Source organism: Manis javanica, chromosome Y, assembly GCF_040802235.1.
Source record: "Manis javanica isolate MJ-LG chromosome Y, MJ_LKY, whole genome shotgun sequence".
Lineage (NCBI taxonomy): Eukaryota > Metazoa > Chordata > Mammalia > Pholidota > Manidae > Manis > Manis javanica.
The window spans coordinates 2,237,769-2,309,857 of record NC_133175.1 but is presented as its reverse complement, the minus strand read 5'-3'; the positions used below and the strand labels follow the sequence as shown (position 1 = coordinate 2,309,857).

The window sequence follows — 72,089 nt, the reverse complement described above, 5'->3', positions numbered from 1 at the left end:
TCCAAAATCAGAATATATTCCATAATTAAAAATAAGTAGATTATTATAATTGCCTTCATTCCTATTTACTTTGATTAGTTAACAATGTATGCATTGCTGATATGATACATATAGGGATGTACACAAGCCATCCTAAATCAAATGATTGAATACAATTCTTGGGTATTAGCTGATTATACATTGGGGATTTATTTTAATTTGTAAATGGATACTCATAAGCCTGTATTCAGCAGAGAATCTCTACATTGTGTTTAAAACACATCCATGATATTATGCATTATGTACATGCCTTTTCAAATCACTCATGTCTAAATTATCTACTTATATATGTGGCTTCATCTTCTAATTTAAAAAATCAGTTTATCAAATGTGAATTACCTCAATGTGATTTCACTTAATTAATTAAGTTTTACATCCATATGTAATACTTTGCTTCCTACTCAGTGAAAAGCTGCATTTCCCAACAATTTCTGGCATAGCATATCTACTTGTGCTCCAGATCCTACTCTGAGTCATGCATCATCAGATTTTTTTCCTTTTAGCTAATTCATGTCATATAGTAACATGCAACAAATTTGGCATTTTGAAATGTAAAAATTTATGAAAAAGTCAGGCAAAATAAGAGCACACACTGCATAAGTTCACTTACATACACAACTCAAGAAAGGGCACAAAGGCTTTTTGTTATAGAATTATAAGAATCATTTTGTTATAGAATTATAAGAAATAATCTCCCTGACATGTTACATGTTTTCTGATTTTAATTGCAGATATATACCTAAATTATGTGGATGTCTGAAGCAATAAATTAAATATACATTGTTACATATTTCCTTGTGTCCAAGAGCACTTTCATGGGTCAGGCATACATGTATGTGAATGTGGGCTCATATTTCTAAATCATTTTCTTTCAAATAAATAAACTCACATACATATATGTATATACAGTTTCAGTAGTAATTGAATCACTTACATTAAAGGGAATTTGGGAGAAAGATGAAAATACATACATGAAAAAAATATTTGCAATAACATTAAGATATCCAAGGCAAGTACAAATTTAGACACCTAAATAATATAAAATGTATGAATTTAATTTTAGTAATGATTTGCTTTCTCTGTATTAGTGCTCAAAGGCCACAAGGTAAGAACCACATTCATATAAATCTAATGGGTGATACTGTGAGACAGTTAATGGAATAGAATATCCAAACTGACTTTACTTTTCTACTACATAAAGTGGAATTTCAACACATAATGCCATTACACAAAGGAAGTTAATGAATAAATTGAGCAGCTTAAATTCAGTCTCCTCAAAAATATTATTGTTTATGTGTCTAGATTACAGTGCTATTGTTGCAGTTACAAATTAACATAAAAGGGTTTTCAAAAAAGAAATGTATGCACCCACATTTAGGTAGATGAGAAGCCTTAAATGAGTCTCCATGGGCTAAAATTAAGATGTCTGCTGAGCTAGGTTCCTTCTGGAGTCTCCAAGAGAGAACCCATTTACTTTCCAATTCTACTAAATGGAGGCTACAAGCGTCCATTTGGCTCATGTCTGTCCTCAAGGTCATCATTGCAGCAATTAAAAAATCTCTTAATCCAGATGTCTGTCTTCCTCTTCTATATTCAGAGGACTATGGTGATTATGTTAGTCCACCTATATAGTCACAGACAACCTTATGTTAAGATCAGCTAACTAGTAACATTCCATCTCCTGCTTAATGTTACTTTGATGTAAAATCTATCATAGTCGATGTTTCTGGGATTAAGACATCATTATAATTTACAGCCAGCCTCGCATTCTGCCTACTATAGTCTTTTCCAGAAATACATTATTTTGTGTCACTGGAGGATTGTTATATTAAAAAAATACACAATCTTTTCAGAAGTATCTCATATGATGCAATTCAAGAAAAATTGTATAAAGTAATTTAACAATGACTTCAGAACAGTTTCCACAATGAGTGAATACCTTGTCTTCCAAAAAGTGAAGAGAAGACATTTTGATTCAGACTATGTCAACTTACATATTCAGACTTTCTACTTCATTTGAACACAAGGCCATAGCCTTACTACTCAAAAATTGGTCCAAAGACCAGGATATACAGCCTCCAAATAATATAAGACTTTGTTAGATATGCAGAATCTCTGGAATCGCTGAAACCTACTGAATTAAAGTCTTAATTTGAACCAGAATCCTCATTTTTATGCACATCTAATTTGGATAAACTGGTCCATAATAAGTTTTCTAACATTTTCAATTTGATATTTAGTGAGGGATAATTATTTTTGTTGAGTGTAGGGAGGGATAATCATTTTTGTTGGGTTCTGTCCTGTGAATTATCAGTGCTTAGTATGATCCTTTCTGAGTTTGCCACACAGGGTAAAATCACCTCTGGTTGGGAATAATTGGCACCGCTTGACAATTGGAAGCATGCTGAAAAAATTTAAGCCAAGGCAACATCCTGTTCTATTATAACTTTGGGAATATTACTAAACTTCTTCAAGCCCATTTCTGCAATGGTGATGGAATCTGTATTAGTACTACTTCATAGAATATACTTTTATAAAAATTATATCAACAATGCAAGTAAGATGGTAAGCTCAGATTATTATGCACAGATAAGAACAAAATGGGAGCTTTATAATAAGAAAATATTTTATAATGAAGGACTAAATGAAAGATTTTAACTTGTGATATATGTATGAAATTCTTAATTATTTTGGCAAAAGTGCTCGATGCCCAAGAATGTAGATCCAAAGGTTTAGTGTCAAAGTAACAAAGTTTTCCCTTTATGAAGAAGGGAATATTAATTTTTGTGGACATTAGGCCTTTGTACCACAAGTCAATGATTTTCAGATGGAAGGGAACTAGTTATAACAGCCCTTACTCTGAAACTTTGTAGGAAACTCAAACTCCAGGAAGGACTAAGGTAATGGAGGTTAGACCTCAGTAAGGCAGGTGAGGTCAAAGAGAAGGAGTAACAGAAACTGGATTCACATAATTTATATCTTGGTCTCCTGGAATCAGAGAATCATTAGGAAAAAATGTCCCTTCTGTCTAGACTGATGTACTGAAGGAAATACCATGTATCCCTTTATTGTATTTTCTACTTCATCATAATTTGTGGCTTTCCTTTAGTTCTACATGGTTTGCTCTAGATCTTTAAGCATGTTCATAGTAGTTTGTTTAAATCCTTCTTGCTTATATAATGCTTAAGTCCAATGTTTGTACTTCCTCAGAGGCTATTTCTACGGATTCATTTTTAATGTAATGTGCTGTGCATTTGTTTCTCTGCCTGAGTCATTCTTTGTTGAATGATGGACGCTGAGAATATTATTATAGAGTCATTTTTTCCTTATTCCCTAGATTTGTTGCTGCCTGTTGCAGCCTATGTTGGATATCTTTAATGATGCTTAAAAAAACATTTCCCAATGTCCATAGGCTACTGAAAACTCACCTATATTAACTTAAACTGTGTGTCAGATACTTGAATACCTAGAAGAAAAAATAAAAACTACCAATCTGGGCACTGAACAATACTTTAGAATAGATGGGCCCAAAAGACATCTACCAAACACTCCACCCAAAAGCAGAAGGATATGTAATACCTCAAGTGCACACGGAACATTTTCTGGAGAGATCACATACTAGGACACAGAAAGAGCCTACTAAAATGTAAGCTCAAAATGGATCAAAGACCTGAATGTAAGTCATGAAACCATAAAACTCTTAGAAGAAAACATAGGCAAAATTCACATTAATGTAAACATGAACAATTTTTTTTTAAACATATCTCCTTGGACAAGGGAAACAAAAGCAAACAATATACAAGTGTGATGATATAAAACTAAAAATCTTCTGTACAGCAAAGAACACAATCAATAGGATAAAAAGGCATCCTATAGTTCATAAATGACCTATCTGATAAGTGGTTGACATCCAAAATACATAAAGAGCTCACATGCCTCAAAAACCAAAAAGCAAATAGTCCAATTAAAAATGGAGAGAGGATATGAACAGACAGTTCTCCAAAGAAGATATTCAAATGGCCAATAGGCACATGAAAAGATGTTGCACATTGCTAATCATCAGAGATATGCAAGTTAAAACCACAATGAAACCAGACAGCTACATGTAACAGAATGAAACTGGATCATTGTCTAACCCCATAGACAAAAGTAACTTCAAAATGGATTTAAGACCTGAAGGTAAATTATGAAACCATAAAAATCTAAGAAAAAAATAGGCAAAAATCTCTTTGACATAAACATGAGCCACTTCTTCATGAACATATCTCCCCGGACAAGGAAAACAAAAGTAAAAATGAACAAATTGGACTATATTAAGCTGAAAAGTTTCTGCATAGCAAAGGACACCACCAATGGAACAAAAAGGCACCCTAGAGTATTGGAGAATATATTCATAAATGATAGATCCAATAAAGGGTTGACATCCAGAATATATAAGGAGCTCACACACCTCAACAACAAAAAGCAAATAATCCAATTATAAAATGGGCAGAGGAGCTGAACAGACAGTTCTCCAAAGAAGAAGTTCAGATGGCCAGCAGACACATGAAAAGATGCTCCACAATGCTAGTCATCAGAGAAATGCAAATTAAAACCATAATGAGCTATCACCTCACACCAGTAAGGATTGCCACCATCCAAAAGACAAACAACAACAAAATGTTGGCAAGGTTTTAGAGAAAGGGGAACGTTCCTACACTACTAGTGGGATTCTAAATTAGTTCAACCATTGTGGAAAGCAGTATGGAGGTTCCTCAAAAAGCTCAAAATAAAAATACCATTTGACCCAGGAATCCCACTACTAGGAATTTACTCTAAGAATGGAGTAGCCCAGTTTGGAAAAGACAGATGCACCCCTATGTTTATTGCAGCAGTATTTACAATAGCCAAGACATGGAAGGAACCTAAGTGTCCATTGGTAAATGGATAAAGAAGATGTGGTATATATACACAATGGAATATTATTCAGCCATAAGAAGAAAACAAATCCTACAATTTGAAATAACATGGATGGATCTAGAAGGTATTATGCTCAGTGAAATAAGCCAGGTGGAGAAAGACAAGTACCAAATGATTTCACTCATATGTGGATTATAAGAACAAAGAAAAACTGAAGGAACTAAAGAGCAGCAGAATCACAGGACCCAAGAATTGACTAACAGTTACTGAAGGGAAAGGGACTAGGGATGATGGGTGGGAATGGAGGGATAAATGGGGGAGAAGAAAGGAGGCATTATAATTAGCATATATAATGTGGGGTGGGGCATGGGGAGGGCTGTGCAACACAGAGAAGACAAGTAGTGATTCTACAGCTTCTTACTATGCTGATGGACAGTGACTGTTATGGGGTATGTTGGGGGGGTGCTTGGTGATGGGGGATGTCTAGTAAATATAATGTTCCCCATGTAATTCTAGATTAATGGTACCACAACAAAAAATAAATAACCTAATTTATTGGAGACTAAAGTCAGTCCTTCTCCTTCCAGTACTACATAAATGGGCTTTAGCCGCCCACAAGGTCATGACCCAGCAGGGAACTGAGAATGAAACAATGTTCAGTTAAAATATCAGCTGGTTGTTTCCCTGATTAAGCATTATCCTGGTTGATGCATACTTGTGATGTTTCCAGAGTTATGATCCTGTTGATTCTAATATTTTTAACATTTATTTCCTGGTTATTGTTGTTTTGGGGCTGGACTTTGGAGTTCCATGTTCCATGACTTTCACTGTCATAATTTCTCATAACTATTTCTGCAGCAGTTGGATGTTTCTGATTCTGTGTTGCATTTAGGGATACAGTTATGTATGTCTCCTCCACTATCAAGGAGCCTTCTTTCTAGTACCTCCACTATGAACTAAATATATGCTCCTTATTCCGATATTATATGAACCATGGTTATAAGCTTTAGGCTTCTGAATTGGGAATTCAAACTTGGGTATGGCCTTCGGAACTACAAATAGTCTATAACCCTGGATATTGTGTGAAAACACGTTTCTTACTTGAGAGGTACAATATCCATTAAAATTTTTGCATAGCTATTCCACTCTTCCAAATGTCACACAACCCCATATTCAGAATTATTGGCTTGTTTCATAGAATTGCTTGTGCCCTGCACATGTCCCTCACATTAAGTGGCTTTTTTGCATCAATAGGTTATCCTGCTGCTAAACCCAGTGTATCTCCCAATTGGAGGAAGAAGAGTAGATGACAGGGGAGAGAGGAATTCTCCCAGGCACCTGTCTAGGTGAGTAATAGGTGGGTAAATTGTAGTAGCCCTTACAAGTGATTCAGGGTATGGGAGTACTGTCATCAATTAACTCTGTAAATGTCAATTTTTTTCTGGCAAAGATGGTCAAGAGCATTTGGCATGAACTTCCTCCAGTACTTTCCTTACTTACTAGTTTTATATTCAAAATATCATACTTTATTTTGGATACAGAAAATAAAATAATAGCATGTTCTTTTTTCTTTTTTGAATTTTAAGTCTGAGTTGATTTATTTCCCTGTTCCTACTTATTTTGAATTTTTTATTGTTCCTTTTTCTTAAGGCTCTGATCAATATTAATTTGGAGAATCCTTAACACTACAATTTACATGTTCATGTCTCTTTTATCACAAACCTCCTCAAAATTTCCAATCCCTCAAAATATGATTTTACACATGTGTGTACTTGACTTTCTTGTCTCCATCACATTAAATTTATTTTCAATATTTGAAGTCTATTCCTAAAGCCAGATATTACCTCCTAAGAAACATGTTTTTGGAAAAGAACATGCTAATGGTGTGAAACAAATAGTATTAACACAGATGATTTCTGATTTTGCACAGTAGGAGAATTTCATAAATTAGAAATGCCAAGCAACAACCAGGAAATACATTAAAGGAAAGTATCATTTACAGTTGTAAAAGTATCTCTGATAAGATACTGTGAAAACATTGTGAACTCTGAGAAAAATATGTTAGCACTAAAATTGTTTCATTGCTCAGTTTCAACAAGTTTATAATTCCTTACAATGACTAAATTAAAAACTATTTGAAACACAGAGTGATCTTAAATTTATCAAATTAAATTCCATGTGATAAAGACTATCAAAGCATCTGTCATTTTCTTAAATTCTAAGAGCCGAAACTGGGCAGAAGTCTTGAAGAAGCCCTGATAGTAGCCAAAAATCAATTTAATAAATTACAGAATTCCTGGGAAAGAAAATTAACTTTACTGCATTGAATATTTAAACAACTGTAAAACATGGGTGTGATTCACAATAAGTCACTCAATCAACATGAAGGGAGTGATAATTAAAGTAAAACTCAATGAATACAATCAATGTTTTAAAGTCTTCATCACAAAAATCTACCAGACTTTTGTAATTCTAAGTTAAGAGAATTTACATAGCAAAACTTCATGACAGTAATCAATGAGGAAAATAATTTGGCTGTAAATTTTATCTTACTATTCATAAATGAGAGAAACCATATGAATGAAATTATGGTAGGAAACCTACAGACCCCTGTTTCTTTACTTTGCATGTCAGAGGTCACACTGGAATAAAAACTTACGAATGTAACCAGTGTTTTCATGTCCTCAGCACTAGTTATAACCTCAAAAGGCACAAGAGAATCCATATGAGATAGAATCACCATTAATAAAATTAGTGTGGTAAGGCCTTTATCATGAGATCTCCTTTACTGGGAACAATAGTACTAATACAGGATTAAAACCTTATGAATACCATAACTGTGGGAAAATACTTGGGAAAATCTCATATCTGATGTAGCATATGGGAAACTATACTGGAAAAAAACAAAATCTGAGCATGAATAAGCATATAAAATCCTTCAGCCATAGCGTTTCGTTCATTGTGCACAACTGAATTTATACTGGAGAGAAACCCTATGATGCAATGACTGTAATAAATTCTTTCATCAGTAACATTTACCTTTCTGTGCACATTGTATGCATAAAGGGCAGATATAGATACAGTGATTGGTAAGTCATTTATTGATTTCCTGTCCACCAGAAGTTTTGAGAAATCTCACACTTGATGTATGAGTCATCTATAGCATGCTACAATTCCCTCCATAAAATGAGGCTTTGCACAACAAACACATACCACATTTCTGTAGGTCACACTTCAGAAATGGCTTAGCTGTGTGGTTCTGGCTCAGGATCTCTCATGATGTTACAACCAAGGTTCAACTGGAGCTACAATCATCAGAATCTTTCTTGCTGAAGGGTCCACTTCCAAAATGTCTCACTCACCTGCATGGAAAGTTAGTACTGGTTGGTGGCAAGGAAGCTTTATGTCCTCACCATGTAGGACACTCCATATTGTTCTCCATAAAATATCTTCATCATGTAGCAGCAAATTTCCTCCAAAATATTTATTCTAACAGAGACCTTATATAGAAACTACATTGTCTTTTATACCCATCTTTGGAAGGATAGATTACCACCTCATCCATATTGTATTGGTCAAACAGATCCATCTGGTACAATGTGAGAAGAGATTATGCACATAATGATTAGGAGATACAGATGCATTGGGAGCCATCTGAGAAGCTTGCCATGAAATGAATGAGGATTTCTTCAGCAGAATCTCATCCTTTCAATATATTTGATATGCAGCAGGGTTTCCTTAATCAGCATTCTTGGTTGCATGTAACAAAGGCTAACTTGGATGATTAGAGCATATGGTGTGCTCAGAACCCACAGATCCTCTGCAAGCACAGGCAACGGGGCCTGAGACCTGTGTGTGATTCTATGAGCTGTCACTGATCCATCATAATCAGGAAACTATTCCTACATCTAGAGTAGGAATTTGCATGGTGCAGTGCATCCTCAGGACTGTACCCTAGCAGAGAGGGGAAGGCTGTCAGTGGAAGTATACAGCACTTTCTTCTTTTAAAATTGGAAGCTGTGTGGTTGCCTCCTCAGAAGATCATGAACTTGCAGAAACTTTAAAACATAGCATAGGGTCTCAGCAGCTGAGAAACCCTAAGTTTGAAGATTGTTTTGAAACCAAGCAACCTTGGATTTGCTTGCTTAATGTTCAACAATGCAATACACTGACATCAGGATGCAGTGAAAGAAACTGAGCATTTGTTGCAGGGCACCAGGCAGGGCAATCAGATAGCTAATACTTAAGGTCCTAAATAGGTCATTGGTTTATAAGCAAGTTTTGAAAGGTGAAATTGGGTAAAAGGTTTTCAGAGTGAATGATCAGCTCTTGTACACTGTCTGACTGGTCAGTGGTGAGGAGGCAGGGATGAGTCAGAAATGGTAGCCATGTCTTTTGGTTCCATTCAGTCTGAGGTCTATGTGCTGTAATCAGGAGGAGCTGTGTCAGGTAGCTCCTCTGGTGGAGGCATAAGTTCCTGCAAAACATCTCAAGGTATATGAGTCAAGTGTTTATTTTTGGGCTTGAGGGGTAGCTTATTATTATTTTCAGTTGCAAAATTCTGTTTTTCCAATTTTTGGTGGTCCAGTGTAATTCTCACAGTCTGGATGACAGCTGAGGGACTCAGGATAGTTTTTGTTTCTTTGCCAGATAAGCACATGAATTTATATTTCAACACTTTTTTTCACAACACAAAAACAAACTTTTTTCCCTCTTTTTTAAAAATTTTGATATCATTTATGTACAATTACTTTAATTATATTATGGTTACCAGTCTCCCCCGATTATCAAGTCCCCCCCACATACCACATTACAGTCACTGGACTCAGGTCTCTTTTATCGGTTAATGAGAAGTCTGAGAGGCTCCTCCAAAAGGGGGCTGCCTGAGTGGTCACAAGACGTCTGCTAGAAAGTCCTTCATACTTTAGGTTCTTTCTATCAAAGCCACTAGAAAGCGCCCAATCCTGAATTTTGGAATTTTCCAGTCCAGTGGCTCATATTAAAGTTGTGACAGTTACAAAGAATGTGTTGGGCTTTGCATTATCAGCTAGGCGGCCAAGAACAACCCCAGAGTCCATCATCTAATGAATAGACAAACAAAATATGTCATATCCATACAGTTTTTATTATTTTGTTATAAAAAAGATAAAGGGCCAATATTACAATGTGGGTCAATCTTGAAAACCTTAAGGTAAGAGAAAGAAGCAAATATTGAAAAACCACACAAAATAAAATTCCATCTATATGAAATGTCAACTATTGACAAACTTCGAACAGAAAGATTAGAGGTTGCTTAAGGCTGGAGGGAGAATGACATACATACAAAATATTGTTATTTTATTTAATTTCTATTTTTAAAATTTCTATATCTTTATTGATATTCTTCAGGACTCTAACTTTAGAATCTACACACTTTCAATCTTCTGTAATAGTCCCTGTGTGAGAAAGCTGGAGCACTGTAATCAGAGACCACAATAGCAAGAGAGGACAACAACAACTTAGAGATAATAAAAATTGAGGTAGAGAAAGATTTTGATACAAAATTATAATAATCCTCAAGCCAGAGGAGGTTCCTACTAACAAAATTATAATAATCCTCAAGCCAGAGGATGCTCCCAATCCACGAAGAATTTTGGGCTGAAAAGACTCATGTTTTAATGCCACCAACATAGGCAAATCTTTTCCATCAGGTAGGATGCATGCAAGGGAGTGGGCCTGTGATAGGACTGTAGCAGAAAGGGGGTCCATTACAGGTTTAGTATACCATACTTTTACTCCTTTCCCCATTGATGTTACTGAAGGGTCTATATATAGTGCTACTGGAGGTGCATGCACTGGCCATAATGATAAGACAAAACTCCCCAGTAAGATGCTGTTACCTTCTGGCCTTTCAGGATATACTACTGTCACATTTGGCAGCCACTCTATTATTCCAGCACAAGAGGCCAGCTTCCAGGCCTTGTTCCCCAGATGCCAGGAGAGCCAGCCATTGTTCAGCCATGTGTCACAAGATCCAAGGAGGCTCAGGATTTCAGTGCAGTTGGTGCTGGCAGCACATTGTTATTCTAGTGGCCAAATTTCAGCTTCAGTAATTCTTCCTTGGCCTGTACTTGCAGTTGTATATGGGAGGCAGCCATATGTGTTAAAATGTCTATGGGTTTCTGAGCTTCTTTTCAGGGTCTCTCATTCAAACACCGTAGCATGGTTCATAAGCATACTGACCATCTCCGAAGACTATTGTTATCTGACTTTGGTCTGAAATTTAACAAGCCATTGTGCCTCTCTATCATGCCTGCTGTGGTAGGATTATGTGGCATATGAAACTTCCACTTGATTCACAGCTGTTGTACCCATTCTTGTAGTGTATGTACAGTAAAATGGGTGCCCTGCTCACCCTCAATCACCTGTGGTCAGAAATAGGGAGCAAAGAGATGCTCCAGGCCTCTTTTGTTCATCTGATGGTCTGCACAATGGGTAGGAAAAGCAGCCAGAAGTCCAGTAGCTGCATCCACACCAGTCATCGCATAACGATATCCTTCTGACACAGGTAGAGGCCCAATATAGTCTTACTACCACCTGACAAGCGGTATAGGCCCCTTAGCTACTGCCCCATGTTGCAGTAGAACTTGGTGTAAGTCCCTTTTGGAGCACACAACACACTCCTGCCAGGCTCTACTAACTTCTCTGAAGGTCAAAGGCAAGCCCCACCGATGGGCTACAAACCACATTGCCTTTTGCCTTGCATGCAACAAACGCTGATGTAGCTATTGGGCTACATCAGAGGCAGGCTTTCCTTCTAACCAATGTATCTGGGCCAATTTACCTGCCTCATCATCTCCTGGGGATGCCAGTGCCAAATGACCTGTCACATGGTATACTGTGATTATTTTAGTCTGACCACAGGCCAATAAGTACTGCCACATAGGGGTCAGTGACCAACTGGCCAGTTGGCCTGGTACCAAATTGGTAGCCACAGGATCAAGCCCTGATAGACAGCCCAGCTGTCAGTGCAGACAACTATACGAGAGGGCTCCTGGCTGATCACAGCCATAGAGCCTGAAACTCTGCCCATTGACTGCTCTTCCCCTCACCATCTTCCATCTATATTGTCTCAGACCTAGGATGGAAAGCTATGGCACTCCATTTTGGGGACTGCCCGTAGCTGGAGCCATCTGTGTGCCATGCATCTTTGGGTATAGGGGCTCTTCTCTCCTGAAAGGGAATCTCTGCTACTAATGGCTCAAAAGCAAGTTCTTCCTGTTTTTCACTAGTATATATGACAGGCCACAACAAGATTGGAGTTCTCACTCAGGGGGCTGACTGAGAGGGTACTACACTGCTGTATATAAGCACCCTACCTGACCAGTGTGGGTGTTTGTGCCACACCACTCCATGGCTTTTGGGTACAGTCTTGTACCCACCCAAAGATGGGATAGGTGGTTTATTACCTTTATCAGGGCCGTTCCAGTGATGGGTTCTGTAGGCATCAATGCATGATACATAGCAGTCAGTTGTTTATCTGTCAAATTGTATCGTACCTCTGCCCCCGCCCACAGTTATGAACAGAATCCAATGGGTGGGCGCATTCATTTAAGCCACTGCCAGAGACCCCAGCCATATCCATCTTCAGTGACCTGAACATAGGATCATAGGACTTTGATGGGTCTTTCACACTCAAGGCCTGCATGGCCTTGACTTCCCATTGTGCTAGAGTAATGGGAGATGTACATGTCTCATCCCAGTCACACCTGACAGCCTTTTGTAATAACCTGTATCAGGGCCTCAGAATTTGGGACAAGTGTTTTATAAACATACTCCAGTATCCTAGAAAACCCAGAAACTCTGATAGCAATGCTACAGTAGTGGGGTTGGGAAAGACATGGACTTGTCTACAACTGCTTCTAGTATAACTTTGGTCTTACCTGAACAGATGACACCCAAGAATGTAACAGACAAACCAGTTTCCTGAAACTTGGTACTGTTCACAGCCCATAATTTCTCCTGTAAATGTTTCAGCAGTCTAGGTAGGTGCTGCGCCTTCTAGATCTGAAAGGGAATCAGATGTGAGCATGACATGTCATGGTCATAATCAATATAATGGTATCGCCATACCTTTGGTGGTTTGTCCCATGTAGCCAAGTCCTGGGCTACAAGTCCATGACAGATGGTGGGGCTGTGGAGGTATCCCTGTGGAATCATGGTGAAAGTCCACTACCATCCTTCCCATGTGATGGCAAACTGTCCACGACTTTCCTGCCTAATGTCAATGGAAAAGAAGGCATTAGCAAGATCTACCACATAAAGGTATGTTTCTAGTTCATGGCTGAGGGTATCCATCAAGACTGCAATAGAGGGTACAGCATCATGCAAAGGGGGCATGACGTTATTCAGTTCTCTGTAATGCATAGTCATATGCCAGGAGCCATCTGGCTTTTGTACTGGTCACATTGGGGAATTGAAAAGACTATGGGTGGGCTTTAAAACACCCACCTTTTCCAGCTCCTGGAGAGTTTCTGCAATATCTTTATGCCCTCCAGTCAGTTTGTATTGTTTGATATTATTCACCCACTAAGGCACAGGCAAAGCTATGGGTGGGTGCATAGCATGTCCTCTCAGAATTGCCTTCATCACATGTACTCTCAGTCTGAACTCACCTGCAGTGGTCCACAGCCATAGACCCTGAAGGATATCAATCCCCAAAATAAACTCAGGAATAGGAGATATATACACAGTATGCTCTTTTGGGGTTAGACACCCTATTCCCAAAGGGATTTGGCCTTTTTTCACTCTGATGGTCTTCTGCCCGTATCAGTTTATGATAGTGGGGGTCCTAGGGAACTGCTCAGGGTTATCAAGAATCAGTGAACATTCAGCCCCAGTGTCCACCAGAGACAGGACATGTTGTATGTTCACTGGGGACCAGTGGATAACTATTTCAACATGTGGCCTCTGGCCCACCTGGTCCATCAGGGCAGACACCTTGACCTTTCCCTCAATCAAACTGTATTCTCCAATCACCTTCCTGTGTGGGCTCAAGTGAGGTTGGCTCACTTTCCATCAGGAAGACATGCAAACACACAGGCCAGACTTATGGCTCTGGCTCTGACCTCTGACCTCTGCCTATTTGGTCTTAATGACTGGAAGTGCTGCTGTGGTTTCAGCTGTTGCCATAGGTCTAGTAAAATCCTATTGGGCTTTCCATCTAATTTCCTTCCATCTGCTTCTGCCCATATTAAATCAACCCACATCTGGGTCCTCATAAACTTCATGGGGCCCTGTAAATTCTTTTGTGAGTTAACAGGTCTTATTTGTTACTGGATTCTCATTGCTTCAGTCTCTTCTAAGTTTGAGACTGTACATGTCACCTTATGGGATGCCCTAAGTGAGGGGAAAAATGGCCACTAGACACCTGAAGAGGGATGTGGGAGCTATTTGAAGTACATTTCCCATCCCAGTAGTGAAAATCTCTTTCATGGGCCATAACTGTCTGGACTATAGATGGCATTTCTTAAGCCTAACTCTCATAACACCTATTGAAGCTCAGCATATGTCTGCCATCTAACAGGAGAGAATGGCAGATCACCATGGTTGAGCCACATAGCATGAAGTGCAGCCATAAGTCAATCAAGGGGGGAGTGACTTCCTGGGGTCTGATGTGCATTATGTAACTGCTGCCTCAAGGCAGGCTGCACTGTTAGGGAAGCCAGCTTTACCATCGCTGATCATGACAGAACAATTCCATCCATCCTTAAGTCCCACAGATGCAGGAGCCAAGGTGATATTGACTCTGAGGGCTTCTGCCTTAACCAGGAGCCCAAATGCACCAGCTCAGCCTGAGTACAGGGGCAGACCATAGAGTGCTCCACAACCTGGGGAGGAGGCTCCTCCTCTCCTTTGGGAACTTTCAGCTGCTGGGTCTTTATTTTCTTTACAACCACTGGGTGTGCTTTCAATACAAGAGGGGCCAGTGCCTCCGTCATCACCCCTTCATCCTTCCCCAGCTCCTCCATTTCTGGGGTTGATGGCACCTTTCTCTCCCCTCTACCGAATGCCTCCTCTAATACTACCTTCACCTTTTCTACTGTGCCTTGCAGCAATGCTACTTCAAGTCTTCAGAAGCTCTCTTACCTTTAGCTCAATGCTTCGCAGCTGATGTTCTCATGCAGCCTCCACCTGTGCTTCCCCCAGGAGCTCATCCTTTCCTTTGATGACCTCCTCCTCCTTCGGTACACCTGGCATCACTGCCATCTCTTCTCCAATGGCACCTTGCTGCCAGCACTCTCGTGCTGCTTCCTCTCGAATCAATGCCATCTCTCTCCTCAGGGAATCCACAGAAGTCTTCAGCTCGCATTCTTGTGCATCCATTTTTTTGGGTCTCCTCTTTAGACCTTTTTAAGATGGTGAGAAGCAGCCAACCCACAGTCCCCGCTGCCTCATGGGCACTCTGCTTCTCAAAGCTTCTGTTGTCTATACCAAGGGCCACCCCTACTGCCTCAGGTGCCACCTCCACTTGCTTCCAGTCCTGGGGTGGGGCCCAGTCCTCAAGGAGGCAAGCCACCTCAGACCACATACCCACTGGGAGACAATCCACTGTTTTTCCATTCACAGTGGCAGCCCACTGAAGCACCCCTCCCATAAGGGCCGCTTGTCTTTTACCTTGATCAACAATGAGCCCTGCCCACATTGGCCTGTTGTCTTGCCAATGGATTTCATCCCCAGGCAAGTTCGCTATTAATTCAATGTGACCAATGAAATTTACAGCAGAACATTCTTTGGGGTGAAAGGGATTATTTCTCCACTTGTTCTCCCTGTGGTAGGTTGAGCACTAGCATCTCTGCTTCCACTCACAGCACCTGGCCGAGCTCTTTATATAGCACAATAAAGGCTTATTGCCTAAAGGTGAGGAAGCAGTAGCCTAGCAATGGGCCAGTTATAACATCAGTTGGTTTAAATTCAGTGAGGATCCTGGCCATAGGAACCCCAACCTCCCCACACCAATGCATTCACAGAGATACTAGATCCATTTATAATGAATTATTATAGTCAGATATATAGAAAAGACTGATAAAATTTAAGCAAATGAAGTGTTACAGAAATTTTCCTATAATTAAAACTGGGAAGAATAAATTCCTGGGTTTCCTAAGCACTGCCTAGCAAATCCTCTGGGCATTATTTCATTTAAAAGTTTTACAGAAATGGATTCATATATGTAGAGAAGAGACATGTAGTTGTCATAGGGGGTAGATGTGGTTGGTGGGTGAAACAGGTTGTGAAATAAAGAGGTACAAACTTCAAATCATAAAAGAAATTAGTCACAAGAATGGAAGTACAGCATAGGGAATATAATCAATAATATTGTGATTTCTGTGTGTGTTGACAGAAAGTAACTACACTTAACATGGTGAGCATTTAATGATAAATGTAATTGTTGAATCACTATGTTTTATATATGAAACCAATAAATATAGTGTATTACCGATATTTCAACTAAAAATTTAAAAGAAAGGATGAGTTTAAAATTTGAAGATTTTATATTCACTAGGTTATATCCTATTTCATAGAGGTAGAATTTTCCTTGTTGACAACTGGTAGAAATACAGATAATTTTTTATCTAAGCTATGCAAGTGGATTCTATCCACTAAAAGTGCATTTTACTGCCTCTTGGTCAGAAAAAAATAAGCCCACATATTACATTTCATTGTTTTAAAAGATATAAAGAAATTTCATATACATTGACAAATTTGTGTATTTTGAACAACTCTGCCTTTAAGTTCTCCTTTGAACCAGACTGAATATATTACTTGTCCTTTCATTAACTACTCTATTAAATACAATTTTTGATTAATGTTCATTTTATATTTGTGAGCTATGATTTCAAATTTCTGAAAATATACATGAGCAGATATATAAAATACAGTGAATTTAAAAGTATAACATAGACTTAATTTAAGCAGAGTTCTGTATAGCTTGTTGCTCTCCTGGTCTGACCATTATTTCCATCAGAATCATCAGTGTAATTGTCAGTTGTGCCATTTCCATAGTGAAATCTGTTTTAAAATGAGTGATGTGACTCTTTTGGTTCTTTATGTAAAATCTCAAAATAATTATAAAATAAAGTATGAGTCCATGCTGCAGGAACAAAAAAATGTATAAATATATTTAATAGTTAACTTATATATCTAACTATATACAAAACAAATTTTTAAACACATATAATTTTGAGTCTTTCACATGTGGTTAAAGGAAATGGTTGTGTACCTTTCCTCTGTGGATCCTCCTTTCATTTTGAAATTTTAACTTTGTGGTGTTCACTTATCATCTTCTCCATCCCCATACATTCCAAGTTCCAAAAAATTAAAAGGAGCATGAACTTGGCATCTGGATTTTATATTAATCACAGTGTGTTTTCAATATATCTGTATATAGTTCCTTCAAGTACAGAACTTTTTTTAAAATTTTATTTTGGCATCATTAATCTACAATTACAGAAAGAACATTATGTTCATTAGGCTCCCCCCCTCACCAAGCCCCCCCACTTACCCATTCTGAGTCACTGTCCATCAACATAGTAAGATGTGGTAAAATCACTACTTGTCTTCTCTGTTGCACAGCCCTCCCCATTACCCACCCCACACACACTATACATGCTAATCGTAATGCCCCCCCTTTCTTTTTCCGCACCCTTATCCCTCCCTTCCCACCCATCCTCCCCAGTCTCTTTCCCTTTGGTAACTGTTAGTCCATTCTTGAGTTCTGTGATTCTGCTGCTGTTTTGTTCCTTCAGTTTTCTTTTGTTCTTATACTCCACATAAGAGTGAAATCATTTGGTACTTGTCTTACTTGGCCTGGCTTATTTCACTGAGCATAATACCCTCTAGCTTCATCCATGTTGTTGCAAATGGTAGGATCTGTTTCTTTCTTATAGCTGAGTAATATTCCATTGTGTATATGTACCACATATTCTTTATCTATTCATCTACTGATGGACATTTAGGTTGCTTCCATTTCTTGGCTATTGTAAATAGTGCAGCGATAAACATAGGGGTGCATCTGTCTTTTTCGAACTGGAGTGCTGCATTCTTAGGGTAAATTCCTAGAAGTGGAATTCCTGGATCAGATGGTATTTCTATTTTGAGCATTTGGAGGAACCTCCATACTGATTTTCACAATGGTTGAACTAATTTACATTCTCACCAGCAGTACAGGAGGGTTCCCCATTCTCCACAACCTCACCAACATTTGTTGTTGTTTGACTTTTGGATGGTAGCCATCCTTACTGGTGTAAGATGATATCTCATTGTGGTTTTAAGTTGCATTTCTCTGATAACAAGCAATGTGGAGCATCTTTTCATGTGTCTGTTGGCCACCTGAATTTCTTCTTTAGGGAATTGTCTAGCTCCACTGCCCATTTTTTAATTGGATTATTTGGTTTCACTTGTTGAAGTGTATGAGCTCTTTATATATTCTGGATGTCAATCCTTTGCTGGATCTGTCATTTATGTATATATTCTTCCACGCAGTAGGATGCCTTTTTGTTCTATTGATGGTGTCCTTTGCTGTACAGAAACTTGTCAGCTTCATATAGTCCCATTTGTTCATTGTTTCTTTTGTTTCCCTAGCATGGGGAGATATGTTCACGAAGAGGTCACACATATTTATGTCTAAGAGATTTTTGCCTATGTTTTTTTCTAAGAGTTTTATGGTTTCATGGCTTACATTCAAGTCTTCGATCCATTTCGAATTTACTTTTGTGTATGGGGTTAGACAGTGATCCAGTTTCATTCTCTTACATGTAGCTGTCCAATTTTGCCAGCACCGTCTGTTGAAGAGACTGTCATTTCCCCATTGTATGTCCATGGCACCTTTATCGAATATTAGTTGACCATATATGTTTGGGTTAATGTTTGAAGTCTCTATTCTGTTCCATTGGTGTGTGGCCCTGTTCTTGTGCCAGTAACAAATTGTCTTGATTACTTGGCTTTGTAGTAGAGCTTGAAGCTGGGAGGTGAGATCCTCCCTACTTTATTCTTCCTTCTTGGGATTGCTTTGGCTATTCGGGGTCTTTGGTATTTCCATATGAATTTTTGAACTATTTGTTCCAGCTCATTGAAGAATGCTTTTGGTAATTTGATAGGGGTTACATCGAATCTGTATATTGCTTTGGGAAGGATGGCCATTTTGATGATATTAATTGTTCCTAGCCATGAGCATGGGATGAGCTTCCATTTGTTAGTGTCCTCTTTAATTTCTCTTCAGAGTGTCTTATAGTTTTCAGAGTATAGGTCTTTCACTTCCTTGGTTAGGTTTGTTCCTAGGTATTTTATTCTTTTTGATGCTCTTGTGAATGGAATTGTTTTCCTGATTTCTCTTTCTATTAGTTTACTGTTAGTGTATAGGAAAGCTACACAGATTTCTGTGTGTTAATTTTGTATCCTGCAACTTTGCTGAATTCTGATATTAGCTCTAGTAATTTCGGAGTGAAGTCTTTAGGGTTTTTTATGTACAATATCATGTCATCCACAAATAGTGACAGTTTAACTTCTTCTTTACCAATCTGGATTCCTTGTATTTCTTTGTTTTGTCTAATTGCCGTGGCTAGGACCTCCAGTACTATGTTGAATAACAGTGGGGAGAGTGGGCACCGTCTTTTTCCCAATTGCAGAGGAAAAGCTTTCAGCTTCTCGCTGTTCAGAATGATGTTGGCTGCGGGCTTATCATATATGGCCTTTATTATGTTGAGGTACTTACCTTCTGTACCCATTTTGTTGAGAGTTTTTATCATGAATGTATGCTGAATTTTCTCGAATGCTTTTTCCGCATCTATGGAGATGATCATGTGGATTTTGTCCTTCTTTTTGTTGATGTGGAAGATGATGTGGATGGATTTTCGAATGTTGTACCATCCTTGTATCCCTGGAATGAATCCCACTTGGTCATGGAGTATGATCCTCTTGATATATTTTGAATTCGGTTTGCTAATATTTTGTTGAGTATTTTTGCATCTACATTCATCAGAGATACTGATCTGTAGTTTTCTTTTTTGGTGGGGTCTTTGCCTGGTTTTGGTATTAGGGTGATGTTGGCTTCATAGAATGAGTTTGGGAGTATTCCCTCCTTTTCTATTTTTTGGAAAACTTTAAGGAGAATGGGTATTATGCCTTCTCTGTATGTCTGATAAAATTCGGGGTAAATCCATCTGGCCCATGGGTTTTGTTCTTTGGTAGTTTTTTTATTACCGCTTCATTTTCATTGCTGGTAATTGGTCTGTTTATATTTTTTGTTTGTTTCAGGGTTTGTCTTGGAAGGTTGTATTTTTCTAGGAATTTGTCCATTTCTCCTAGGTTTCCCAGCTTGTTAGCAGATAGGTTTTCATAGTACCTTCTAATTATTCTTTGTATTTCTCTGGGGTGTGTCGTGATTTTTCCTTTCTCTTTTCTGATTATGTTGATGTGTGTTGACTCTCTTTTCCTCTTAATAAGTCTGGCTAGAGGCTTATCTATTTTGTTTATTTTCTCGAAGAACCAGCTCTTGATTTCATTGATTATTGCTATTTATTTAGTCTTCCAAATTTTATTTATGTCTTCTCTTACCTTTATTATGTCCCTCCTTCTGCTGACTATAGGCCTCAATTGTTCTTCTTTTTCCAATTTCGATAATTGTGACATTAGACCATTCATTTGGGATTGTTCTTCCTTCTTTAAATTTGCCTGGATTACTATATATTTTCCTCTTAAGACTGCTTTTGCTGTATCCCACAGCAGTTGGGGCTTTGTGTTGTTGTTTTCATTTGTTTCCATATAGTGCTGGATCTCAATTTTAATTTGGTCATTGATCCACTGATTATTTAGGAGTATGTTGTTAAGCCTCCATGTATTTGTGAGCGTTTTTGCTTTCTTTGTACAATTTATTTCTAGTTTTATACCTTTGTGGTCTGAAAAGTTGACTGGTAGAATTTCAATCTTTTGGAATTTACTGAGGCTCTTTTTGTGGCCTAGTATGTGGTCTATTCTGGAGAATGTTCCATGTGCACATGAGAAGAATGTGTATCCTGTTGCTTTTGGATGTAGAGTTCTGTAGATGTCTATTAGGTCCATCCCTTCTAGTGTGTTGTTCAGTGCCTCTGTGTCCTTATTTATTTTCTGTCTGTTGGATCTGTCCTTTGGAGTGAGTGGTGTGTTGAAGTCTCCCAAAATGAATGCATTGCATTCTATTTCCTCATTTAATTCTGTTAGTATTTGTTTCACATATGTTGGTGTTCCTGTATTCGGTGCAAATATATTTATAATGGTTATATCCTCTTGCTGGACTGAGCCTTTTATCATTAGGTAATGTCCTTCTTTATCTTTTGTTACCTTGTTTATTTTGAAGTCTATTTTGTCTGATACTAGTATTGCAACACATGTTCTTTTCTCTCTGGTGTTTTCATGAAATATATTTTTCCATCCCTTGACTTTAAGTCTGTGCCTGTCTTTGGGTTTGAGGTGAGTCTCTTGTAAGCAGCATATGGATGGGTATTGCTTTCTTATCCATTCTATTACTCTGTGTCTTTTGGTTGGTGCATTCAGTCCATTTACATTTAGGGTGATTATTGAAAGATATGTACTTATTGCCATTGTAGGCTTTAAGTTTGTGGTTACCAAAGGTTCAAGGTTAGCTTCTTTACTATCTTACTGTCTAACTTAACTCGTTTATTGAGCTTTTATAAACACAGACTGATGATTTTTTATTTCTCTCCCTTCTTATTCCTCCTCCTCCATTCTTCATATGTTGGGTGTATTGTTCTGTGCTCTTTTTAGGAATGCTCCCATCTAGAGCAGTCCCTGTAACATGCCCTGTAGAGGTGGTTTGTGGGAGGCAATTTCCCTCAACTTTTGCTTGTCTGGGAGTTGTTTAATCCCTCCTTCATATTTAAATGATAATCATGCTGGATACAGTATCCTTGGTTCAAGGCCCTTCCATTTCATTGCATTAAATATATCATGCCATTCCTTTCTGGCCTGTAAGGTTTCTGTTGAGATGTCTGATGATAGCCTGATGGGTTTTTCTTTATAGGTAACTTTTTTCATTCTAGCTGCCTTTAAAACTCTTTCTGTGTCCTTGATGTTTGCCATTTTAATTATTATGTGTCTTGCTATTGTCCTCCTTGGGTCCTTTCTGTTGGGAGTTCTGTGTATTTCCGTGGTCTCTTCGATTATTTCCTCCCCCAGTTTGGGGAAGTTTTCAGCAATTATTTCTTCAAAGACACTTTCTATCCCATTTTCTCTCTCTTCTTCTGTACCCATATAATAATGATATTGTTCCTTTTGGATTGATCACGCAGTTCTCTTAATATTGTTTCATTCCTGCAGATCCTTTTATATCTCTCTGTGTCAGCTTCTATGCGTTCCTGTTCTCTGCTTTCTATTCCATCAATGGCCCCTTGCATCTCATCCATTCTGCTTATGAATCCTTCCAGAGTTTGTTTTATGTGTGTATTCTTCCTCCTGAGTTCTTGCATAGTTCTCTGCTAGTCCATCAGGATGGTTATGAATTCTGTTTTGAATTCTTTTTCAGGAAGACTGGTTAAATATATCTCCCTAGGTTCCTTCTCAGGGGAAGATGTAGAAGATGTGGAAGCTGTCTGGGTTAGTCTTGTCTGGATCAAATTATTTTGCCTTTTCATGTTGATAGGTGCAATGGTATGCTATTGACATGTCTGTCAGCTGGGAGAGCCTAGACTTTTTCCAGTTGCTCCTGGCCTTTCTTTACCAGGACAACTGCAACCCCTAGTGGCTTGTGTTGGGCAATACCATGTAGAATGGGTCTCTGTATCTTGCCCGGCCGGTATGTAGGAAGCTCCCTTGCTGTGGGCGTAAGCAACCTCAGGCTGCTGCTCTGCTCTGGTGGGGACCCGGTGGGGTAATGGGTGGGGGGCTGTTTTGCCGTTTACCTCTGTGAGGGGTCTCAGAGCTGTTTCCCAGGGTATTAGTGTGCCCGGAGTTCCCTGGAGTTTCCAGCCATGACTGTTTTCCAGGATGCTTCTGTCCAGTTGTGGGGTCCTTGTCCCTTTAAGACTTTCAAAAAGCATTCACTTTACATTGTCCCAGATGTGCCAGCTGTGGGAACCCACTCACAGGTCTTACTGTCCTGCTTCCCAAGTTTCCAACACCCCATGCATGCACTGTGTGTCTGCGCTCTGGTGTGGATGGCTAGGACTGGGTGTTTAGCATTCCTGGGGTACCTCTCCCTTCCTGCTCCAAGTCCTCTCCTCCCACCAGGAGCTGGAGATAGGGGCCTCGGGTCCCGCTGGGCCAGGGCTTGTATCTTACCCCTTTCACCAGGCACTGGATTCTTGTAGGTGTGGATGTTGTTTGGCTGTTGTCCTGTGTCTTCTGGTCTCTCTTTTAGGAATACTTGTATTTGTTGTATTTTCAAAAATATATATATGTTTTTGGGAGAAGATTCCCACTGTCCTACTCACGCCACCATCTTGGCTTTGCTTCACAGGTAAAGAATTTATTACAGAGTTCTGACTAACTGTAATTTTGACATATCTGGGAGTGTGTAATTTGGGGTTCCCATGACCAGGATCCTCACTGAATTTATACCACCTGATGATGTAACTGGCCCATTGCTAGGCTACTGCTTCCACACCTTTAGGCAATAAGCCTTTATTATGCTATATAGAAAGCTTGGCTGAGTGCTCTGGGCAGAGGCAGAGATGCTAGTACTCGACTTAGCACTGGGATAACAAGCAGGGTAATAAACCCTTTCACCCCAAAGTACGTTTTGCTGTCAATTTCTTTGATCACATTGAATTCATAGTGAACTTGCCATGGGGCTGAAATCCATTGGCAAAACAACTGGTGAAAGTTGGCAGGGTTAACTGTTGTCTAAGGAAAAAGACAAGCTGCCCTTATGGGAGTGGTGCTTCAATGGACAGCCCCTGTGAATGGGTAAACAGTGGGTCATCCCCCAATCCATATGTGGTCTGAGGTGGCTTTCCCCCTGGAGGACTGGGCTCCACCCCAGTACTGGACACAAGTGGAGGTGGCACCTGAGGCAGTAGGGTTGGCCTTGGAATAGTAAATAGGAGTTTTGAGATACAAAGTGTCCGTGAGGTATCAGGGACTGTGGGTTGGTTGCTTCTCACAGACTTAAAAAGGTTTAAGGAAGAGACCCATGAAATGGTGACATGAGAATGCAAGCTGCAAGCTTGGGTGGATTCCCTGAAGAAGGAAGTGGCTTTAATACTGGTGGAGGCAGCATGAGAGTACCGGCAGTGAGGTGCCATTGACAGAGTAAAAGATTCCTTACAGAAGGAGATGGCAGTGCTGTCAGGTGCTGTGAACTAGGATAAGGCCATCAAAGTAAACGATGATCTCCTAAGTGTAGCACAGGCAGAGGTGGCATGAGAAGGCCAGCTGCAAAGCATTGAGGTGAAGGTAAGAGAGCTGCTGAAAACTGAGCTAGCATTTTTGTAAGACATGGCAGAAAAAGTAAATATTGTAGCAGAAGGGGCACTAGTGGGACTGAAGAGAAAGGTGCCATCAATCCTGGAAATGGAGAAGTTGGGGAAGGATGAAGGAGTAGTGCTGGAGGCACTGACACTTCTTGTATTGAAAGAACACCCAGTGGTTGTAAAGAAAATAAATACCCAGCAGTTGAAAGTTCCCCGAGGAGAAAGGTACATGTCATGAACACTTTGATAGAAAAACTGGCTGCCATGTATCATGCCTTGCTGTCTACAGAATCCATCGCCAGAATGGCCCTGAAAATGGTAGTAACCACCTACCCCATCTTGGGGTATGAGACTGGACCCAAAGCCAAGGTGTGGTATGGCACAAATGCCCACACTGACCAAGAGGGGTGCTTACATACAGCAGTATAGTGCCCTCTCTAGTAGCCCCGTAAGTGAATAACTCCAATGCTTGTTGTGGCCTGTGATATCTACTGGTGAAAAGCTAGAAGAACTTGCTTGTTCTAGAGTCCCTATCAGGAGGGAAGAGCCCCTGTACCCGAAGATACATGGTACACAGATGGCTCCAGCCATGGGTAGCCCCCAAATTGTAGGGCCATAGCTTTCCAACCTAATACTGAAACAATATGGATGGAAGATGGTGAGGGGGAAGAGCAGCCAATGGGCAGATTTGCAGGCATTATGACTTGTGTTCAGCCAGGAGCCTTCCCCTATAGTTGTCTCTGCACTGAGAGCTGAGATGTCTATCATGGTTTGTCCCTGTGGCTACCAACCTGGTACCATGCCAACTGGCTGGTTGGTCACCAACCCCTTGGGGGCAAGAATAGTGGCAGACTTATGGACCTGTGGTCAGACTAAATAATTACAGTATACCATGTGACAGGTCATATGCCACTGGCATCCCGAGGAAATGGCGAAGCCAGTAAGTTGGCCCAGATATGTTGGTTAGAAGGAAAGCCTGCCTCTGATGTAGCCCAGTGGTTACATCAGCATTTATGGAAGGCAGGGAAAAAGATAATTTGGACTGCAGCCTATAGGAGGGGCTTGTCTTTGACCTTCTGAGAAGTTAGTAGAGCCTGGCAGGAGTGTGTCATGTGCACCAGAGGAGACTTACACAGAGTTCCACAGCAACATAGGATAATAAATAAGGGGCCTATACCCCTTGTCAGGGGATGATTGAGAGCATGTAGATTGTCAGGCATGAATCCTGGAGGGATGACATGTGGGGAAGTTGGGATTCCAAGATTCAGGATTCTCACTGAACTCAAACTACCTGATGATGTAATTGGCCTGTTGCTATGCTACTGCTTCCACACCTTAGCTAATAAGCTATTATTGCACTATAGAGAGAGATCGGCCCAGAGCTCAGGATGAATCAGAGAAGCTAGTGCTCCAACTACTGCCGGGATAACAAGCCAGGTAATAAACCCTTTCACCCCAAAGAACGTTTCTTGTTATTTTCTCTGGTCACATTGAATGCATAGCAAACTTGTCCGGTGCTGAAATCCATTGTCAAGACAGTGACTGTTGACACAAGACATTAAAACAATTATATCCCCTTAAAAATACCAACATCTATTGAACATACAATATATCCAAGCACTATTTGGTACTTCGCTTATTAATAAAATCATCACAGTAACCTACAAAAGTAGAAATGATTATCTTCAATGTAATAATAGTAATGAAAGGTAATTTGTAACTTACAACATATCAGGACTATTCTTAATTATTTTCATGCCTTATCAATCCCACTTAACACTCAAAACATACTGAGGTAGATATTATTATTATATCTACTTTAAAACATTGGGTAAAAGAGTATTAGAGTTATTAGAAAGATAAGGAACTGTTAAAACTGAACATGCTGTGAAAGAGCTTCATACTGTTTTATTTAAACTTTATGCAAAATTCCAATAAGCTTTATTATTATCCAGACTCTATTCTTAGACCACCAGTTCTCAACAGTGCTGGCATATCATTAGCAGTGGGGCTTCAGCCAGACAGATGACTAGATCCCACCCTAGAATAAATGAATAAAAATCTCTGTGGTTATAGTTTTACAGATGTCTTTTTAAAAAGGTCTATGAGCATTAATCGAATTTTAGATTTTTCAGATAAGTGTCATGGAAAGAAAAGTCTAGGAAATTAAGACAGATTTGGTTCAAATTATGCAGGGCCAGTTTGAGAATTCTTTATCCCTTCTATTTATGATTATTAATACTGGCTGCATATTATAATCATCTGTGACATATTAAAATACAGCAAACACCTGACCTAATACTAGCTCAGTTAAATCACATCTTAGAGTGGGGTCCTGGTATCAATAATTTCTTAAACATTCCCCCAGGAGATTCTAAAGTGCAGTCAGTACTGGGAATCACTGACCTCCCACTTCTCTCAAATTCTCCTGCTCTAAGCACTTAATTGCTCTCTATCATTTTCTAAATTATCATAATCTTCTCAGTTCAACATTTAACGCTTCTACATGAGCCAATGTATTTTTGTACATTTCATCCAATCCCTAACCCCCAGCACCCCTTCCACTCCAGGCACTCTTCTTTCAAGTTAAATGACTTGCTCACTCTACCCCAAATACACCTCGCAAATTTTGCCTTAGTTAATTTTCTTATGCTGTTCATTCCTCTAGTTAGAGAAACCCTGTACATCCTGCAAAGGCTGTTATGGAACCAACCAAACCTGGATCCACTTGCCCCATGAGCGGCAAGCCAAACACTGACACCAGGGTGTAGTGAGAGAAAGCAGGCATTTGTTACAAGACGTCCGGTATGGAGAACAGAGAGCTGCTGATGTAAATCTCAGACTCTCAGACTCCCTATTGGCTTACAAGCAGATGTTTTTAAAGTGAAAATTATGAGTAAAGATCTCAGGACATGTGATCAGCTCTCGAACATCTAACTAGTTGACCAATAGATATTTGACAAAGCTCAATCATCAGTCTTCTGGATCCAACGAGTCTGGAGTCTGTGTGCTTGTGGTAAGCATGGGGTTCCTCTGGCGGGGTCTCAGCTCTGGTGGAACCCCTCAAGACCCTGGGTCAAGACTTCATCTATAGCTCATAAGGGGAAACAGAAGTCATGTGACCCTGATTTACATCTTAGCTGACTATGATATGTCCTCTTCTGAGCTACCTTGAACCTTGCCTTATACAATCTTATGCACTTAACTTATCCCACTTTTGTTATTATCACATAATAACATAATAATTATCATGAACTTGTTTTCTGTTTGCTACAGGACAAAAAGATTCTCTTCTAATCTGTACCATTCGTGCTCTGCAGTTTGAAACTATATGTTCAATATTAGAATTTAAAATTAAAAATTAAGGAAATTTAAAATACCTGCTCAAACAGATGAAAAGCTCCATAGAATCTTTTTTGTTGATGAAGATAAATGTGTGTTTAAGAAATATTAAAATGGTATGGCTGATGTGCTTAATCTTACTGTTTTCTGGGTCTCTCAGTCACTGTCTTGCCAATGGGTTTCATCCTTGGGCAAGTTTGCTATGGATTCAATGTGAACAAATAAAATGACAGCAAACATTCTTGGGGTAAAAGGGTAGTACCCATCTTTATTTCCATGGTGGCAGGTTGTCTTGCCAATGGATTTCAGCCCCAGGAAAGTTCTCTGTGAATTCAATGCAACCAAAGAAAATAACAACAAAATGTTCTTGGGGTGAAAGGGTTATACCCAACTTTATTCCCAGGTGGCAGGTCAGTCACTAAAATCCTGTTGACTCAGAGTGAGTCTGCAGGCAGCAAGCCGGTCTCTGCCTCTGGGCCCCTCTGTCCTTACAGCTGTCCTCTGGGCCCCTCTGCCTGCACAACCACTCTGCACAGCTGTCCTCCAGGCCTCTCTGCACAACCATCCTGCACAGCCATCCTCTGGGTCTCTGTCCTCATCACTGCCACCACTCCAGCCTCTGCTCTGCTCTCCTGAAGCCTTGCAGCACTGCCACCATATCATACCCAGAGCCTTGGGTGCAGCTCTTTATATAGAGCCAACAGCCATGCATTGAACACAGGTGTGCAGTGGGCTAGTCAGCCAGGATCAGATGAGAATCCTGGCCACAGGAACTCTCATTTTATCCACACTGGTCAATCACAAAAATCCCATTCACCCAGAGTGCACCTCCATGAAAGCAATCCAGTCTCTGCCTGTCGGTCGCTCTGCCCACACTACCATCCTCTGGGCCTGTCTTCCTGCACAGCCATCCTCTGGGCCTCTGTCCTCAGCGCGGCCACTACTGCAGCCTCTGCTCTGCTCTTCTGCAGACTTGTAGCCCTGCTACCATGTCACCCAGAGCTCTGGGCAGAGCTCTTTACGTATAGTCAATAGAAATGTATTGCCCACACGTGTGCAGTGAGCTAGTCATCCATGGCCAGGTGTGAATCCTGGCCACAGGAACTCTCATTTTATCCACAGTCACCCTGTATCAGTGTTAGCTGGTGGCTGGCTTCCTCAAGAGGAGTTCCCCAGTATTACAGCTTTTATATGATGTTGAAAGGAATGAAGCAAAGGAAGGACAGCTATAAGGAAGTAGCAAAGCTTGAGAGAAGCATAATTTACCTTTTAAGGTCAGAATGACTAAATCAAACCCTTGACTCTCCCAAGTAAAATTCTATTCAGATGGTTTAAGACAGAAGGAGAACGTTTTTCCAAAGGCCATTTAAGACACAGAAGCAGAGACTCTGAGTGCTTAACCAAACTCCATGGCAACCTTGATACAAAATCCTATTAAATTTCTAGGGTCCAGTCTTGATTCTCCAGGAGTATATACTTCCAGTGTTCCATTTATGAAGGTAAAAATGTGTTAAGGTTCAATAAATTCAGTTCATCAAAGCACACAAACATCAACTTGTGATTAATTGCATCTCATAGTGGATTTCACAGGATTATTCCAAGAAAGAGCTCACTCCACAATAATAATTAAGTTCTGATTTTCCCTCTTACAGGGTCAGGAATATTGTATGTAAAATGGACACTGAGGAAACAATTCAATTACTATAAGCAATATATGGTGAAATTCTTAAATTATTCCAGCAAGTACCTTTGCTCTTGTTTGAAAGATTTGCTATTTCATAGGAAATAGCTAGTATCAGGTCCATGAAAATGTAGACTATATATTGTTTGATATCTTCAGTACTGTGGAGTGTACCTTCAAATCATGTTGTTCATTATTTACCTTATGAAATTTTCAGTGTAAATAAAAATAACAGCATATAGACATTTATTTCAATTTTATTTTATAACAAATAAAAGATTAATCTGGCCTAAAGAAAAATATTTTTCCCAGAGTACTCTTTTCCTTGTAAGAGGTGGCTTTGTATTTTCTCCCTTGTCTCAATCTAATGAATCCTATTTTATACATGTCATTCATGTTATTTGTTATCATAGATGTGACAACTAATGCTATCAAAACCACCATAGACTCATTAGAGGTTACATGAAATGTGCAGCAGATTTTGATTTTTGTCAATAGATAACATTGGACCATCACAATGAGCTATGGAGATCAATGTTTGAAACAGTATCTATGTTGAAACACTATCAAAATTTTAGACTGAAGGGAATGCAGTATATTAAACCAAATAGACTTCCTGTCTGTTGCAAGGCCAGAGAAAGAACATGGGGTAACTAAAAGGAATAATGTGTAATTTCATTAATGGGAGGTATACCTTTTCATCACTTTAGGCCAGGATTCATAACTTTGTGTTTCTAAAATCTTCTGTATAGTATAATTATCCATAAGTTTGAATAGACACTGACTTTGAGGGAACAACACACATGAAATAAGCTATTAAGTTTGCAACACATTTATAGTTTATAATTATAGTTATCACTGGACTCCCTTTAGTAGGCCTCATGAAAACATACAGTGAAAAAGCTTGTGTTGAACCCCTTGTGGTTTAAAGTAGTTCTATCAGTAAATGATTGGACTTGATGGCATCAAAGTTGATGACAGCTATATGATTAAAACATTGTGTTGCACAAAGCCTATTTGGTAAGTATCAAAGTATAATTTGTACTCTTACAGTATAACTTATCTCTGGAAATAAGTTGCAAAATTGAAGCATGATTACACAGTGTCTAAAGCTCTGTTGTCTTCACCATTATGGAGGATTTTTTCTGCATTTCAAATTAAGGAACTCATTTTATCATCTGTTTAACATCTGTCTTCTATTTCTCAAAAATATTCTAAGAAAAAGACAAAAATACAACAGTTTGCAAAATATTCACTATAAAATCTTAAGAGACAACCAAAATCCCAAAAGTTTAGAAAAAGCTAACTAAAATTTCATTAAGAAACAAAGTGATGTCACCAAGATGGCAGTGTAGGAGACCCCCAGCCTCTATCCTTCTCCTCCAAAAATCAACACTTAGACAGCTATCCATGAACAAAAATAAGTCTGAAAGAACTATTAAGCCCACTAATGAAACTTAAATAATACAGTGGAACAAAAAGCCTTGAAAATAACTATACTAAAAGGGAAGGAAGAACAGGGTTATTTTGCCTCTCTTACACCAGCGTAACCTTGCACTGAAAGGGAATTCTCAAGCCACAAAGTGTTACCTTCACTGGAATAGGGAGAGCAGGGAGAGTGTCCACTTCTCCAGTTTTTGGGGGCACTCCACAAAGGACAAACTTTTATTTCACCTCACCCAGACACTGGCAAACCAGAGACATAGAGAGATGGCTAGAAACAAGGGGAAAAAACAGGAGCTTTCAGTGAAAGCCCCCATTGGAGGTGACCAGTTCCCAGTCACATATTATGTGGACAACCCCAGAAACTTTCACCATTGAGACCACTGGCCAGCACAGCTGCTGTGGATGCCCTGCAGATTTCATCTGTTTTTTTTCCCATGGATATTTGTGTTTGCTGAAGCCAGCTGCCCAAGTTCCTGCACACACCCTCCATTCCCACCCCCCACTGAAGCCCAAATACCCTTACTGGAGCCTGCCCAGTTCCCTGCAGCTGAGCAAGTGCAAGATAATAGCCTAGGACCTCACAGCTAACTCCCCCACGATGCATGCTCTCAGGGCCGGCCCTTCCTGCTGTACACTTTCATGCCACCACCTGATGCCCATCCATGTCCATACCCGTGGCAAGATCATTCATCTAAGGATGTGTACACTGCTTGCCAAGTCTCCCACAGCTGCTGTGAGCTTGGGTTAGGGCCTGTCTCCCATCACTGGCCTGCACAATAGAACTTATGCTCAACTAATTCCCCACATGTCCATCTGCGTGCCTCCAACTTCACTCCCATCACCCATCTACACTGTTGTATGTATACACACCTGTGGGGGCACCTTGTAGCCACAGAAGTACATGAAAAGAGACAAGGCCCATGGAAACCCTTGTGAGCATGATTCCAGCCCTGTCTTGGGTTATTGGTCTGCACCAGTGGGCTCACCTGGAGCTGGCCCCTCCAGTGGTTCAACTCTACACTCCTGGCCGAGCTTCCAACACTGGCCTCCACTCTTGTTTGCCCACAGTGTCAACCAGCAAATCAGAAAGTGAGACCTCTAAAAGTTGTTCTGTCTCCCTAGGGTCTATTGAGATTCCATATGAATTTAAGGATGAAATATTTGTTTCTACAAAAAATATCTTCAGGATTTTGATGGGGATTACTTTGGATCATAGATTGCTTTGAGTCATTCTGACATTGAAGGGAACTCTTCCAATACACAGACAGGCATATCTTTCCATTTATTTCTGTTTTGTTTGATTTCTGTCAACATTCTGCAGTTTTCAATGTATAAATCCTTCATCTCATTGGTTAAGTTTACACCTAAGTATTTTATTATTTTTGATTCTTTTGTTAATGGAATTTTTTTCTTGATTTCCTTTTTCAATCATTCATTGTTAGTGTATAGATTATGCATATTTATTTTGTATTCTTCATCTTTGCTGAATGTGTCTTAATTCTACCAGTTTTTATGGTATCTCTAGAGTTTCCTGCATATAATACTTTTATATCTGTGGACAAATTAATATTCTTTCTTTCTTCCAAATTTGTATGAGTTTTATTCATTTTTCTTGCATAATTGCTCTGGATATAATTTCCAGTACTATGTTGAATAGGAGGGGTACTCTATAATTTTTAAAGTATTTTAAAGATCAAAGATTTTAAGAGAGTTGAAGAAGAGGATATAATGTTAAGAATAATAATAAAAGAAGTACAGCCAAGATGATGGTGTGAGTAAAGCAGCAGAAATCTCCTCCCAAAACCACATATATTTTTGAAAATACAGCAAAGACAACTATTCGTAAAAGAAAGACCGGAAGACACAGGACAACATCCAGACCACATCCACACCTGCTAGAACCCAGCGCCTTGACAAGGGGGTAAGAAACAAGCCATAGCCCAGCAGGACCTGAGTGCCCCACACCCCAGCTCCAGGCGGGTGGAGAGGAGTTGGAGTGGGGAGTTAGAGGGAGCCCAGGACTGCTAAACACCCAGCCATAGCCATCCACACCAGAGCACAGACACAGTGCATGTGTAGGATCCTGGATCATAGGGAAACAGGACAGCAAGACATGTGAGCAGAAACCCATGGCCTGGGCCCTGGGAGCAAAGAGAAATGAGAAATGAATGCTTTTTGGAAGTCTTAAAGTGACAGGGACCCCACAGCTGGAAGGAAGCATCCTGGAATATGGTCCAGCAGCAGGGAATCTGGAGAACTCTGGGCACTCTAATAGTCTGGGCAGCAGGGAGCATGGAGGCCCATCACGAAGATAAATAACCTCCAGGCCATTCACCCTACAACACGGTTCCACCATATCGGAGCAGCAGCCAGAGGCAGCTCATGCCCAATGCAACAATGGAGATAAACTCCATAGCAGCCGGGAAAGAATAAGAAGACCCATCTGCATGCAGCTGCCCAGCACAAGCCACTAGAGGCCGCTGTTCTCCCAAGAGAGGAAGGCCATAAAACCAACCAACCAACCAGAAGGGAAGTTCTTCAAGCCATCACGATTGCCAGCTCTGCAAACTATCTCTATTGCCAAGGAAAGGCAAAATTTTGGGGAGGAAATGCATTAGGGAATTTAGTTTATGCCATACTGTTAATTCCTATTTGTGCATTAAAGTTCACAATGGTAAGTGTCATAGTTTTTTACTTGCTGTAAAAACGGTTATGTAAGCTAGCTTACCAGCTAGATGTTGACAAAGCAGTAAAGAAACTTGATCCAGTCACATTTGAGTGTTTTAAAACTGAAAAAGCAGAAACATCTTCTATGTGATAAATTTTTTGAGAATGTAATATGAATATGTAATATGAATCCCAGCAGCAGGACACCCATGGAGAATATTTAATAGTTTCCCTAAGAGGAATGTTAGTGCATTTCTCACACAGATGCTGCTGCTCAGTTGAATGTTTTCTTTCATTTGAGGGGCCTATGGTGCTAAACATGGTCCTTCCCTCCCTATCAGGTGCTGCATTTATCTCACTGTGTGTCTGCAGGTGGGTGGCAATGCTGCACACTCCTTTATGGCTCAATTTGGGCCTTTTCATTCACCTGCTAATCAAATCATGCACTTTTCTTATAGGAGAGGCGAATCTTCAAAAGGGGGGGTGGGGAGACTTGGAACAACAAATGCTGATGAGGTTGTCGAGAAGGGAAATCTCCTACACTGCTGGTAGGAAGGTAAACTAGTTCAACCATTGTAGAAAGCAATACAGAGGTTCCTCAAAAATCATAAAATAGAAATACCATCGGACCCAGGAATTCCACTCCTAGAAATTTACTCTAGGAATATAGGATCTCAGATTCCAAAAGATATATGCACCCCTATGTTTATTGGAGCACTATTTACAATAGTCAAGATATGGAAGCAACTTAAGTGTCCATCAGTAGATGAATGGATAAAGAAGAGGTGGTACATATACACAATGGAATGTTATTCAGGTGTAAGAAACAAACAAATCCTACCATTTCCAACAGCATGGATTTAGCTAGAGGGTATAATGCTCAGTGAAATAAGTCAGGCAGAGAAAGACAAGTGCCAAATGATTTCCCTCATTTGTGTAGTATAGCAATGAAGCAAACTGAAGGAACAAAACAGCTGGATACTTGTAGACTCCAAGAAGGGACTAGTGGTTACCAAAGGGTAGGGGTGTGAAAGGGTGAATGGGGAAGGAGAGAGAAGCGGATTCTGTTGTATCATGATTGGTGCACATGGTGTCTGTGTGGAGTCACAGGGAAGACAGTGTAGCTCAGAGAAGACAAATAGGGACTCTGTGGCATCTTACTACAATGATGGACAGTGACTGCAATTGGATATGGGGTTCGACTCAGTAAGAGTGAACGTGATAACCACATGTTTCATGTGAAAGCTTCATAAGAATGTATATGAATGATACCTTAATAAAAAATAAATAAATAAATAAAATTAAAACAAGAAATTTACTGCTCTGGTCCCCTCCCAGGAGAGCAGCTCCTTGGTTTGAGAACATATCAATTAAAACTCCCAGCCCAGCCCTGCAAGGTGGGCTAAGTTATTGTCTGTTTGCTGCAGAGTACATTAAGAATCTTACTCCTTATCTTTCTGAATGTTAAAATGCAATCTTATCTTTAAGAAGGAATCCTTCCTGCATTTCACTATGGTGTTTACAGCCGGGCCTGCATGCTAAATTTGTTGCCAAGGTTTCAAATTACTTGATTAGGGTTAAAGGAGAAAAAACAGCATATAGGTAGGTTAAAAATATCTGTGCCTGCATGTTTAACAGAATCAAGACATGAGCTATGCTTGACATACTTTACTTTATCTCGGTAACATTTAAACATTCCAGGCCAAGTTACTCCTGGCTTGCTAAGCTTTAAGTGAGCAACTCATTAACTCTGGGTGGGTCTTTTTTAGTGGGCTTTCCTGGCCTTTTTCCTCCTTCCACTCCACTCATATCTATTTTCCTAACACTTATAAGCAATCATCCACTTCGGCTCACCCATGTCTCTGGGGACATAGGTGCAAAAAGGGACTCCACCAAACCTCCCAATCCAGGTATATAACCTTGCTCGCGCCACCTTGTAATCAGCTATTGATATGGAAATGGACTACTTTTCTCCACCCTTGGAAACACCACTGATACTGAGATGTACAAAGGCCAGGCAAGAGATTCTGGGAATACTGCAATTTCACCCACATTTATGTCTGTTGTTAGGGCTAATTTCCACATACATACGTACATACATAAGAGCTGTCAGAAACGTAGCTTTGAGACAGGAACGGTGGGTGTGGTCAGAGTAGGGTGAGGGCCTCCGGGAAAAGCAGGGTAGAATATTTACAGTCAGAGCCATGTAACAATGGGCAAAGATGTTCCTACTGAAAGTCTGTGCTAAGCACTTTGCAAAGTCAAGGTCACACTAATTCTCTAGAGTAAAGATACAGACATCTTCAGTGAGATCAGTTAAAGGTCAAATGGCCAGGAGCAACTTGGCCTGGAAAGTTTGAGTGTTCTGCAAGGGTATCAGCATAACCCATGACTCTGCTGTCAGCCCTAGCAATCAGACTATGAACCAGCCCACCTTTAGGACAGGGCAGGTGATGCAAGTCCACACCCCTAAGTTTTTTTCATGTTCTCCATAAATCATCAACTGCCTATAAAACCCCCTAGACAATGCATGACTATGGACTCTCTTGTCCCCTCCTGGTGTGAGCCAAGAGCTCTGTCCTTTCACTTTATCTCTAAATAAAAGCCTGTACCTTGCTCTACTTCCTTGAGTGTTTGTGAAGCTCATTCTTTGGCTTCGTGAACAAGAACCCCTGTATCATCTTCTAAGTCTCAGACTCGCATTTTGTGCTACTCTAAATTCAAAGGAAATGATGCGAATACACCTCCCTAGTGCTCCATAGCATGAACTCACAAAATCTCAGAGTTCTAAAAGGTCCTTAATATTAGCAAGATTAGTTTCTCAGGAAAGCATTTTGCAAATTTGTGTAATCTGGTTTTCAGGGTGACGTACAAGTGCCACTGGCCACGGTTAGCAAAGGGTCAGGCATGTTCTATGTCCTGAAATGCAGTGAACATTTTAGTTCTTTACAATCTTTCACAGGGGTGAAAATGCAAAAGCTCTTTCTGTCAGACGCTGCTTTTCATGTAAATACAAAGTATTTTGACTAGTCTCAACATAATAGGATATTTTTAGAAATAGAAATGCCATATAATTGTAAATAGGTATTTCCACCATTTTGGAAAACATTAGCTCTGTTTACATAAGCGATTATGAACACTGTATTTGTATATGTGGTCATTTGCATACTAAATATTTTTATGTATTTTCCTTTTATTTTGTGTTGTTAGATCATATTGGGGAGGAAATGCATTAGGGAATTTAGTTTATGTCATACTGTTAATTCCTATTTGTGCATTTAAGTTCACAATGGTAAGTGTCATAGTTTTTTTACTTGCTGTAAAAACGGTTATGTAAGCTAGCTTACCAGCTAGATGTTGACAAAGCAGTAAAGAAACTTGATCCAGTCACATTTGAGTGTTTTAAAACTGAAAAAGCAGAAACATCTTCTATGTGATAAATTTTTTGAGAATGAATCCCAGCAGCAGGACACCCATGGAGAATGGTGCAAAACCTTGCATATTTAATAGTTTCCCTAAGAGGAATGTTAGTGCATTTCTTACACAGATGCTGCTGCTCAGTTGAATGTTTTCTTTCTTTTGAGGGGCCTATGGTGCTAAATCTGGAATAAGGAACAGAAGAGAGAAGTGATTCTTCTGATAACAGTAGCTCATTTCCTTCCATTCCAAGCCTAGGTGGACAAGCACAGTTCTTTCAGCAGGTGTATTATGCCCACCCAAACAGCACTAAGTATCTTGGGCCCCAAGAGTATCATCCACAACCTCCAGGGCCCAGTGGCTTTGGACAGCAGTGCAGCAGTACAAGCTACAGGGCCTACACCACTGGAGAAAAACGAAATGCCTCCTGCCAAGAGGAAGGAGCAGACCAGGTGGGATGGTGCTTTACCTAATCGTCATTAACCTTGGAGTAGTTTCATTGTTCCCTCACCTAGTAACGGGTGGCCCCCAGAACATGCGTTACATCTCGGCCACTGGGAAAGCGGAGAGGCCTTGGGTTCCTGCCCAAGACCCCAGCAGCCTAAACCATTCAGACGGGCAGCTTCCCACAGCCAGCTGGAATATCCCCTCTGATGTCCTCCACCTGAACATCCTCTGAACACTCTACCCACGTCTTTTCTTTCCCCTTCCCAAAGTATTCCACTCAAGCCACTGTTGGCTTCTGCACAAACTGGCCACGCACCCGACGACACCTGCCGTCACATGAACCAAACGTTATTTGGGTGTTTTTTTTGTAATTTTTTTATTAAGGTATTACTGATGGACACTCTTACTTAGGTTTCACATTCACCTGAAAAGCAACTTGGTTACTACATTTACTCATATTATCAAGTCCCCACCCATACCCCAGTGCAGTCACTGGGCAGCAGCGCAGCAAGACGCCACGGATCCACTGTGGGCCGCCTTCTCTGTCCTACTCTGTTCTCCCGGTGATCCCCCACACCATGCGTACTACGGGTGTTTTAATAGTCTGGCGTAGGGAAAACTTCCCAAAGGCAGGCGAGGCCTAGCAAACATTTTGTGTAAATTCTGACTAGGGGAACTGAGAAAGAAAAGAACGCCAGCTCAGCAAAGAAGGAAAACTACGTAAACACGGAGGAGGAGAGGATTTACAGGGAATTTGGCACTACGTTTAAGCTCTCGCGATAGTCGAGGAATGACGGGTTATTCTCAGCTCCCCAGAATTCCAAGACGTTGCCGAAGGACGGAAGTAATAAAGCTCTCGCGAGTACTGAGGGCTTTCGGGAACGCGATTAACCGGAGATCCCGCGAGGTTATAAGCAGATCTAACGAGATTTAGTCATGTATATGTAAAGAGGGTGGTTCCCCGGAGAACCTAAGTGGAATACACAGAACGGACAACGCTGGATGGAAGGTGAAAAGCTCCGGTTCGTCGGTTCCCTTCTGGCATGAGTGAGCTCGAGCTGGACCAGCAGGTAAGCCGAAATGTGCCTTCTGGGCTGTGCGTGCTCCCCCTTCCCTGCTTAAGGTAGCCTATGGCGTAATGGAAACTAGACGCCTTAAAGTTTCCTACCCCTGGGTGTCTGTGCCTTGCGGTGAGTGGGCGTCTAGGCTGACGAAAAAAACCCTGTTAAGCTTGTGCAGAGGCGGCAGTATTGCCGAGTTTCACTGTTGCTTGGGACAGGCTCCCCTCAGGTATCTTACCCGGCTGCCCACAGTGGCGGCTTTTGTGTGTGTGCGCGTGTGCTGCGATAACTAATTAGTAGATGGATGGAAGTACGCCAAGGGGTACGAGGGGCCTGGTTGTCATTGGTCGGCCTTGATTAAAGCTTGGCAGTGTCGTTGGTGTGCGGATGAGAGTAGTTGGCGGCCGCGGAATGGGAGAGCGTCGGGAAGGAGTGGGGCCGTCTCGTAGCGGTAATGGCGGCGGCCCCTTTGTTTAGGCTGTTTGGCTGTGCCTCGCTGTGGTCGGGTTACCAGGCTCAGGCCCACCCGATCTGGGTCGGTGGGAGCGGGGCCGCCGAATGACTGACTACAAAATAAACTATGCATCGGTTATTTAGTTTTGTCTTGCGGGCCTTCAGCCTCCTTGTAATACCCGGGTGCTGCCGAAGACGAGGCCGCGTTTCGGTAGTGGAAAGTTCTGTAATGCAGGAGAGCCGAAGAGTCACTAGACGAGGGACAGACGGCCTCTGTGTGCCTCCCTTAACCGGTGACTGGAGATAAGGGAAGCTGGACGCAGGCTGGAAGACTCTTGGGAGGTTAGGCATCTAGTGCTGCCCTACTCCCTCTCCTAAATCAGTAAAGTCGCGGGATGAGTGTTTAGCCATGGGCCGTGTGTATTTGCGGAGTGGTACATTGTGGTGGTCGTGTCCTTCTGTTAATCATTCAACTGTGGGGTTAACGAGACGAGAAATACTTTGACAGTGGATCAGCTGAGTAGATAAGGTTTTTGTTACTGACTTTATTGTGCCTAAGGAGAGAAACCTTGAAATAGTCAAAGCTAAGGATTTCCCTAATTAAGTAGAATACATTTTTCGCCGAAATACTGGGAATGGGGGAAAGGATACGTAGTCTGAGTAGCCAGGAGGGCTCTATTTCATTTTTCTGTTTTCTCCAGAGAAACAGTGAGTCGTTTTGCACTTTGAAGGCACACCTTATGTCTTCCACGTTTAGTAGAAGGAATTTATAGAGCATAACTTTTTACACAAACTGACAAACTCCTACTAAATTGTGAAAGAATCTTAATGACACTAATTGTGCCTAAATTTTAGTTACATGTATAGTTAAGGGATTTGATAGATTTCATCGCTTGCTTTTATGAGGATGTTTTCCTGCTAACGATGCGTTATGTTAAAAGCCTGCAATTTTATGAGATTTGACGTGTTTAAAAGAGCACAAAAGTTGAACATAAATCTAGAGCAAAGCATTCAGACGTGTAAAATTTTCTGTGCAAATGGAATCTGTTTAACTCTCGAAAAACTACACCCCGTGGCTCATTAGAATTAAGTAGTAAACAAATTCGTCCAGGAAAAGTGATCATTCAGATTTAATGCGTTAATGTTGACCCTTGGTGTAATTTGGTAATGTTATCTTGAACTTTTACCCCAGTGTTTATAAACATTATTGTCTTAGTAACATTTGGTGACATTCCTCATTGCTCTTTGTGGGTGGTGGTGGTGGTTGTTGTTGTTTGGTGTATATAACTGTTCTGCTTCTAAATAGAACTTAATTAAGCTTCTTTGGTTAATTACACTGCAACAAAGTGGAATAACCATTTTCTATGGTGTTGAAATCTCACCAGTGTGTTGGCAGGTAGGAATTGAGATTGAACACAGACTTTTACAAGAATGAAATGTCAGTTGTGCCACACTATATATAATCTGAAATGCGAGAAATAACTGCTTTTCAGTTGAATGATCCAGTGTTACTAAAGTGCCACAATGCTTAACTGCCAGTTGGTGATGAGGGGTGGGTTTCTGCTTAGGGAATAACCGAATTGAATAGTTGATCAGTCTTGAGATAAGGTGATTTAAGGAGATTGCAAATTGTGCTAAACGTTTGTCGGGTAGATGTTTTTAGGCTTAAAAGAATACCAAGCAGAAAACGAGTGGCTTTGAGAAATTATTAACAATTTAGTTTGATAATTAAAGATCTTTTAGTAAGGAAAATTTTTGCAGGGAAAATTGCTTTGAATGAAGGTGTTTGAGCTGTCTGTAGTGGGGTTCTGGCGTCCTGCCTTTTGCATTTGTCCTTTGTAGCGTTTATAAGTAATTTTTAGTATCTTTGGTGACAGCAACTACATTTTTCATGGTGAGCAGTTCATAATGGGTATAAGTATTGAATCACTATGTTGTACAGTTGAAATCAGTAGTATGCTGTGTATCAACTATACTTAAAATTTTTAAAAGGCATTCTTAACAGCTGCAGGCAGGGCAGCTAGCCTGTTAAAGGCTATAGGGTTAAAGGGAATGTTAAGTGTTGAATTTTGTATTTTGTTTGTAATGCTACCTATACTTGATTTTTACATTAGTAGTGTAGTAATGCGTGTGTCAGCATGTGAGCTGTTAATATCTTATCTTTCAGTTTGCTGGTCTAGACCTGAAATCCTCTGATAATCAAAGTGAAGGAGGAAGTACAACAAGCAGTAAGTAATTTTTTTTCTCTCTAAAATCTTCATTAGCTTAATGTTCACATGTCATTGTATTTGCTAATTTTAAATTTAAGCTTTTTTCCCTTCTGTTTTCCACATGAATTACATTGACAAGTCTGCACAGTAAGAGACTTGTGGTTCTTTTTGAGTGGTAACTTGGTTTAGAAGAAAATTAATGTAGTAACAATACATTCTTCTTGTTGTTTCCTAGACAAGCATGAAGAAAGTGGGAAACATGTTCTGTCTGTGAAATTACCTGAACTGATACCATATTGTTCAGAAACTGTATTTGTTTATGTGTTAAATTACTGCCATTTATTTCCCATGAAGAATCTGAGACAAATAGAACTAGGCCGTATGGGTTGTTAGGTGGTAGTGAGAATTTAAAATGTCAGTTGTATGGTGGGGACGTGGTACTGTGAATCTAGTAACCGTAATGTTGCTCATGTAATTATACGATGCCAAAATAAAATAAATAGAAAGTCAGCTGTATTAAATTTTTAAAAATCTTTCTAGATCTCTTTGTTAGCTCTTGAAAAATTTTGTTCTTTGGGGAAGCAGAGTTGGCTTGATTTCCTGTTTTGAGGACTTCATAGACATTACTGTTTGGGTAGGGAGAGGAATTGGTGGTGGTTTATCATGGCAGCTGATCTCACCTTGGGCTCAGGCTTGCAGGAAAGCAGTGGATACCCTTTGAAAACTTCTTCAAGTATGTGGTTAGTTCATGTAATGGTATTTGCCATTATGTGAATAATTTAATTCTAACGGTTTGGGATACTTGATTCAGTCTGAAAGTTAGAGATTAAAATTTGAGTTTTAAGGTATAAAACTGACGTTTTTCTTCTACTATGTAGATTAAGTGTTTTCATTCCTTGGTGATAGACCAGGCTGTTCACTTAACAAAAAGTCAAGGTAACACACACTATTCTTACCGTCATTTTCCTTTCCCTGCTCTTTAATTAACTTGGACTTCATTTACCAGAATAGAAACAAAGCCTTATTTTTGGGTAATTGGAGTTGATTTAGTGAATTTTTTCCCCTCAGATCTGTGTTTTTTGTTTGTTTGTTTGGTATCATTAATGTACAATTACATGAAGAAGATTATGTATACTAGACTCACCCAATCACTTAAGTTCCCCCCACATACAACATTACAATCACTGTCCATCAGCATAGTAGGATGGTGTATTTTTTTTAATTTTTTAATTTTTATTTTGTTATCATGTATCTACACTTACATGAAGAGCATTATGTTTACTAGGCTCTCCCCTACCCCAAGTATGCCCCACAAACACCATTACAGTTACTGTCCATCAGCATAGTAAGATGTAGAATCACTACTTGTCTTCTCTGTGTTGCACAGCCTTCCCCTTTCCCCACCCAGCACATTATACATGCTAATCATAATGCCCCATTTCTTCCCCGCCCTTATCCCTCCCTACCCTCCTGTTCTCCCCAATCTCTTTCCCTTTGGTAACTGTTAGTCCATTCCTGGGTTCTGTGGTTCTGCTACTGTTTTGCTCCTTCAGTTTTTCCTTTGTTCTTATACTCCACATACGAGTGAAATCATTTGGTATTTGTCTTTCTCCACCGGGCTAATTTCACTGAGCATAATACCCTCTAGCTCGATCCATGTTGTTGCAAATTTTAGGATTTGTTTTCTTCTTATGGCTGAGTAATACTCCATTGTGTATATGTACCACATCTTATTTATCCATTCATCTACTGATGGACCCTTACGTTGCTTCCATTTCTTGGCTATTGTAAATAGTGCTGCGATAAACATAGGGGTGCATCTTTCTTTTTCAAAGTAGAGTGATGCATTCTTAGGGTAAATTCCTAGGATTGGAACTCCTGGGTCAAATGGTAAGTCTATTTTGAGCGTTTTGAGGAACCTCCATATTGCTTTCCACAATGGTTGAACTAATTTACATTCCCACCAGCAGTATAGGGGGGTTCCCCTTTCTCCACAGCCTCGCCAACATTTGTTGTTTGTTTTTTGGATGGCAGCCATTCTTACTGGTGTGAGGTGATACCTCATTGTGGTTTAAATTTGCATTTCTCTGATAATTAGCGATGTGGAGCATCTTTTCATGAGTCTGCTGGCCATCTGTATTTGTTTTTTGGAGAACTGTCTGTTCAGTTCCTCTGCCCATTTTTTAATTGGATTATTTGTTGTTTGTTTGTTTAGGTGGGTGAGTCCTTTATATAATTTGGATGTCAAGCCTTTATCAGATCTGTCATTTACAAATATATTTTTTCCCATACTGTAGGGTTCCTTTTTGTTCTATTGATGGTGTCTTTTGCTGTACAGTGTTTTCAGCTTAATAATATAGTGCCAATTGTTCATTTTTGCTTTTGTTTTACTTTCCCAGGGAGATATGTTCAAGAAGAGGTCAGTCATGTTTATGTCTAAAAGATTTTTGCCTACGTTTTTTTCTGAGAGTTTTATGGTTTCATGACTTACATTAAGGTCTTTGATCCATTTTGAATTTACTTTTGTGCATGGCGTTAGATAGTGATCCACTTTCATTCTCTTACATGTAGCTGTCCAGTTTTGCCAGCATCATCATTTCCCCATTGTATGCCCGTGGCTCCTTTATTGAATATTAATGACCATATATGCTTGGCTTAATGTCTAGAGTCTCTAATGAGTTCCACTGGTCTTTGACTCTGTTCTTGTGCCAGTACCAAATTGTCTTCATTACTATGGCTTTGTAGTAGAGCTTGAAGTTGGGGAGTGAGATCCCCCCCTACTTTATTCTTCTTTCTCAGGATTGCTTTGGATATTTGGGGTCTTTGGTGTTTCCATATGAATTTTTGAACTACTTGTTTTGGTTCATTGAAGAATGCTGTTGGTAATTTGATGGGGATTGCATCGAATCTGTAGATGGCTTTGGGCAGGATGGCCATTTTGAGAATATTAATTCTTCCTAGCCAGTAGCATGTGATGAGTTTATTAGTGTCCTCTTTAATTTCTCTTAAGAGTGTCTAATAGTTTTTAAGTTATAAGTCTTTCACTTCTTTGGTTAGCTTTATTCCTAGGTATTTTATTCTTTTTGATGCAGTTGTGAATGGAATTGTTTTCCTGATTGCTCTTTCTATTGGTTCATTGTTAGTGTATAGGAAAGCCACAGATTTCTGTGTATTAATTTTTTATCTTTCAACTTTGCTGTATTCCAATATCAGTTCTAGTAGTTTTGGAGTGGAGTCTTTAGAGTTCTTTTAGTACAATATCACGTCTTCTACAAATAATGTCAGTTTGATGTCTTCTTTACCAATTTAGATGCCTTGTATTTCCTTTTTCTGTCTAATTGCCATTGCTAGGACCTCCAGTACTATGTTGAACAACAAGAGATCCCTGTCTTGTTCCTGATCTCACAGGAAAAGTTTCAGCTTCTTCCTGTTTAGTATGACGATGGCTGTGGGTTTATCATATATGGCCTTTATTATGTTGAGGTACTTGCCCTCTATTCCAATTTTGCTGAGAGTTTTTAACATGAATGAATGTTGAATTTTGTCAAATGCTTTTTCAGCATCTATGGAGATGATCATGTGGTTTTTGTTTTTTTTTTTGTTGATGTGGTGGATGATGTGGATGAATTTTCGAATGCTGTACCATCCTTGCATCCCTGGCATGAATCCCACATGGTCATGGTGTGTTACCATTTTGATATACTGTTGAATTCTGTTTGCTAATATTTTATTGAGTATTTTTGCATCTACATTCATCAGGGATATTGGTCTGTAATTTTCTTTTTGGGTGGGGTCTTTGCCTGGTTTTGGTATTAGGGTGATGTTGGCTTCATAGAATGAGTTTGGAAATATTCCCTAGTCTTCTATTTTTTGGAACACTTTAAGGAAAATGGGTATTATGTCTTCTCTGTGTGTCTGATAAAATTCCGAGGTAAATCCATCCAGCCCCGGGGTTTTGTTCTTGGGTAGTTTTTGATTACTGTTTCAATTTCTTTGCTTGTAATTGGTTTGTTTAACTTTTGTGTTTCTTCCTTGGTCAGTCTTGGGAGGTTGTATTTTTCTAGGAAGTTGTCCATTTCTTCTAGGTTTTCCAGCAAAGGCATATAGGTTTTCATAGTAGTGTTTAATAATTCTTTGTATTTCTGAGGGGTCTGTCATGATTATTCCATTGTCATTTCTGATGCTCTTGATTTGTGTTGATTCTCTTTTTCTCTTAATTAGTTTGGCTAGAGGCTTATCTATTTTGTTTATTTTCTCAAAGAGCCAACTCTTGGTTTCGTTGATTTTTGCTATTGTTTTATTCTTCTCAATTTTGTTTACTTCTTCTCTGATCTTTATTATGTCCCTCCTTCTGCTGACTTTACGCCTCATTTGTTCTTCTTTTTCCAGTTTCGATAATTGTGATGTTAGACTATTCATTTGGGATTATTCTTCCTTCTTCATGTGTGCCGTGATAGCTATATACTTTCCTCTTAAGACTGCTTTCGCTGCATCCCACAGAAGTAGGGGCTTTGTGTTGTTGTTGTCATTTATTTCCATATATTTCTGTATCTCCATTTTAATCTGGTCGTTGATCCCTTGACTATTTAGAAGTGTGTTGTTAAGCCTCCATGTGTTTATGAGCCTTTTTGCCTTCTTAGTATGATTTCTGGTTTTATACCTTGTGGTCTGAAAAATTGGTTGGTAGATTTTCAATCTTTTTGGATTTACTGAGGCTCTTTTTGTGAGCCAGTATGTATGTGGTCTATTCTGGAGAATGTTCCATGTGCACTTGAGAAGAATGTATATCCTGTTGCTGTTGGGTGTAGAGTTCTATAGATGTCTATTAGGTCCATCTGTTCTAGTGTGTTGTTCAGTGCCTCTCTGTCCTTACTTAATTTCTGTGTGGTGGATCTGTCTTTTGGAGTGAATGATGTGTTGAAGTCTCCTAAAATGAATACATTGCATTCTATTTCCTCCTTTAGTTCTGTTAGTATTTGTTTCACATATCATGGTGCTCCTGTGTTGGGTGCATATATTTTTATAAAGGTTACATCCTCTTGTTGAACTGAGTCCTTTATCATTATGTAATGTCCTTCTTTATCTCTTGTTACTTTCTTTGTTTTGATTTTGAAGTCTATTCTGTCTGATACTACTACTGCAACACCTGCTTTTTTCTCCCTATGGTTTGCATGAAATATCTTTTTCAGATGGTATGTTTTTTGAGGATATACTCTTAGGTTTTTACAGTGATGGTCATACTTGCTATATGTTAGAATTCATGCAAGTTAAGTAAGAGATAGCCCTTTATAGTGTTTGTTAAGTAACTATTAGTAACTGAACTGAATTTGATATGAGGAATATTTCTTAATCTATGTTCCCAATTTTCCAGACTTGTCTCCCACCCTTCAATTTTAGGGTAAAAATTATATTAATTAAGCAGTAATTTATTTTTTGGTATTTATTACCTACTGCGAAACAACTTTTAAGGGAGGCTTTAAAGCTTGCTTTTGTAAAAAGCTGTGTGTTGGATGCTATAATGGGCTTTTAATTTTTGTTTTTCGCTTAGAAGGGCGTTATATACCTCCTCACTTAAGGAACAGAGAAGCATCTAAAGGTACGTGATTAAAAGCAACTTTGTATCCAACATTTTGTATGCTTAGAGATGACTTATTTAGCCTAGGGAAAATGAGGTAACTGGGAAGTCTGTACACGTTTTCTCTTGTTCAAGAACAAGCACTTCCTAACTTTGAAAAGGTTCATCTAATTTTAAGTAACTGAGAGTTACTTCTTTTGACCCACTTTCACTAGTATAATTTTACTGTTAACAGTTCCCACTAGTCTGGGGCTGTATCTATAAACATTGACAACATGATTGATTTCACTTTGAAAATGTGTGTGTCTGTATTAAATATGTAGATTAAAACTGCACATGTATTAAGCCACCTGATAACAGGTTTATTGTAGAATAGTTAATTGCAGGAGTACAAGCTTGTGCACTCTTAGTAAGTTGGATAGATTCTCTGATCATAGCTTTTTGCCTGAACTGCTTCATTTGAAAGGTTTTGCCTAAAATGTTATGGAAATCCTGAATATATTTTACTGTTGATTTCTTAATGTAGAGTGGCGATAGCTTATTAAATATATTGTTAGAACCACTTGGGTGACTGAAATTTTAGAAAGAAGGGAAAGGTCAGGAAAAATACTTAAAGCTGAAAGGAAAGAATAAAGACTGGTAAATAAGTAAGGGTTGGAGGGTATTTCAGTAAGGGAGACGATAACCTATAGCTTGAGGTCTGTAGTTTTCCTGAATTAAACTTTTAAGTGTGTGTAGGTCTACCAGAAGGTAATTTAGCTAATGTTAGGGGTTTTTTTCAAAGTAACTGCAGAGTTATGAAATGTGTTAATGAGTTCTCCTCAGTGTATCTTGCTGGCATAGCATCCAGAGCATATTAAGTGTTTTTAAAGGGAGTTGTCAGTACCTTCAGAAGTTTTTGGGACAGATCTTAAAAATTCAACAGTCAGCCTGCTAATGGCTGTGGCTCATCCATCTGGCAAATGGTGGAGCTATAAATTTAATAAAGTGTCTGATTCTGGTTTTTATCAGCTTGTGGAGTGAGTTTACTTTGAACTTTTCAATGTCTGTAGATGTGCCTTAGAGACTTGTCCAATTAGGAAATTAGGCAAGGGAGATAGTGGAGTTTTCTTTTTTCCTTGATATACCTGTGTTGTCACCAAGCTTGATCCAACATTGTTGTACTCTACTATTTGACAATAGTTTATGTAAGTGTACCTATGCAAATAACGTTTACACCAACTGTTTGTTTGGTTTTTTAATACTGAAATGGGGAGGTGCTTACCAATACCTCATGTAAGGTAAATTCAAAAACAGGGAGATTTTCATGAGAACAGAGTGAGGAACCTTTCTGGAAGTTCAGAGGCTGTTAAAAGTTTTGACAAATGTGGTACATGTTTCATAATTTAGAGTTCTTCCTGAAAAATCTACCCGCTGTAAATGTTTTGTGGTTTATTCCTTAAGTTGAGGATCATTTCAAAAAATCCAGTGGTAGTTTTTGAATACAGGTAGCTTTATTTTATATGTGGATACCTTTGAAGACATTTTAAAAGTGCACTGAAGTCAAATAGAAATATTAAAACTCTTTTCACGCTGTTTACATTCTCTTAATTTATTTCTTGTAAGAGTAAGCTAGAACATTGCGTATGTATTGAAGATGTTCAACTGACTTCTCATATTTATATCACTGCTGATAAAGTTCCTACCAAGTTGCCTTCTCCAAGTCTTCTAATTGACTAAGTTGTGTTTTCACAATGCCACTTATTTACTATATAGATCCCATAAGAAGTAGATAAAGCATAATTCAGTTCCTAGAATTTAGTGCTTCAGCCATTATAAAATTTGAAACTTTTTGTCCTAGTATATCTGACATGTTTCTCAGTAATCATGTAGTGTATCTATTCATTTTGTTTTCCCTAGGCTACTAACAATACCTCAGATTAATTAACCTTTAGTTAAATTGGGAATTCCAGAAGGTGTATTGTCTGGCAATAATACTTATTTTAAATTTACCTCGTTTTGTATAATGCTTTGTGAGATATTTAGGGGTGGGCATAACTAAAATGCTTCGGTAGAGTTGCCCTAGCTACTTACTTATTTCTGAAGGTAAAGATTTGGGAGAGGCACTTGAAATTTCTCTGAGAGAGCAGGCCCAGCTTTTAAGTAGTATTAACTATGGTCTTTTCAAAATAATCTTATTGGAATAAGCCTAGGTTTTTGGAGTATAGCAAACCATGATACTTGAATGGAATATAAATTGTGTGTCTTATGGTCAATGTAAAAGTAATATACTTTAGTTACATGTAAACCTAATTTTTAAGGGTGTGTTCATTTAGTGCATTGTTGTTAAGACCATGAGGTTACTTTGTTTACTGCAGTAATTTCTAGCAGAAAAGAGGATTTAAGGCAGTGAAGGACTATTTGCTGGTGAAAACCTACTACCTAAATCTTTCAGTTCTCTTTTCCCATGTTTTACATAAGTAAATCCATTGACCCTTGGTGTCCTACAAGCTTGAAAGTTTAAAAGAAGACTGAAAAACCTCCTTATTTGGAAAGATCAGAATTATGTCATATTTTTTTTTCTTTTTTTGTTTGTTTGTTTGGGAGGATTAGATGATAAAGACCGATCAGGGTGGAGTTGTAAAGATAAGGATGCCTACTGCAGTTTTGGGTCTCGAGATACAAGAGAAAAGCCCAGTTACTTCAGTGATCATGGAAGTAGATCAAGGGGAAGGTAAATTACTATATTATTTTGTTGATCTTTCGTCATCATTAATGGACCATTGTTCTATTGCAAATTTTAAGCAAATGTTGGTGTAGTATTGTTAGCTCAAAGATCTTTATTGATTTAATATGTTCATTTACATGCAGTAGAAATATGCGATTTGATAGTGTTATTTGTATTTATTTAATCGTATGATTTTTTTGTGTTGGTTTAAACATTTTTTTATGATTGCACAATTTTGATAAACTGATCTCACGAATTTAGTATCTATTTGCTCCTGTATTATTTTTTACAAACAAGACTAAGATTCTTTCTTTTCTTTCTTCTCTTACATTTGTGGGTTAATCTGTTTCAAAATTCAGATGTAAAGTTTATACTAGTTAAATGTATTGTAGAACTTAATTTTTAGCATCTGAGACTTGTTCTAAGCTGCACAATTGTTAAAAAAAGGAAAGAACAATGCTGGTTTTCTAAAATTGGAAATGTATCCACTATGTATAACCATTGGTTAAGTAGAGGACCTTATTTCACAAATTGAGATGTTAATATTGAGTTTTGGCATCTGAAATGTCCTTGTGACAAAAATGTTTAACTAATATATATTTCTAGAAAGATGATAACATGGTTTTGGCTAAATGACATATTTTGGCAAATTGTTCTGGTTAGGTTTGATGATCGTGGACAAAGTGGCTCTGATGGTGTTGGCAGTCATGTCAGCACTGGCTTTAGCAAATTTGAATGCAGTGGACAAAGTTGTTGGGGTGACAGATCAGATGAAGATGATTGGTCAAAACCACTTCCACCAAGTGAACGCTTGGAGCAGTGAGTTTATGAAAGGTGTTGATTGTTATGACAACTTACTAGCTAGTATAATTCTGCATTATAATAATTTGGTTTCAGGGAACTGTTTTCTGGAAGAAACACTGGGATTAACTTTGAGAAGTATGATGATATACCAGTAGAGGCAACTGGAAATAACTGTCCTCCACATATTGAAAGTGTAAGTGACTTTGTTTTACTTTTTTAACAATTCTTTATTAAAGTTACTACTGAAAACTTCATTGGATTATGAAAAAGGAGAAACTGGTATTTTTTAATGTTACCATTATCAGTAATGCTGAAAGAAAAATGTGTCTGAGGAAGAACCAACAGTGTTTGAACATTAGTCCACTTTCTTAAAAAATACCATGATGATTTTACTTAAAATGAAAGCAGATGTAATCTTGTCATGAGTAGGTAGGCATTTAGTTGGCTTCTTCCATTCTTGTATTATAAAACAAATTACAATGGGTAGTGTATTTCTCATTTTGTGTATATTTGATCTGGTTAAATTTCTTTACAGTTCAGTGATGTTGAGATGGGAGAAATTATCATGGGGAACATTGAGCTTACTTGTTACACTCGTCCAACTCCAGTGCAAAAGCATGCCATTCCCATTATTAAAGAAAAGAGAGACTTGATGGCTTGTGCCCAAACAGGTAAGCCCACTTGATGCAGTTTAGAAGTCAGTATCTTACCTAGACTAGCGCTAAAAGTAGCACATTGTGTAGGGACACCTGAGTACTGTGTTTATTAGCTTGGTTTTCAGCTAGGTAAAGGTTAGTTGGTGACGTCTCTTTTAACCTGTGTCTTTGGATCCGTTGGATGGAATCAGTGTGTCTCCTCAGGGTATCTTGGGGAGGTCTGTAACAAATTGTCAGTTTGATACTGCTGCAACAGAACAAGGGAAGATCCTGTGATCCATAACAATTAGGTTGGGGAGAGGAAGAGAGTATTTTGGGAATTGGGGAATGGAGGAGGGCGGGAATAGTAATTTATTCTTAATTTAGGATGGGTTATAGATGGCAGAACAGTATTAAAACTTCTGCTTGGATGTATTACAAATTTTGAGTCATTTGAATTTAAAGTTGATATAACTTCTCTCAATCACTGTTATATATGTCTTACACTAGGTGTATAGTAAGTTTTACAACAGTTAATGCACATGTCACAAACTAACTGCTTCAGGCGTCCACTTGGTGGAGAGGTTTTAGCCAACCACCTTTATCTGATTTGTCACACTGATTGTGTCCACTGTGTTCAGATTTGGCTAACCCAATCATTACCATGCTTGCCCATCTTTTGTACCTAATTGTGGCCTTTAAGTTAACGCCACTGCCTGCTTTCTCAATGAGTCTTCCTGAAACAACCGCAGTTTTCCAACGGCAGAGACATGCTGGCCCCGAGAACCCTCTTTTGGACTCTTTGGAATGGCTGACTCTTGCTTCACATTCCAACAGTGTATATACCAAAACAGTATGGAAGTGGAAGTGGATGCAGGAGAAAGCAAAATGGTTGTTTCTGTGTAAATTAAAATGCAGAGACTTGAATAGTGCATTGTGTAAAATGTTCACAGAAGTTCCTCAGCTGGCACTTTTTGCTTTGCTGTGTAAACATACTATGTTTTCCAGAAAATCAGGCGTAGAGTAAAATTTTCTTACCCAAGAGGGTGTTTGGAATACTTCATAAAATTATTTTCTTCCAGGCTCTGGAAAAACAGCAGCATTTCTCTTACCCATCTTAAGTCAGATTTATGGAGATGGTCCAGGCAAGGCTTTGAGGGCTGTGAAGGTAAAGAAATCATTGTAAGAAGTTTTTTCATTGGAAGACTTACCAAAATATTTGTTGGGACCCTTCTTTCTAAGTGATGTGTACTTTATTTTCATTTTTTAAATGTTGTTTTCAGTCTGATTATCCTACAGAAAGCCAGTTTTGCATGTAATTTTTACATTACAGAGGGAATTTTGATGTCAAGAATTTTTTAAAGAATAAACAAACTTTGGGTCTTTAAGTTTAATTCATGAAATTTCCTTTTTAGGAAATTGGAAGGTATGGACGCCGTAAACAATACTCAGTTTCCTTAGTTTTAGCTCCTACAAGAGAACTGGCTGTACAGATCTATGAGGAAGCCAGAAAAGTAAATATGCATTTTACTTATTGTTGCTGTTTTTAATTAGTGATACATTTCTGACTACCCAATGAATCCTTTGCTTACAGTTTTCATACCGGTCTAGAGTTCACCCTTGTGTGGTTTATGGTGGTGCTGATATTGGTCAGCAGATTCGAGATTTAGAACGTGGGTGTCACTTGTTAGTTGCCACTCCAGGGCGTCTACTGGATATGATGGAAAGAGGAAAAATTGGATTAGACTTCTGCAAGTAAGTTAATTTCTGTATCTGAGATGTAGCTTGTTTTGGTATCATTAATCTACAGTTACATGAGGAATTTTATATTGACTATCCTCCCCCCATCACCAAGCCTCCCCCCGCAAACCTCATTACAGTCAGTGTCCATCAGCATATGAAGATGCTGTAGAATCACTACTTCTGTCTCTGTTGCAAAGCTCTCCTCGTGTCACCACCCCGCATATTATGCATGCAAATCATAATGCCCCTTTCTTTTTTAACCCCCTTATCCCTCCCTTCCCACCCATCCTCCCCAGTCCCTTTCCTTTTAGTAACTGTCAGCCCATTCTTGGGTTCTCTGGGTCTGCTGCTGTTTTGTTTCTTCAGTTTCTTCTTAGCTCTTCTACTCCACATACTTGTGAGATGATTTGGTACTAGTCTTTCTCCTCCTGGCTTATTTCTCTGAGCATAATAAACTTTAGCTCCATCCATGTTGAAAATGGCAGGATTTTTTTCTTTTTGAAGCTGGATAATTCTCCATTGTGTATAGGTAGCACTATTTTTTTTTATCCATTCATCTCGTGATGGACACTTAGGTTGCTTCCATTTCTTGGCAATTGTGACTACTGCTGCGATAAACATAGGGGTGTGTATGTCTTTTTCAAACTGGGCTGCTGCATTCTTAGGGTAAATTCCTAGGAGTGGAATTCCGGGGTCAAATGGTATTTCTATTTTGCGTTTCTTAAGGAACCTCCATACTGCTTTCCACATGGTTGAACCTAATTTACATTCCCACCAGCAGTGTAGGAGGGTTCCCCTTTCTCCACAACCTCGCCAACATTTGTCATTTGTTTTTTTGGTGCTGGTGATCCATACCACCATGTTATGATATCTCATTGTGGTTTTCATTTGCATTTCTCTCATGACTAGTGATGTGTAGCATCTTTTCATATTTCTGTTGTCCATCTGAGTTTCTTTGGAGAACTCTCTAGTTCAGCTCCTCTGACCATTTTTGGATTACATTATTTGCTTTTTGTTTGTTGGGGTGCATGAGCTCTTATATATTTTGGATGTCAACCCTTTAATTGGATCTGTCATTTATGAATATATTCTCCCATACTGTAGGATGCCTTTTTGTTCTACTGGTGGTGTCCTTTGCTGTACAGAAGTTTTCAGCCTGGTATAGTCTCGCTTGTTCATCTTTGCTTTTGTTTCCCTTGCCTGGGGAGGTATGTGCATGAAGACGTCGCTTGTGTTTATGTCCAGTAGATTTTTGCATATGTTTTTTTCTGAGAGTTTTATGGTATCATGACTTTCATTCAGGTCTTTGATCCATTTCAAATTTATTGTTGTAAATTGTGTTAGATGATGATGCAGTTTCATTCTCTTTTATCTATCTGCCCAGTTTTGCAAATGACAGCTCTTGAAGAGGCTTTCATTTCCACATTGTATATCCATGGCTCCTTTATCGTATACTAGTTGAATATATATGTTTGGGTTAATATCTGGACTCTATCCTGTCCCACTTGTCTGTGGGTCTGTTGTGGTGACAGTATCAAATTTTATTGATTACTGTGGCTTTGAAGTAGAGCTTGAAGTTGGGAAGCAAAATGCCCCCTCTTTATTCGTCCTTTTCAGGACTGCTTTGGCTGTTTGGGGTCTTTGGCAGTTCCATGTGAATTTTAGAGTTTTTCCAGTTAGTTGAAGAATGCTGTAGTATTTTGATATGGAGTGCATTAAATTTGAAGATTGTTTTACTGAGGTCGGCCTTTTTGACAATATTCATTCTTCCTAGGCAAGAGCATGGGATGAGTTTCCATTTGTTAGTGACCTCAGTTTCTCTTAAGAGTCTTGTAGTTTTCAGGATATAGGTCTTTCACTTCCTTGGTTAGGTTTTATTCCTAGGTATTTCAATCTTTTTGATGTAATTGTGAATAGCATTTTTTTTCCAATTTCTCTGTCTCCTAGTTCATTGTAAGTGTATAGGAAAGCAGCAGATTTTCTGTGTATTAATTTTGTATCCTGCAACTTTTCTGAATTCAGATATTGATTCTAGTAGTTTTGGGGTGGAATGTTTAAGTTTTTTATGTACAATATCATGTCATCTGCAAACAGGAAGATTTGATCTGGATTCCTTGTATTTCTTTGTTTTGTCTGATTGTCATGGCTAAGTCTTCCATTACTATGTCGAATAACAATGGGGAGAGTGGGCATCCCTGTCTTGTTCCCAATCTTAGTAGAAAAGCTTTCAGCTTCTCACTGTTAAGTATGATGTTGGCTGTGGGTTTGTCATATACGGCCTTTAATTATGTTGAGAAACTTGCCCTCTCTATCCATATTGTTGAGAGTTTTTATCGAGAATGGATGTTGGATTTTGTCGAACACTTTCTCAGTGTCTGTGGAGATGCTTATCTGGCTTTTGTCTTTCTGTTTGTTGATGTGGTAGATGATGTTGATGGATTTTCGAATGTTGTACCATCCTCTGTCCCTAGGATGAATCCCACTTGGTCATGGTTTATGATCCTCTTGATGTATTTTTGAATTCCGTTTGCTAATATTCTATTGAGTATTTCTGCATCTGTGTTCATCAGGGATATTGGTCTGTAGTTTTCTTTTTCTGTGGGGTCTTTGCCTGGTTTTGGTATTAGAGTGAAGCTGGCTTCGTAGAATGAGTTTGTAAGTTTGCCCACCTCTTGTATTTTTTGGAAAACTGAAATGAAAATTGATATTCTGTCTTTTCTGTATGTCTGGTAAAATTCTGTGGTAAATCCACCTGGCCCGGGGGTTTTGCTCTTGAGTAGTTTTTTGATTACTGATTCAACTTCGTTGCTAGTAATTGGTGTCTTTGGATTTTCTCTTTCTTTCTTGTTCAGTCTTGGAAGGTTGTACTTTTCTAGGATGTTGTCCATTTCTTTGAGGTTTTCCAGCTTGTTAGCATATAGATTCTCATAGTATTCTCTAATAATTCTTTGTATTTTGGTGGGGTCCATCGTGATTTTTCCTTTCCTACTTTTAATTCTGATGATGTGTGTAGATTCTTCTCTTTCTCTTACTAAGTCTGCCTAGGGGCTTATTTTGTTTACTTTCTGAAAGATCCACCTCTTCATTTCATTGATTTTTTTCTGTTGTTTTATTCTTCTCAATTTTATTTATTTCTACTCTGATTTTTATTATGTCCTTCATTCTCTGACTTTGGACTCATTTGTTCTTCTTCCAGTTTCAATAATAGTGACTTTAGACTATTCATTTGGGATTTTTCTTCCGACTTTAAATAGGCCTTTATTGCTATACACTTTCCTCTTAGAACTGCCTTCACCGTGTCCCACAAAAGTTGGGGCTTTGTGGTGGCGTTGTCATTTGTCTCCAAATATTGCCTGATCTCTTTTAATTTGGTCATTATCCATTGATTATTTAGGAGCACGTTGTTAAGCCTCCATGTGTTTGTGAGCCTTTTTGCTTTCTTTGTACAATTTATTTCTAGTTTTACACCTTTGCGGTCTGAGAAGGTGGCTGGTAAAATCTCTATATTCTTTAATTTACTGAGGCTCTTTTTGTGGCCTCATACATGGTCTGCCCTGGAAAATGTTCCATATGCGCTTGAGAAGAATGTGTGTGGGTGTAGAGTTCTGTAGAGGTCTGTTAGGTCCACCTGTTCTAGTGTGTTGTTTAGTGCCTCTGTGTCCTTAGTTTCTGTGTGGTGGTGATCTGTCCTTTGGAGTAAGTGGTCTGTTGAAGTCTCCTAAAATGAATGCATTGCATTCTCTTTCCTCCTTTAGTTCTGTTAGTATTTGTTTCCCATATGCTGGTGCACCTGTGTTGGGTGCATGTATATGTACAATGGTTATATCTTCTTGCTGGACTGACCCCTTTATCATTACATAATGTCCTTTATTGCTTGTTACTTTCTTTGTTTTGAAGTCTATTTTGTCTGATACTAGTACTGCAACACCTGCTTTTTCCTCCCAGTTGTTTGCGTGAAATGTCTTTTTCCATCTTTTGAATTTTAGTCTGTGTATGTCTTTGGGTTTGAGGTGTGTGTCTTAAGCAGAATATAGATGGGTCTTGCTTTCTTATCCATTCTGTTACTGTGTGTCTTTTGATTGGTTTATTCCATCCATTTACATTTAGGGTGAATATTGAAAGATACGTCTTTATTGCCATTGCAGACGTTAGATTTGTGTTTACCAAATGTTCAAGGGTAGCGTCTTTACTACCTGTCTAACAAACTGCCTTAATAAGCTGTTACATTCACAGTCTGATCATGATTTCTCTCCCTTCTTATTCCTCCTCCTCCATGCTTTATATGTTACATGTTTTATTCTGTACTCCTTGGGTTTCCTTTACCGCTTTTGTACATAGTTGATTTCATTTTTTGTGTTTAGTTAGTGTTTGGTTGGTCTGCTTTCTTTGCTGTGATTTTATTTTCTCTAGTGACATCTATTTAGCCTTAGGAGTGCTCCCATGTAGAGCAGTCCCTCTAAAATACCCTGTAGAGGTGGTTTGTGGGAGGCAAATTCCCTCAACTTTTGCTTTTCTGGGAATTGTTTAATGCATCCTTCATATTTGAATGATAATTGTGCTTGACACAGTATTCATTGTTCTAGGCTCTTCTGTTTGATTGCATTAAATATATCATGTTATTGTCTTCTGGCCTGTAAGTTTCCTGTTGAGAAGTCTGACGATAGCCTGATGGTTTTCCTTTGTAGGTGAACTTTTCTCTCTGGCTGCCTTTAAAACTCTGGCCTTGTCCTTGGTCAGTGCCGTTTTAATCTTGTGTCTTGGTGTCGTCCTCCCTGGGTCCCTTGTGGTCTTCTATGTTCTGAGAGACTATTTCGTCCCCCAGTTTTGGGATATTTTCAGCAATTATTTCTTCAAAGACACCTTCTGTCCCTTTTTCTCTCTTCTTCTTCTTTTGCTACCCCTTTAATGTGGGTATTGTCCCATCTGGCTTGGTCACACAGTTCTCTGAATGGTTTTTCATTCCTGGAGATCCTTGTATCTGCCTCAGAATCTCTGTGTTTCTGTTGTCTGCTCTCTGTTCCATTAACAGCCTCTGGCACCTCAGCCAGTCTGCTCTCAAGTCCTTCCAGAGATTGTTTTATTTCTGTACTCTCCCTCCTAACTCGATCCTTTAGCTCTTGCATATTTCTCTGCAGGTCCATCAGCATGGTTATGACGTTAATATTGAATTGTTTTTCAGGGAGTTTGGTTAAATCTATCTCCCCAGGCCCTCTCTTGGGGTGGTCTGGGTAATTCTGGACTGCACCAAATTCCTCCGCCTTTTCACATTGGTAGAGGTAGCTGTAGGCAGGTAGCGCTTGTGTCACCAAGTACTTTTCTGCTTGTTGGTCACCTTGCCCTTCTCCGCTGCCTGTGCTGGTCACCCACACACCAGGAGAAGCTTCTGGTTTTATTTCCTGAACTGCCACAGGCAGTGCAGCCATCGGGGCATCCCCGGGCCCTGTGGGGAGAGGTAGGCACGCAGGGTGTGTTCTCCTGCAATAACAGCTACCCTTCACACCCTGTTCCGGCTTCCTCTGTCTGTGCTGGGCTGCCGCGTGCCGTGGAGCCTCTGAGTCTGACCCAGGTGGCTGTGAAGGAGGCCCTGGGCAGCTGCTGTGGGCGCAGCTACTCTCAGGCTGCTCTCCTGCTGCAGCGGGACCACTCAGGAAGGGTAATTGACAGGAGGCTGTTTAATCACCATGAGGGGTTTCAGGAATGCACTGCCGCTCAGGGTGTTAGTGTTACGGTGCCTGAAGTTCCCCAGGATTCCCAGCTGCTGGGCTGAGTGTGCCTGGCTGCTGTGAGGCCCCTGTCTCTTTAAGTCTTTCAAAAAGCACTCGCTTTTCTTCTGTCCCTAAGGCACTAGCTGTTGCGACCTGCTCACATGTTTTACCGTTGCATTTCCCTTATATCCAGCACACCATGCACTGTGTGTCTGTGATCCTGGTGCGGATGACTAGGGCTTGGTATTTAGCAGACCTGGGCTCCCTCTCCCTCCCCACTCCAACTCCTCTCCTCCCACTGGTGGGCTGGGTTTGGTAGAGTGCTCAGCTCCTGCCAGGCCTTGGCTTGTATCTTACCTCCTTCGTGAGGTGATCAGTTCTCGCAGCTGTCGATGTAGCCTTACTGTTTTTTGTACTGTTATCTTCTGGCCTCTCTTTTAGGAATAGTTGTACTTGTTGTATTTTCAAAAATATATATGGTTTTAGGAGGAGATTTCCGCTGCCCTTCTCTCGCAACCATCTTGGCCCCTCCTCCGAGATGAAGCTTCTTTAATATTAGTGGTCGTTTTGTAGTTATTTATTAGTATTGTTTAATCTTTATTTCAACTTTATACATAGTCTTTGAAAAATATCAGTTAGCCTGTATTTGTACACAGGCAAGTAATTGTCTCCTTGGCTTGTGTGAACTAAGTGTGTTTCTTGAGGTACTTTGTGTAGTAAGAATGTTGGATAAATGTATCAAGCTTAATTAAAGACACAACTATATTCAACTAAGTTTCTCATCAGATCCTAAATGGGGTGTTTTTTTGTTACAGATACTTAGTGTTGGATGAAGCTGATAGGATGCTGGATATGGGATTTGAACCTCAGATACGTCGTATAGTTGAACAAGGCAGTATGCCACGGAAGGGTATTCGCCACACCATGATGTTCAGTGCTACCTTTCCTAAGGGAATACAGGTGTTTTTTTAGAAAAAATACAACTTCCTTTTTTAGAACATATTTGTTAATAAGTACTTGAGTATCTTCAGATAGTTAAAAAGTTAGAGTAATAATATTTCAGGGTTTTATTTTTCCCTTTTTTCAGTGGCTTGCTCATGATTTCTTGGATGAATATATCTTCCTGACGGAAGGCAGAGTTGGCTCTACCTCTGAAAACATCACGCAGAAAGTAGTTTGGGTGGAAGAGTCAGACAAACGGTCATTTTTGCTTGACCTCTTAAATGCAGCAGGTAAGGTGAATTATAAATAGTGTCAGCTAGTTGTAAGAAAAATCAGTTTGGGTCTCTTTAGCCTCAAGCTTATCTTTCACTTACCTTCTTAAGTGATAAGTTTTTATTAGCTCCAAGTGCTTGTTTACCTAGTGCAGAATTCAACCCAGTTAATATTTAGAAAAGGTAATTACGCCTGTTGCTCTTAGTAAACAAAATTTTCCATGTAATTTTTCAGGGAAGGATTCACTGACGTTAGTGTTTGTGCAGACCAAAAAGGGTGCCGATTCTCTCGAGGATTTCTTATCCTGTGAAGGATATGCTTGTACCAGTATTCATGGAGATCGATCACAGAGGGATAGGGAGGAGGCCCTTCACCAGTTCTGTTCAGGAAAAAGCCCAATTCTGGTGGCTACGGCCGTGAGTACGTTTTTGTTTTTGGGTTGCGCATGTTTGACTATTGTTTCTTTTAACAAAAGTTATTTTTCAGGTGGCAGCAAGAGGATTAGACATTTCAAATGTGAAGCATGTAATCAATTTTGATTTGCCAAGTGATATTGAAGAATATGTACATCGGATTGGTCGTACAGGACATGTAGGAAACCTTGGTAAAGTGTTTTAGTTTGACACAGAATCTGAAATACTAGAACCTTTATTTTTAAGGGAAGGTGGACATGACATCCATCAGGTGTCAGATAACAGTTACTTGTATTCCAGTTTAACTTGAATTGTAACGTCACATTTTTGAGTTATAGCTATTCTGCATATAAGTAAAAACACTGAGCAACTTCACAGAAATCCAGGCATTATATACATTTTTGGACTGTTGTAGGCCTTGCCACCTCATTCTTTAATGAAAGAAATAGAAATATCACAAAGGATTTGTTGGATCTACTTGTTGAAGCTAAACAAGAAGTGAAATCTTGGTTGGGAAACATGGCTCATGAACACCACTATAAGGGTAGCAGTCATGCACATTCTGAGAGGTACGGATTGTTTCCAGCCTTCTTATTTTCTCTATGGGGGTTAAGTAAAATACTGTGCACAATTTGCCTACTTGGATAAGGGTTGGCCTTGGCAAGGCTGATGTGGAGTCAAAAATGTTGATGTTAACTGCTCATGTCTTCAGGAACACTCTTTGAGGAATTGACCCCATTGGAAATTGGTTTGAAAACTCAGAAATAGTGGGTCTAGGGACAGGAATTGTTATTTTTATTGAATTTCTTGTTCATTAAAAGACTTTTTCCTTGTAATTGTAGATTCAGTGGAGGATTTGGTGCCAGAGACTATCGACAAAGCAGTGGTTCCACCAGTTCTGTCTTTAGTAGTAGTCATGCAAGCAGCAGCCACAGTGGTGGAGGTGGTGACAGCAGCAGCAGAGGATTTGGTGGAGGTAACATAATTTTTTCCATTTCATATTTTTGGCAAAGACTTCTTTTTTTCAAAGAATAAATTAGTGGAGAAATTTATTTTCTAAAGAACACAAAATCCAATTCTGTAGCTATCTTTTACAATGTTTATATTTCAAGTACTTGAGAAAAAAAGTTACTTAAAAGTGCTGGCTTAATTTATTTTTAACATCTCTTGACAGGCGGTTATGGAGGCTTCTCTACCTGTTGATGGACAAGTAGGAAATTACAGCTTCCAGGTTGTCAGCTGGTGGAGCAATTGAATCTGCTTTGCAACAAAGTCGTCCTTTTAAACAACCTCATCTGGAAACCACATGTAACTAACCAGACCATATTGTGTAGCTTTAAGAACTGCAGTCCAATTACCAACTGTGATTGCCCTGAAAGCTCAAAGACCCAAGAAGAAAACAGTAGTCAACAGTATATTAATAAGTTGATTTAAAGATTTAATTGATGTAGCTTGGATTAACCCCCCTCCTGCTTATTCCCAGCCCAAACTGCATTTACAATTTTGTGACTAAGGATCGTTTGTTAATTGTGACTTAAACTTAGAACAACTTACCGTTTTGATGTCCTTTGGCTCACTAATGCCCAAAATGTCAGTCATTCAAATAAAGATACTGAGGTTGGGCTAAAATCAAACCTTGGCACACAGGTCTAATGCCTCTTAGCAGGAATCATCAATTTGATATAAATGTAAAGGAAAAAACTTGGGCAGTAGCTTGTGTTGAGACATTTTCATAAAGGAAGACTGGGAAGAACATCTTAAAGCTGAATTAGTTCAAAATGTGGCAGATTGTACTGTGATTTGCTCACTCTATCCTGGTTTGGCATTTAGAACTTCTGAGCCATTCCAGCTGTGTTGAGGTGGCAAGTACAAATGTATCCATATATATTTCAAAGCATTCTTCAAACTTTTTGCAAGTAGTACAACTCCTAAAATTTACGGTAAAGTTAGGCAAATGTGGGCATACTGTTAGGAAAAGTTAAGAGGTTTGATAGGTGCTTGAAGGGGATTTCATTCTTAATAAGATGTTTTTGATGCTGGCCATGTGTGAAATTTAAATAGATGACTGACCCATGGCAATTTATAAGTCCTCTTAATGGGTTAGAATTTAGTCTTTAATGCATGCTAGTGTTGATGTTTCTTGGTCAAGAGGATATAAGCAGGATTTTACATCAGGCTTTAATACAGACTCACAGTCTGTTAAAACTGCAGTGAAATATTAAAATGGCTTACATTTGTAGACTTTGTAGATTAGAGTAATAAACAAATCCTTGAGATCAAAGAGGATGAAAATACGTACTCCACTGCACAAGGTGTCATTTCTGTATACTGCAGTTGAATTCTGTCTTAGTTTCATAGGATTCCATTGTATTTATAGCCTCTTTCCTAACTTGGCCAAAGATAATATCCCATCCCTAAAAATACCTCTGCCACTTTGAATTCTCTGCTAATTTTGTGTCTGGAATGCAGTAATCTTTACCAGTTAATCTTCATGATGGCATAATGCAAAAACATCATAAAGTGCAAGAGATTTCATATTGTGACTTGTAAAACATAAGTAGTATAGTCATTTCTTAATTGTGCTATTACACTTAGTGTAGAGGTTTAGACTGTTGTACATTTTCCCCATAACTTTCTACAAAGTTCTTGCTGGAAAGTCAGAGAATTTTATATATGCGTCGTGTGTGTGTTCTAAAATTCCAATCTTATTTTGTCTCTTGGAGATGGTTGAAGGCAGCTTGTTAACTATAGATTCTAAAATGTTACTTGTAACCACAGAGTGGTCGTTGAAATCTATTTGCACACAATAGATTTTAGATACATTTTGTTGCTAGTTTGTGTAATATTCATTGAACATTTTGACACATAATTTATTTTTGTAAGCCTAAATGTGTTCGTAGAAAGTTTAGAGAAACTTGACCAAAGGACACTATGAAAAAACACTGGCACTTAAATATTGAACGTCACTGTATGTGAAAATGTGTTTCAGGGTAGTGTGAGCTTTTGATGTTAAGTTTTATTAAGCTTGACTCAGATTAATCATTGACAGTGTAGCTAGCCAATAATTTCCTGACAATATTTGAGGAAAAATGGGCAACTTGAAATTAAAATATGCCAAGGTTTTGATATACTTAAAATATTCATGAAACATTTGTGAACGCTGGTGTGAAGTAAGTATCCACATTATCAAGAGGTTCTGTTAGTTTTGTTAAGGTATATGTTTGGTTTGGTTTTTAGTAACTAGCATATTTGCAATCCTCAACCATGGTTATCTTTGGTAGTCCCATAATGAGTGAATTTTTCAATGTTCTGTCCACCAGGAATATTTTCACTTTTAACAAATGTGAAACTTTTAGCAAACTAAAAACGAATGTTGTTAGTAAAACATTTACACTTTCTAAATGGAGACATTGAACTTCACGGCACTGTAAGATTATTAGTGCTAATTGTATTTGTTTTAGGGGCTACCACTGCACGTGCTGGATTTATTCTGTTTTTATTAAAATGAAAAAGTTGAACTCAGCCTTTTTGTTTTCAATTGTGACTTAATGAGGTAGAAATGAAATTGTACTCTAAACTTGAAGAATTGAAAGTCAGATTTCTTGGTATTATGCCAAAGCTATTTGTGAAATAGTGCTTGCTCATGAAGCCAGAAGCATTTCTGCTCCTTAATATTTGGGTAAATGATGATGGAATTTAGGTTGGAATATAGAGAAGCAGGATTTTCATTGTAAGTCACAGAAATCTGAAAAGCTCATATGTGTAGTGCGTATTCCATGGATCTAGTTAAGGATCAAGAAATAGATTTACCCTGTTAAGTGACAGTAGAAATAGCATAGGTGTCCAGTCTACACAATGTCAGTTCTTTCAGTGCTATGATAATATATTATTACAACACACTAATGCAGGCAGCCACGAACAGTTAACAGATGAAAGAGCAAATCAGTTAAACAAATCATAAAAGGCTATAAATGTTTTTTTTTAATATAGAGAATCTCAGTGTCCTTTCTGTCCTGGTGGAATGAACATCCCATCTCTATAGAGGGTAGGGTGAGCACATTACGGATTAATGACAGTGTATGGTTGGTTTTTTTCTGTTAGTACATTTTTGTAAGTGAAATTTATATTGTTTTTTTTTAATTTTAGTATCATTAATCTGCAACTATATGAGGAACTTGATGTTTAATAGGGTCCCTCCAAAGAACCCCATTACAGTCAGTGTCCATCAGCGTAGTAAGATGCTGTAGAATTACTACTTGTCTTCTCTGTGTTGCACAGCCCTCCCAGTGCACCCCTACCAACATAATAAGTGCTAATAATAATGACTGCTTTCTTTTCAACTTATCCGTCCCTTCCAACCCATCACCCCACTCACTTTCCTTTTCATAAGTGTTAGTCCATTCTGGGATTATGTGAGTCTGCTGAATTTTGCTCCTTCAGTTCTTTCCTTGTACATATACTCCATATATGAGTGGAATCATTTGGTACTTGTCTTTCCATGCCTGTTTTATTTCACTTTACATAATATCCTCTAGCACCATCCATGTTGTTGGAAACTATAGGATTTGATTTCTTCTTGCAGCTGAATAATATTCAATTGTGTATATGTACCACATCTTTATGCATCTACTGACGGACACTACTTTGCCTCCATTTCTTGGCTATTGCATTCTGTACTGTGATAAACAGCGGTGCATATGACGTTAAAACTGGGCTTCTGCATTCTTAGGGTAAATTCATAGGAGTGAAATTCCTGGGTCAAATGGTATTACTATCTTGAGTATTTTTGAGGAACCTCAATACTGCTTTTGACAACGGTTGAACTAAAATACATTCCCACCACCAGCAGAGTAGGACAGTTCTCCTTTCTCCAGTACGTCTCCGTTTGTCTCATGGATGGCTGAGATCCTAAACAGGTGTGAACCTATATCTCATTGTGGCTTTTATTTACATTTCTCTGGTGACTAGCAATGTACAGCATCTTCATGTGTCCCTTGGCCATCTGAATTTCTTTGGAGAACTGTTCAGCTCCTTTGCCCATGTTTTGATTGATAATTTGCTTGTTTGTTAGGTGCATGAGCTCTTTGTATGTTTTGGATGTAAACCCTTTATCGTATCTCATTTATGAATATATCCTCCCATAATGTAAGGTGTCTTTTCTGTTGGTGCTGTCCTTTGCTGTGCAGAAGCTTTTTGGCTTGATATAGTCCTGCTTGTTCATTTTTGCTTTTGTTTCCCTTCCCCAGGGAGATATGGTCATGAAGAAGTCGTTTGTGTTTTATGTCCAGGAGATTTTTGCTTATGATTTTGTCCAAGAGTTTTATGGTATCATGATTTACATTCAGGTCTTTGATCCATTTCGAATTTAGTTTTGTGTATGGGGTTTCACAGTGATCCGGTTTCATTGTGGTACATGTAGCTGTCCAGTTTTGCCAACAGCAGCTGTTGAAGAGGCTGTCATTTCCCCATTGTATGTCCGTGGTTCCTTCATCTTGTATCGACTGTATATATCTGGACTCTCTTTTCTGTTTCTTCCATGGTTTCTCTTATTTGTTGTTACTTCTGTGAGATAAAACATTTTCTGGAGTTCCAGTTCTTCTTTTTCTAATTGTTAGTGGAATTCTCTTGTGTGTTGAACAGCTGTTCTTGTTGCCACCTTGTTAGTCATCATGCTTGTCCTTCATTTTGGGTATCCATGTGTTTGGTTCTGAAATGAGTCCCTTGTGGGTGTTGTATAGATGGGTCTTGTTTCTCCATTCTGCCACCCTGTGTCTTTTAACTGGTGCATTCAGTCTATGTATATTTAAGGTGATGATAGATATTCCCTGACTGCCATTTTACATTCTTGTTGTTTTTATATCTCTATTTCTCCTTCCTCTCTTATTCTCCTTTATTTTATGGATTTCTTAGTGTTGTAATTAGATCTTTCTCTCTCGGGTATCTGTTACAGATACTAGTTTTGTGGTTAACAAAGGTTCAAGGATACCTTCCTTACTATCAAACAGGGTATCTTAAATGGCTGGTGACTCTTATTTCAAACACAGTATGTAGGTACTTTCTTTTTTTCTTTTTCTACCTCCTCCTCCACACTTTGTGTATTAGATGTCATAATCTGCACTTTGTATATCCCTTGGCTGATTTTGTGATTAGTTGATTTTGTTTCTGAGTTTCAATTTTGTACTTGCTTGGTAATTAACTGGCCTAACAGCTTTACTGTGGGTTTATCTTCACTGATTGAAGCTAGAACTCTTCTATCTACAGAAGTGCCTTGAACATATCACACAGGCTGGCTTAGTGATGAAATCCTTCAACTTCGTTTTATCTGAATATTGATTGTGGAATCCCTGCTTCGGCTTTGCATCAGAATCTTGCCAGGTGGAGGATTCTTGGTTGGAGGTCATTCCGCTTCATTGCGTTAAATACGTCCTGCCGCTCCCTTCTGCACTGTAAAAGTTTGACCGACGTGTCCTGATAGCCTAGCCTGATGGGATTTCCTTTTTAAGTAACATTCCTACTCTTTGGCTACTTTTAATATTTTCTCCTTATCCTTGATCTCTGCCATTTTACTCACTGTGTGTCTTAGTGTTGTTTTCCTGGGGTTCCATTTTTAGCAGCTCTCTGAGCTTCCATGACCTGATTGTTTCTTTCCCTGGATTGGGGAAGTTCTAACCAATTATTTCCTCCTAGAGACTTTCTGTCCTTTTTGTGTCCCTCTTCTTCCGGTGAGCCTATTTAGGGAATGTCCCATTTGGATTGCTTGCACAATTCTCATTATTTCTAGAGATTCTTTTTTCTTTTATTTTTAGATTCATTGTTCCTGGTTCCCTGTTTAATGTGTCATTGACAGCGTCAACCTGCAATCTGTTAGCAAGTCCCTCCATTGTATATTTCATTTCTACACTCTTCTTCAGCTCTGAGTGACTCTTGCAAGTGGTCTTTTGTTGAAATCCAACCTGAGATTTTAGGTATTTTTCTGTATGTAGATGTGTGAACATGTTTATGACTTTTACATTGAAATCTTCATCAAGATTAGTGATCTGTGTTCCATTGAGCCCTTTTTCTGTAATTTTGTCTTGAAGTTTTGTCCAGAACATAATCCTCTGCCACCTCATTTGGCCAGGCTGTCTTGTGTTTCTTCCCGTGGAGTAAAAGTAAAAGCTTTGTGCAGGGGGCACCGTCTAGTGCTCAGAAGCCCCAGGCACTTTACTTCTCAAGTACAGGAGTCCCAACTCTTGGTGTGCAGTGGACAGGGGTCACTTTTTTGTATGGCTTGTGGTGGTCTGGTTGTGTGAGCAGTTTGCTTCATCCATGCCTCTGTGATCAGCACACAAGACTCTGCTGGGGTTACTGTGGGTGGGGCTCACCTCCACTTGGCCTGCAGCAATGGCAGGGACTGCTGCACAGAGGCGTGCAGAACCTGGATGCCCTGGGAAGGAAGGAGCTCCCAGGGCTGGTTCCTACAGGCATCTCCCCTGTTGGGCTGAAACAGCTGAGAAAGCTGGAACGTCCTCACTGCCTACCTTGCCCAAAGCTCTTGACACTAGTGCTGGGCCAAGTGGGTTGTCTTCTGGCCACCTACAGATTCCGGGCTGTGTTGCAAGCAAGGCAGATGTAACATCTGGGTCTCCAGAGAGGTCCTGACCTGTTGGACCTACTGTAGATTGGGGAGTTGTCTGTCACCTCTCCTCATCGTTACCCTTGCAGCCCTGTCTTACCTTCACTGCTGCAAAGTCTTTTCAGACTACCCGCCTTGCTTTTTTTTCAGGTGCTGGTAGATCCTGCCTGCTTTCCACAAGTGGCTGGAATGTCAGCTACTCGGAGCACTCTGCAATTTTGTTGTCCAGCCGCACTAATCACCAGAGTATCGTATCATGTGGGCTTGTGCTCTTGACGCAGATATTCAGTGATTTGTGCTCCTTTCCTCTTCCTGCTCTGTTCTTGTTCCCCCCACATGTATCCTGGTGTGGGAGGAGTTCTTAGGTTCTGCTGTGTCTCATCTTTACCACTTTACCCTTCCTGTAATGTCTTCTCTTCCCCAGATATAGGTAGTTCTGCACTCTAGGTCATTTTCAGTCTGGTTGTTTTTTCACGGTTTATGTGTTTTTGGGGGGTGGATTACACCTTGTCTTAAATTTACTGCCATCTTTTTCCTTCACTGGGGTGATTACACTGTTAGAAGATAAAGAAGACACTTCAGAAGAGACTGAGCATTGGGGTCTCAGAGTTGGGGTGAGGGGAGATGGCATAGAACTCTGCAGCATGGTAGTGGGAATTAATTTATAGAAGGGGAACAGTAGATGATAAATAACTGAGAAAAGAAAGGGGAAGGGTATGATTCTGGCTGACATATGTACCCCACTCCAAGTGGGGAGTGTAGGAAACGAACTCCATTGTCATCAGGTGATGAGATAGCAAGGATTGGATTCTGGCTAAATTGATTTAGGATTCTTGGTTAAACTGGACAGCCCACAAACAGAAGAGCCTAACACTTCACGTCTAGTGGGAAAAGAGGAGGGTTTGGTCGAGCATAGAGTTTTGCCAGCTATTATTATTTATGCTGGATGTGTATATTTCTGCTGGGTGCATTCTAAAGTGACATTGCTGGATTGTATTTCCTTGTTCTCAGTAGATACTGTTAGTTTCTAAATCTGCTGTTTTAGAATTCTCCTGCAGCTGCATGAGGGATGTGATGTATTAACATAAGTTGTGTCATTTTTAGTATCTTAGATATGCAAAGGTGTGTACGAAGTATTTTTAAATGTTTTCTTACTAATGATAGCACTTGAACTATTTTTCTCAGTTCATGTAGTCAAAAATTAGTTGATCTCATCAGGGAAGTACTGTTACTTAAAGCCTAAATGACCTGATATCTTGTGAATTGTCTTTCCAGGAAAAAGATACATTAAGAAAAATTTGATGAGCATGACGTTGATAATTTTTTGTTGTTGGTATCATTCATCTGCAATTACATGAGCAACATTATGGTTACTAGACTCCCCCCATCACCAATTCCCCCCCCCCACAATCCCCACTACAGTCAGTGTCCATCAGCATAGGAAGATGCTGTAGAATCACTACTTGCCTTCTCTGTTTTGCACAGCCCTCCCCGTGCCTCCGTACTCACATAATACATGCTAATTGTAATGTCCCCTTTCCTTTTTTCCCCTCATCCATCCCTTCCCACCCATTCTCCCCAGTTCTGTTCACTTTCGTAACTGTTACTCCATTCTTGGTTTCTGTGAGTCTGCTGCTGTTTTGTTCCTTCAGGTTTTTCTTTGTTCTTATACTCCACATATGAGTGAAATCATTGGGTACTTGTCTTTCTCTGCCTGGCTTATTTCACTTTGCATAATACCCTCTATCTCCATCCATGTTGTTGGAAATGGTAGGATTTTATTTCTTCTTGTGGCTGAATAATATTCCACTGTGTATATGTACCACATCTTCTTTACCCATTCATCTACTGATGGACACTAGGTGGCTTCCATTTCTTGGCTATTGTAAATAGTACTGTGACAAACATTGGGGTGCATATGTCTTTTGCAAACGGAGCTGCTACATTCTTAGTGTATATTCCAAGGAGTGGAATTCCTGGGTCAAATGCTATTTCTAGTTTGAGTTTTTTGAGGAAACTCCATACTGCTTTCCACAATGGTTGAACTAATTTACAGTCCCACCACCAGCAGTGTAGGAGGGTTCTCCTTTCTCCACTACCTCGCTGTTTGTCTTTTGGATGGCTGCGATCCTTAACTGGTGTTAGCCAGTATCTCGTTGTGGCTTTAATTTGCATTTCTCTGATGAATAGCAATGTGCAGCATCTTTTCATGTTTCTGTTGGCCATCTGAATTTCTTTGGAGAACTGTCTGTTCAGCTCCTCTGCCCATTGTTTAATTGTTTTATTTGCTTTTGGGTTGTTTTGTTGCATGGGCTCTTTATATATTTTGCATGTCAGTCCTTTATTGGATCTGTCATTTATGAATATATCTTCCCATAATGTAGGATTCCATTTCTACTTTTGCTGTCCTTTTCTGTACAGAAGCTTTTTGGCCTGATATAGACCTGCTTCTTCATTTTTGCTTTTCTTTCTCTAGCCCAGGGAGATATGTTCATGAAGAAGTCGCTCATGTTTATGTACAGAAATATTTTGCATATGATTTTTTCTAAGGGTTTTTTGTATATGACTTACATTTAGTTCTCTGATCCATTTCGAATTTACTTTTGTGTATGGGATTACACAGTGATCTGGTTTCATTGCCTTACATATAGCTGTCCAGTTTTGCCAAAAGCAGCTGTTGAAGAGGCTGTCAATTCCTCATTGTATGACTGTGGTTCCTCTTATCGCATATTGATTGACCATATATATCTGGACTCTATTCTGTTTCTACCATGATTTCTCTTACTTGGTGTCACTTCTGAGATAAAACATTACCTGTAGAGGACTCAAGATGGTGGCATGAATAGAGCAGCGGAAATCTCCCATAACCCCATATATTTTTGAAAATACAACAAAGACAACTCTTCCTAAAAGAGAGAACAGAAGACACAGGACAACAGCCCCACCACATCCACACCTGCAAGAACCCAGCATCTTGTGAAGGGGGTAAGACACAAGCCATGAACTGGTGGGACCCGAGCTCCACACACCCCACCTCTCAGTGGGAGGAGAGGTGTCGGACCGGGAAGGGAGAGGGAGCCTAGGACTGTTAAATAGCCAGTGCTAGCCATCCTCACAAGAGCACAGACACAGTGCATGCGTGGGATCCTGGATAGTAGGGAAAAAGGTCAGTAAGACCTGTGAACGGGTCCCTGCAGCCAGCACCATGGGAACAAAAAAGCGAGGGGTTTTTGTAAGTCTTAAAGGGACAGGGATCCCACAGCCGGATGGAAGCATCCTGGGACACAGTCCAGCAGCAGGGAATCTGGGGAACTCTTGGCACTCTAACTCCCTGGGAGCAGGGAGCACGTAGGCCCCTCACAGAGATAAATAGCCTCCTGGCAGTTCCCTCCAGTGCGGCTCCACCATACCAGAGCAGCAGCCCGAGGCAGCCCACAAGCAAAGCAACAGCGGAGATAAACTCCATAGCGGCCAGGCAAGAATCCAAAGCCTGGTCTGCACAGACAGACCAGCACAAGCCACAAGAGGTCGCTGTTCTGCCAGGAGAGGAAGGCCACAAACCAACAAGAAGGGAAGTTCTTCCAGCCGTCACTTGTGCAGTTCTGCAAACTATCTCTGTCGCCATGAAGAGGCAAAATTTCAGGCAAACCAAGAGCAGAGAGACAATACCAGAGAAGGAGACAGACCTAACCAGTCTTCCTGAAAAAGAATTCAAAATAAATATCATAAACATGCTGATGGATATGCAGAGAAATATACAAGAGCTAAGGGATGAAGTCCGGGGAGAGATTAAAGATGTCCTGAGGGAGATTACAGACACCCAGAAGGTGATTAAAGAAGTGCAACAAACTCTGAAAGGATTTATAAGCAGAATGGATTAGATGCAAGAGGCCATTGATGGAATAGAAGCCAGAGAACAGGAACACATAGAAGCTGACACAGAGAGTGATAAAAAGATCTCCAGGAATGAAACAAGAAAACTGTGTGACCAAGCCAAAAGGAACAATATCCATATTATAGGGGTACCAGAAGAAGAAGAGAGAGAAAAAGGGATAGAAAGTGTCTTTGAAGAATTAATTGCTGAAAACTTCCCAAACTGGGGGAGGAAATAATTGAACAGAACCCATAAATACACAAAACTCTCAACAGAAAGGACCAAGGAGGACAACACCAAGACACATAATAATTAAAATGGCAAAGATCAAGGACAAGGAAAGAGTTTTAAAGGCAGCTAGAGAGAAAAAGGTCACCTATAAAGGAAACCCCATAAGGGTATCATCAGACTTCTCAACAGAAACCTTACAGGACAGAAGAGAATTTCATGATATATTTAATGCAATGAAACAGAAGGGCCTTGAACCTAGGATACTGTAACCAGCACAATTATTTAAATATGAAGGAGGGATTAAGCAATTTCCAGACAAGCAAAAGTTGAGGGAATTTGCCTCCCACAAACCACCTCTACAGGGTATTTTAGAGGGACTGTTCTAGACGGGAGCACTCCTAAAACTAAGCAGAGGTCACCAGAGAAAATAAAATCACAGCAAAGAAAGGAGACCAAATATTATCTAAA

General features: G+C 39.4%; 1 protein-coding gene across 1 annotated transcript; it reads left to right on the top strand.

The window, feature by feature from the left end:
- Positions 1–38,323: 38,323 nt before the first annotated feature.
- On the top strand, positions 38,324–63,380 carry LOC140847561 (ATP-dependent RNA helicase DDX3X-like). The gene is given in 18 exon segments (XM_073228268.1): positions 38,324–38,450; positions 41,062–41,122; positions 46,653–46,700; positions 49,272–49,392; positions 50,050–50,205; positions 50,284–50,383; positions 50,726–50,861; positions 51,908–51,993; positions 52,241–52,339; positions 52,420–52,580; positions 59,089–59,233; positions 59,361–59,505; positions 59,723–59,904; positions 59,975–60,092; positions 60,317–60,470; positions 60,744–60,877; positions 61,076–61,101; positions 61,103–63,380. Coding segments are annotated over 18 exon segments (1,953 nt in total). The 5' UTR covers positions 38,324–38,423; the 3' UTR covers positions 61,157–63,380.
- Positions 63,381–72,089: the final 8,709 nt, after the last annotated feature.